The sequence below is a fragment of the Engystomops pustulosus genome, chromosome 11 (genome assembly GCF_040894005.1).
Source record: "Engystomops pustulosus chromosome 11, aEngPut4.maternal, whole genome shotgun sequence".
In the NCBI taxonomy this organism is placed as follows: Eukaryota; Metazoa; Chordata; class Amphibia; order Anura; family Leptodactylidae; genus Engystomops; species Engystomops pustulosus.
In genome coordinates this window covers 1,147,358-1,219,446 of record NC_092421.1, presented here as the reverse complement: position 1 = coordinate 1,219,446, position 72,089 = coordinate 1,147,358, and the positions used below count along the sequence as shown (strand labels likewise).

Below are 72,089 nucleotides of genomic sequence, written 5' to 3'. Positions count from 1 at the left end.
CTCAGTCACTGCAGGTGTAACACGTGCCGCACATTCACACAGGTGACCGGTGCCTCAATCACAGCAGGTGTAACACGTGCCGCACATTCACACAGGTGACCGGTGCCTCAATCACAGCAGGTGTAACACGTGCCGCACATTCACACAGGTGACCGGTGCCTCAATCACTGCAGGTGTAACACGTGCAGCACATCCGCACAGGTGACCGGTGCCTCAATCACAGCAGGTGTAACACGTGCCGCACATTCACACAGGTGACCGGTGCCTCAATCACAGCAGGTGTAACACGTGCCGCACATTCACACAGGTGACCGGTGCCTCAATCACAGCAGGTGTAACACGTGCCGCACATTCACACAGGTGACCGGTGCCTCAATCACAGCAGGTGTAACACGTGCAGCACATCCGCACAGGTGACCGGTGCCTCAATCACAGCAGGTGTAACACGTGCCGCACATTCACACAGGTGACCGGTGCCTCAATCACAGCAGGTGTAACACGTGCCGCACATTCACACAGGTGACCGGTGCCTCAATCACAGCAGGTGTAACACGTGCCGCACATTCACACAGGTGACCGGTGCCTCAATCACAGCAGGTGTAACACGTGCCGCACATTCACACAGGTGACCGGTGCCTCAATCACTGCAGGTGTAACACGTGCCGCACATTCACACAGGTGACCAGGTGCCTCAATCACAGCAGGTGTAACACGTGCCGCACATTCACACAGGTGACCGGTGCCTCAATCACTGCAGGTGTAACACGTGCAGCACATCCGCACAGGTGACCAGGTGCCTCAATCACAGCAGGTGTAACACGTGCAGCACATCCGCACAGGTGACCAGGTGCCTCAATCACAGCAGGTGTAACACGTGCCGCACATCCGCACAGGTGACCGGTGCCTCAATCACAGCAGGTGTAACACGTGCCGCACATTCACACAGGTGACCGGTGCCTCAATCACAGCAGGTGTAACACGTGCCGCACATCCGCACAGGTGACCAGGTGCCTCAGTCACTGCAGGTGTAACACGTGCCGCACATTCACACAGGTGACCGGTGCCTCAATCACAGCAGGTGTAACACGTGCCGCACATTCACACAGGTGACCGGTGCCTCAATCACAGCAGGTGTAACACGTGCCGCACATTCACACAGGTGACCGGTGCCTCAATCACTGCAGGTGTAACACGTGCAGCACATCCGCACAGGTGACCGGTGCCTCAATCACAGCAGGTGTAACACGTGCCGCACATTCACACAGGTGACCGGTGCCTCAATCACAGCAGGTGTAACACGTGCCGCACATTCACACAGGTGACCGGTGCCTCAATCACAGCAGGTGTAACACGTGCCGCACATTCACACAGGTGACCGGTGCCTCAATCACAGCAGGTGTAACACGTGCAGCACATCCGCACAGGTGACCGGTGCCTCAATCACAGCAGGTGTAACACGTGCCGCACATTCACACAGGTGACCGGTGCCTCAATCACAGCAGGTGTAACACGTGCCGCACATTCACACAGGTGACCGGTGCCTCAATCACAGCAGGTGTAACACGTGCCGCACATTCACACAGGTGACCGGTGCCTCAATCACAGCAGGTGTAACACGTGCCGCACATTCACACAGGTGACCGGTGCCTCAATCACTGCAGGTGTAACACGTGCCGCACATTCACACAGGTGACCAGGTGCCTCAATCACAGCAGGTGTAACACGTGCCGCACATTCACACAGGTGACCGGTGCCTCAATCACTGCAGGTGTAACACGTGCAGCACATCCGCACAGGTGACCAGGTGCCTCAATCACAGCAGGTGTAACACGTGCAGCACATCCGCACAGGTGACCAGGTGCCTCAATCACAGCAGGTGTAACACGTGCCGCACATCCGCACAGGTGACCGGTGCCTCAATCACAGCAGGTGTAACACGTGCCGCACATTCACACAGGTGACCGGTGCCTCAATCACAGCAGGTGTAACACGTGCCGCACATCCGCACAGGTGACCAGGTGCCTCAGTCACTGCAGGTGTAACACGTGCCGCACATTCACACAGGTGACCGGTGCCTCAATCACAGCAGGTGTAACACGTGCCGCACATTCACACAGGTGACCGGTGCCTCAATCACAGCAGGTGTAACACGTGCCGCACATTCACACAGGTGACCGGTGCCTCAATCACTGCAGGTGTAACACGTGCAGCACATCCGCACAGGTGACCGGTGCCTCAATCACAGCAGGTGTAACACGTGCCGCACATTCACACAGGTGACCGGTGCCTCAATCACAGCAGGTGTAACACGTGCCGCACATTCACACAGGTGACCGGTGCCTCAATCACAGCAGGTGTAACACGTGCCGCACATTCACACAGGTGACCGGTGCCTCAATCACAGCAGGTGTAACACGTGCAGCACATCCGCACAGGTGACCGGTGCCTCAATCACAGCAGGTGTAACACGTGCCGCACATTCACACAGGTGACCGGTGCCTCAATCACAGCAGGTGTAACACGTGCCGCACATTCACACAGGTGACCGGTGCCTCAATCACAGCAGGTGTAACACGTGCCGCACATTCACACAGGTGACCGGTGCCTCAATCACAGCAGGTGTAACACGTGCCGCACATTCACACAGGTGACCGGTGCCTCAATCACTGCAGGTGTAACACGTGCCGCACATTCACACAGGTGACCAGGTGCCTCAATCACAGCAGGTGTAACACGTGCCGCACATTCACACAGGTGACCGGTGCCTCAATCACTGCAGGTGTAACACGTGCCGCACATTCACACAGGTGACCGGTGCCTCAATCACTGCAGGTGTAACACGTGCCGCACATTCACACAGGTGACCGGTGCCTCAATCACAGCAGGTGTAACACGTGCCGCACATTCACACAGGTGACCGGTGCCTCAATCACTGCAGGTGTAACACGTGCCGCACATTCACACAGGTGACCAGGTGCCTCAATCACAGCAGGTGTAACACGTGCCGCACATTCACACAGGTGACCGGTGCCTCAATCACTGCAGGTGTAACACGTGCAGCACATCCGCACAGGTGACCAGGTGCCTCAATCACAGCAGGTGTAACACGTGCAGCACATCCGCACAGGTGACCAGGTGCCTCAATCACAGCAGGTGTAACACGTGCCGCACATCCGCACAGGTGACCGGTGCCTCAATCACAGCAGGTGTAACACGTGCCGCACATTCACACAGGTGACCGGTGCCTCAATCACAGCAGGTGTAACACGTGCCGCACATCCGCACAGGTGACCAGGTGCCTCAGTCACTGCAGGTGTAACACGTGCCGCACATTCACACAGGTGACCGGTGCCTCAATCACAGCAGGTGTAACACGTGCCGCACATTCACACAGGTGACCGGTGCCTCAATCACAGCAGGTGTAACACGTGCCGCACATTCACACAGGTGACCGGTGCCTCAATCACTGCAGGTGTAACACGTGCAGCACATCCGCACAGGTGACCGGTGCCTCAATCACAGCAGGTGTAACACGTGCCGCACATTCACACAGGTGACCGGTGCCTCAATCACAGCAGGTGTAACACGTGCCGCACATTCACACAGGTGACCGGTGCCTCAATCACAGCAGGTGTAACACGTGCCGCACATTCACACAGGTGACCGGTGCCTCAATCACAGCAGGTGTAACACGTGCAGCACATCCGCACAGGTGACCGGTGCCTCAATCACAGCAGGTGTAACACGTGCCGCACATTCACACAGGTGACCGGTGCCTCAATCACAGCAGGTGTAACACGTGCCGCACATCCGCACAGGTGACCAGGTGCCTCAATCACAGCAGGTGTAACACGTGCTGCACATCCGCACAGGTGACCGGTGCCTCAATCACAGTAGGTCCATCAGATCCAGGAGACCTTCTCCTGCAGGTCCTCTAATGTGGTGCCTTATTATGTGTGACCAGTGTCCAACCACAGGGGAAACATCCAGAGACTCCATCAGCGCATGAACTCGCACCGATCTGATGTTACAATGAAAGGAAAGATCTCCCAGTGGCTGCACATTTCTCCAGAGAGGACCTCACTATGGGAGATCTGCAGATCACTATTATAATGGGACATTACAAGACACAGAGGGAAAGGAAAGAATCCGAGGACAAATTACTGCAGAGATTCAGCACCTTACAAAAGGTCTTACACATTCCTGCAGCTTCATGACCCCCGACCTCTGACCTGGAGGCCACATGCAGATAATGGCCAGGGTTCTCTGGTCTCCCTCACAGGTTTTTAGTCTGTTTATTGCCGTCCTGTTGTAAATAAGATGTCCCTGTGTTATCCTTTCTTTAATATTTGCTGATCGCTGCTGGTGTATAAAATGCTGTGAATTTTCTGTTTCCTATCCATGCTTGATTTTTATGGTAGATTTCCTTCAAATCTCCAGGACAGCGGCAGGACAGCGGCAGGACAGGAGCAGGACAGCGGCAGGACAGCGGCAGGACAGGAGCAGGACAGCGGCAGGACAGGAGCAGGACAGCGGCAGGACAGCGGCAGGACAGGAGCAGGACAGGAGCAGGACAGCGGCAGGACAGGAGCAGGACAGGAGCAGGACAGCGGCAGGACAGCGGCAGGACAGCGGCAGGACAGCATTCCCCCGGCATCACATCTACCTACATCAAACTTTATTGGCCTAGAAAAATTCCCTGATGTTTTCATTGTTCACATGTGATCAGAATTAGTTTTCCACCCACTTAGGAGTTGTGCTCATTTTAGGTAAGTATTTCTTCACCTGTGTATGTGGCACCAGGCGACATCTCTGAGGCCGCACCAGTAAGCGTCTGAATATATATAGAATTATAGGTAATAAAGCAGGTTACACTTTTACAAAGAGAGGACTGAAGTTTAGGATCTATGACCTTTACACCACAACCAGAGGGTTAGAAAGCAAATAAAATGTTACTGAAGTCATATAACTGCACAGAGTATTGTCTGCTACGTATACCCCAGAAACCCTGGCACCAGCTGTGAAACGTGGATTCCATTCTGCACTGGTGCCGGTGGACCACACAAGCCCATTGTGCCTCCAGGGTGTGCCTCCAGGTGTGCCTCCAGGTGTGCCTCCAGGGTGTGCCTCCAGGTGTGCCTCCAGGGTGTGCCTCCAGGTGTGCCTCCAGGGTGTGCCTCCAGGTGTGCCTCCAGGGTGTGCCTCCAGGTGTGCCTCCAGGTGTGCCGCCAGGGTGCCTCCAGGTGTGCCTCCAGGTGTGCCTCCAGGGTGCCTCCAGGTGGGCCTCCAGGGTGTGCCTCCAGGTGTGTGCCTCCAGATGTGTCTCCAGGTGTGCCTCCAGTGTGTGCCTCCAGGGTGTGCCTCCAGGTGTGTGCCTCCAGGTGTGCCTCCAGTGTGTGCCTCCAGGTGTGCCTCCAAGTGTGGCTCCAGGGTGCCTCCAGTTGTGGCTCCAGGGTGCCTCCAGGTGTGCCTCCAGGTGTGCCTCTATGGTGCCTCTAGGGTGCCTCCAGGTGTGTGCCTCCAGGGTGCCTCTAGGGTGCCTCTAGGATGCCTCCCCGCACAGCACATTATACACGGACAATGCACATGAACCAGAAAGAAGAAGGTGAACTCCGGGGACCTGAGCGGGGAAGCGACAAATGCAGGATATCAGGAGCATGATCTTAGTGACTCCCCGCACAGCGCATTATACACGGACAATGCACATGAACCAGGAAGAAGAAGGTGAACTCCAGGGACCTGAGCGGGGAAGCGACACATGCAGGATATCGGGCGCAGGATCTTTGTGACTCCCTGCACAGCGCATTATACACGGACAATGCACTTACATGCACCAGGAAGAAGAAGGTGAACTCCGGGGACCTGAGTGGGGAAGTGACACATGCAGGATATTGGGCGCAGGATCTTTGTGACTCCCTGCACAGCGCATTATACACAGACAATGCACTTACATGCACCAGGAAGAAGAAGGTGAACTCCGGGGACCTGAGCGGGGAAGCGACACATGCAGGATATCGGGGGCAGGATCTTAGTGACTCCCGGCACGGCACATTATACACAGACAATGCACTTACATGCACCAGGAAGAAGAAGGTGAACTCCGGGGACCTGAGTGGGGAAGTGACACATGCAGGATATCGGGCGCAGGATCTTACTGACTCCCCGCACAGAGCATTATACACGGACAATGCACTTACATGCACCAGGAAGAAGAAGGTGAACTCCAGGGACTTGAGCGGGGAAGTGACACATGCAGGATATCGGGCGCAGGATCTTAGTGACTCCCCGTACAGCGCATTATACACGGACAATGCACTTACATGCACCAGGAAGAAGAAGGTGAACTCCGGGGACCTGAGCGGGGAAGCGACACATGCAGGATATCAGGCGCATGATCTTAGTGACTCCCCGTACAGCGCATTATACACGGACAATGCACTTACATGCACCAGGAAGAAGGTGAACTCCAGGGACCTGAGTGGGGAAGCGACACATGCAGGATATCGGGTGCACGATCTTAGTGACTCCCCGCACAGCACATTATACACGGACAATGCACTTACATGCACCAGGAAGAAGAAGGTGAACTCCAGGGACCTGAGCGGGGAAGCGACACATGCAGGATATCAGGCGCAGGATCTTAGTGACTCCACGCACAGCGCATTATACACGGACAATGCACTTACATGACCAGGAAGAAGAAGGTGAACTCCGGGGACCTGAGCGGGGAAGTGACACATGCAGGATATCGGGTGCAGGATCTTAGTGACTCCCCGCACAGCGCACTATACATGGACAATGCACTTACATGCACCAGGAAGAAGAAGGTGAACTCCGGGGACCTGAGCGGGGAAGCGACACATGCAGGATATCGGGCGCAGGATCTTAGTGACTCCCCGCACAGCGCATTATACACGGACAATGCACTTACATGCACCAGGAAGAAGAAGGTGAACTCCAGGGACCTGAGCGGGGAAGCGACACATGCAGGATATCAGGCGCACGATCTTAGTGACTCCCCGCACAGCGCATTATACACGGACAATGCACTTACATGCACCAGGAAGAAGAAGGTGAACTCCGGGGACCTGAGCGGGGAAGCAACACATGCAGGATATCGGGCGCAGGATCTTAGTGAATCGCGGCAGAGTTCATCATCGTCGGACAGTCCGGATCGGGGATCGCACAGGGACCAGGTAAGTAAATGTGCCCCATTGTATATATATATATATGTGCAGGATCCATAGACGTTCTATGCAGTGCAAAGTCAGATAGAAAACTGATGCAGCCAGAATAATGGATCTGGGCCAATGAAGATAAAAATAAATCCGGAGTGGCACATAAAAGTGAATGGTTGATAACATAAACTGAGATCAGAATAAGCCAGGAATAAGGATAGAATTCTCACTCACAAAGTTGAAGAAATTTGCACATACAAAACACAATCTCCATAGATAAAGACGTCCTGATATACTCACACGTCTCCGGAGTGTATCGCTGCAGTAAGTGCCCGGCAGGACGGAGTTACAATATCTCTAGTGAATATTTACCTCGGCTCCGGCGCTATAACAATGTCATTATGCAGTCACTCCTCATCCCATATCCCTCCCCCTTTCTCCGGGCAATCTCTATGAAGAGAGGAATGGGGAGCAATGGCTGATGAGGTTTAATGTAGATAAATGTAAACTTATGCACTTGGGCCATGGAAACAAAAAGTATAATTATGTTCTAAACAGTCAATTACTTGGTAAAACTGGAGCTGGAAAGGACTTGGGGTATTGGTGGATGGTAAACTTAGTTTTAGTGACCAGAGCCAGGCGGCTGCTGCTAAAGCAAATACAATCACTGGATGTATCAAGAGAGGAATAGATTCTCATGACAAGGACATAGTTAGATACATCACTGGTCAGACCACACATGGAATATTGGGGACATTGATCAGAATTTTTTAGGTTGTTTTTACAGGTTTTTTTTTTTTTGCACATCTTAAATTATTAAATTTGTCTCTAATTTGCACATTTTTGGGGTAAAAGTCCGGCCCTTAGTGGATTTGAGCGTCTGCGCCTTATCTGACATAGTAAATGGCTGTTTTGCGGATGTTTACGCTGCATCTATCCTTATTTTGAGCCTAAAAAGTCGCAAAAAAGTCACCAAACTACACCTGCTCCGAGCTATAAACCTTCCTTTTCATTACTGTCTCTGCTCCCCAACTAAGAAACTAAGTAAATGCAGCATGAAAAATACTTCAGCGCAGTTTTCAGATGTAAATTTCCATAATTTTTCCATTAAAATGGCCTCAAGTAACAACTTGGTGAAACATGACCGCGGCGTGTAAAGGGCTTCTCATGTGGATCAGACCCCCCTCCCTGCGACACTTACCAGGGGGGGGGGCGATCATCCGCTGGCTGCCCTGGGGTCTGTCAGTGCCCCGGACCTGTGCAATCTGGCAGGACCCGGCTGTATTGCACTTTGTTAGTTGTATTTGAGCTTGAACAAGTGATTAGACAATGGGGCAGATTTATTTGACCGGTCCATTTGCGATCTAGCGGCGCGTTCTCTGCGGTGGATTCGGGTCCGGCCGGGATTCACTAAGGCAGTTCCTCCGACGTCCACCAGGTCCACTTTTTTTTTAAAAAATGCGGCGGTTTCTCCGAATCAGTCGGGTTTCCGTTCGGCCGCGCCCCCCAGTTTCCGTTGCGTGCATGCCAGCGCCGATGCGCCACAATCCGATCGTGTGCGACAAAAACCCGGGGCAATTCAGGGAAAATCGCCGCAAATCTGAAATATTCGGGTTAACCCACTGTAAAAATGCAATTTGGGCCCTTAGTAAATGACCCCCAATGACTTCTTCAAGTCAGTGAAAATAAAAAAAATGTTAAAACAATAAAGTTTTTTTAAAAAATAAAATTAAATAAGAAAAGAAAGTGAAAGTCCCGCAAACACCAACAATTACAACTCCCCCCCCCCCACTTATTTAGTATCGCCGCATCTGTAACAATCTGAGCGCTGAAAAAAAAAGGGTTAAGAAGAAGGAGAAGATCGGAGGCGGCCTGCATCTCTGCATCTCTGCATCTTTGCATCTTTTGTCGGCCTGGGTCTTGGTTCGAGTAGAAACCTGTAGCAAGGAGAGTCGCGTCTGCTCCTGGAGAGACTTTAGACAGGAACGACCGAAGGCACAGGAAGAGGAGGACGTGGGTGCTGTCCATAGACAATAAAGAAAGGAGCAGAGTCAGCAGATTCAGAGTCCAAGGAATTCTAGGGAAATTCTGCCCACGGACCAGTCGTCCTGTCAGGCGGAGACAGAATGGTGGAGATAGCGGCTCAGGTTGTGATTAACTCTCCCCCTGTCCATTAGACTGCAAAAGATGTGGAGGAAAAACAGGCTGGCAAGGTGTGGAGCTGACGGCAGAGCGGGAGACATCTCGGAGAACCGGTCAGTTACCACATGTATGACAGTATTACCAAACAAATGTGGAAGATTTGTGATAAAGTCCATAGCCATGTGAGTCCACGGGCAGCTGGGTATCGGTAACGGCAGAAGAAGGCAGTGCAGGAGCCCACAAAATCCTGTACATCCTTGACTAGATGTGGCCACCAGTAGAAACAGGAAATGAGGGTGACAGAGCATTGCACCCCAGGATGCCCAGCCACACGAGAGCGATGCCCCCAAGTTCATATCCTCTTCTGAAGAGCTGGTCGGCCTTAAAATTCTTCTCTGCGGGACGAAAATGTGTCAGGAAATTGAAGGGGGAGAAGAAGAGGGACCAACAAGCCTGTCGTGGATTGAGACGCTGAGCAGTCTGGAGGTGCAGGAGGTTCTTGTGGTCCGTGTAGACAATGACTGGATGATGAGCTCCCTCCAGGAGATAACGCCATTCCTCCAAGGCAAGTTTTATGGCCAGAAGCTTCCGATCACCAATAGAGTAGTTCCTCTCCGCAGCTGAAAATGTCTTGGAGAAGAAGCCGCACACAAGGGTTGACCTTTGGGCACTTTCTGGGTGAGAACGGCTCCAGTAGCAACCGAGGAGGCGTCAACCTGAAGCAATGGAACGGTTTCTCAGTATCGGGCCGGGTGAGAACAGGAGCAGAGGCAAAGGCAGACTTCAGCTTGGACCAGCTTCTTCAGCCGCCGGAGGCCACAGCTTAGGATTGGCATTTTTCTTTGTTAGTGTCACATTGGGAAACACGTGGAGAAGGGAGGAGAAATGTGGAATGAACTGCCGGTAGTAATTAGCAAAGCCCAGGAATCTCTGGATAGCACAAAGTCCTACTGGGCGAGGCCACGGAAGTACCACAGATAACTTGGCAGGATCCATCTGTAGTCCCTTGTCAGAGATGATGTAACCGAGGCATGGAAGACTCTTCTGATGAAATTGGCACTTCTCGAGTTTGGCATCTAGGTGATTGGCCCTTAGCTGCCTGTGAACTTGCCGTACGTGGGACTCAAGGTCCATGGAGAACACCAGGATATCAATATAGACCATGACACACGTATACAGTAAGTCTCTGAAAAAATTGTTGACAAATTCCTGAAACACTGCTGGAGCATTATAGAGTCCAAAGGGCAAAACAAGGTACTTGAAGTGTCCATCTCGAGTACTGAAGGCTGTATTCCATTCATCCCCTTCACGGATTCGGATGAGGTTATATGCCCCCCGCAGATCCAGCTTACTAGAAACCTTGGCACCACATATACAATCAAAAAGGTCCGTGATCAGAGGTAGTGGGTAGCGGGTTTTCACCATAACTTTATTGATACAGATAGGGGATACACTCAACCCCATGGGAGAGACGTGCCAGGCATCAAGTCTCCGCAGAGTCTCCTCTTATTTCTGCTAAAAGACATCAGAAAAGTCTGTGTACAAAGCTGGGAGACGCGCCAGAGGCTTGGCGGACACCGGAAAGACCATGGTGGATAGGAGATGGAGAGCCATGAGACAGCAAAATTGGCACTCCGGACCCAACGCAGAATCTCCCCAGTCTGCCAGTCAAGGACAGTATTGTGTTGCTGCAACCACGGGAGGCCCAAAAGCACGGAAGACGTGGACCGGGGAAGCACATAAAACAATAGTCTCGCCTTGTGCAATGCCAACTTGAAGAGATGCAGTGCGGTAATCCACTTGATCACAGAGGATCTGCTCACTGACAAGATGACCAGCGGCTTTTCAAGGACGACCACAGGAAGACGATACTGAGAGACCAGGGCAGCATCCACAAAGTTTCCTGCAGAGTCGGAATCAGTTGAAACTGGCTTCCTGTCCCAGAGCTAAGCAGAACAGGTATAATAGGCTTGGAGAAGCTTTACTCTCACCTAGGGACACTTCTCCCAAGAACCCTAGGTGCGTGCATTTCCCGGAGGCTGAGGATGGACTGGAAGTCTGAAGGAAGTGTTCCGGGCTTGGACAATGGTGGGAGAGGTTCTCCTGTCATCGCCTGGATCGCTCTTAGGGGGTCAGCCGAGCTCTATCCACCTGCATAGATTCCTCGGCAGCACACACAGGGGATGACTGAGGCGGTCTTTGAAAAACTGGAGCCAAGCAGGGTAGAGGTCGGATCCTAGTTTGTGCTTGTTCAGCTCGCTGCTCCTCTGAGCGCTCAGAGAAGTGGATGTCAATCCAAGAGGCCAGGGGGATCAGGCCACTCAGAGAAGATGGCAGGTCACGTGAAGGGCGTCTTTGATGGTGGTGAGTTGTCCAAGTTGCTGGTCTTGCGCGGCAATGATGGTAGTGAGATCAGCCAACTCAGATAGCGGAACCTTGCCGTGATCCATGGCTCGACGTTACTGTGGACAGGGGTAGTGGACCCGGTTTTCACCATAGCCCGCTTCAAAGCGCGTTGGACTTACTGTGGCAAGGTACCTCCAGGTGCAACTTTGCCCACAGTGGTGGTCAAGGTGAGGTACAAGGCTGGCAGCACAGGTTCAACGTCAGAGGCTGAACAGAAGATCAGGGCACAACGGGAAATCAGTCTAAACACAAGGAACAAGCTTTCTCAATGGCATGGAGGCACAAAGATACGGCTGGCTATTTATTAGATTGCGGCACACTGGCCCTTTAAACCTCAAGAAGCCGTTCCCACCTCCTAGGGCGCGTACACGTGTACCGGATCACAGGAGACAGATGAGTGAGCCTGCCGCACCCCTGAGGGTGCACAGGGAGGCACAAGGGTGCACCTGCGACCCGATGGATGTACTTTCCAAAATGGTGTCTCTTGTTGGGGTTCTCCTCTGTTTTGGTACCACTAGGGCTCCCCCAATGCCTCCTGAAACATGAACATTTTTTCTCTAAAAACAAAACAACTCTCTTTCCCTTCCAAGTGCCCCCCCCCCCCCCCCCCCCCCGTGCTCGTTCAACGGGGTACAGTGACAAATAGATACTGGCACTCAGGAGGAATTGCCCTAAACATTGTGAAATGCATTTTCCGTTTTAGCCCCTTGTGAAGGTGCAAATGTTAGCGTTAAATGAAAATATTGTTAGAAAAAATGACATTTCTGTAATTTCACTTTCATTCATTTTTCACCCTCATGAAACGCTCGAGGGGTTAACAAACTTCCCAAAGGTTGTCTGAATATTTTGAGGGGTGCAGTTTCTAAAATGGTGTCATTTGGGGGGGGAGGGGTTCTGTCATATAGGACTTGTAAAGTCTCTTCTAACTAAATTGGTCCCTCCAAAAGTAGGTTTTGATGATTTTCGTGAAAACCTCCTGACATCCTAAAAAATGGAAAGGCCCTCATTTTCCTGATCTGTGGGGGTCTTTTCACTGAGACCCCCATTGTTCAGCAAGTTAAGGGGTTAAGGTTTTTTATGTATGTCACATGTACTATAGATTGATATCACATTTTATTGTTTTCCTTCTTCTTGACATAAGAACAATATAAAACAAAAGATCCCAAGATCCGTGACGGCACCAATCACAGTAATAATCTCGCTAGTGTGTGATATTACCAGGTCCCTGACAGCGGAGGCTTCACACACAGGAACGGAATCTTCACATCACGGATCATTTATTATAGAATTGTTACCATTTATGGAAAAGACGTTTACAAATCATCAATTGGAGATAAGAATGTGACAAACACTTATTACAATGTATCAGACACATAGATGGAGGATAGAGAGAAGTGTCTATCAGACCGGCGGAGCCTTCACTCCTTGGGTCACATATGGTGGTGGTGGTGCAGCTGCTGGTGCATATGGCGGAGTAAATCCTGAAGATGTGACTGTAGACGGATTCATGGGGAGCACATGACCATTTTGGATCAAAAACACCTATTGGAGAAAACAGCAAAGTGTGAGCATAGAAAACATACTGACTGATTAAACAATTAGTTCATTTACTAAGGGTCCAGCGGCAACATTTTTGTTGGGTTTTCCACCATTTTCAGGGATTGCGCTGCTGGGACAGGGGTTTAGAAGGAGATTGTGTCGCAGCGTGACTCCCCGCACAGCGCATTATACACAGACAATGCACTTACATGCACCAGGAAGAAGAAGGTGAACTCCTGGGACCTGAGCAGGGAAGTGACACATGCAGGATATCGGGCGCAGGATCTTAGTGACTCCCCGCACAGCGCATTATACACGGACAATGCACTTACATGCACCAGGAAGAAGAAGGTGAACTCCAGGGACCTGAGCGGGGAAGCGAAACATGCAGGATATCGGGTGCAGGATCTTAGTGACTCCCCGCACAGCGCATTATACACGGACAATGCACTTACATGCAACAGGAAGGAGAAGGTGAACTCCGGGGACCTGAGCGGGGAAGCGACACATGCAGGATATCGGGTGCAGGATCTTAGTGACTCCCCGCACAGCGCATTACACACGGACAATGCACTTACATGCACCAGGAAGAAGAAGGAGAACTCTGGGGACCTGAGCGGGGAAGCGACACATGCAGGATATCGGGTGCAGGATCTTAGTGACTCCCCGCACAGCGCATTATACACGGACAATGCACTTACATGCACCAGGAAGAAGAAGGTGAACTCCGGGGACCTGAGCGGGGAAGCGACACATGCAGGATATGAGGCGCATGATCTTAGTGACTCCCCGCACAGCGCATTATACACGGACAATGCACTTACATGCACCAGGAAGAAGAAGGTGAACTCCTGGGACCTGAGCGGGGAAGTGACACATGCAGGATATCGGGGGCGGGATCTTAGTGACTCCCTGCACAGCGCATTATACATGGACAATGCACTTACATGCACCAGGAAGAAGAAGGTGAACTCCGGGGACCTGAGCGGGGAAGCGACACATGCAGGATATCGGGCACAGGATCTTAGTGACTCCCCGCACAGCGCATTATACACGGACAATGCACTTACATGCACCAGGAAGAAGAAGGTGAACTCCGGGGACCTGAGTGGGGAAGCGACACATGCAGGATATCGGGCGCAGGATCTTAGTGACTCCCCGCACAGAGCATTATACACGGACAATGCACTTACATGCACCAGGAAGAAGAAGGTGAACTCCGGGGACCTGAGCGGGGAAGCGACACATGCAGGATATCGGGTGCAGGATCTTAGTGACTCCCCGCACAGCGCATTATACACGGACAATGCACTTACATGCACCAGGAAGAAGAAGGTGAACTCCGGGGACCTGAGCGGGGAAGCGACACATGCAGGATATGAGGCGCATGATCTTAGTGACTCCCCGCACAGCGCATTATACACGGACAATGCACTTACATGCACCAGGAAGAAGAAGGTGAACTCCTGGGACCTGAGCGGGGAAGTGACACATGCAGGATATCGGGGGCGGGATCTTAGTGACTCCCCGCACAGCGCATTATACACGGACAATGCACTTACATGCACCAGGAAGAAGAAGGTGAACTCCAGGGACCTGAGCGGGGAAGCGACACATGCAGGATATCGGGCGCACGATCTTAGTGACTCCCTGCACAGCGCATTATACATGGACAATGCACTTACATGCACCAGGAAGAAGAAGGTGAACTCCGGGGACCTGAGCGGGGAAGCGACACATGCAGGATATCGGGCACAGGATCTTAGTGACTCCCCGCACAGCGCATTATACACGGACAATGCACTTACATGCACCAGGAAGAAGAAGGTGAACTCCGGGGACCTGAGTGGGGAAGCGACACATGCAGGATATCGGGCGCAGGATCTTAGTGACTCCCCGCACAGAGCATTATACACGGACAATGCACTTACATGCACCAGGAAGAAGAAGGTGAACTCCGGGGACCTGAGCGGGGAAGCGACACATGCAGGATATCGGGTGCAGGATCTTAGTGACTCCCCGCACAGCGCATTATACACGGACAAGAAGAAACTAAACTGCCATTGGCAGAAAATAATACCTATATCCGGACAGAACTGTAAATGGTGTTCTTGTGAATAAAACTTAACATTTATTGATCACAGAATTAAGAGGGTTGGGTAGTAGCAATGCTACAAAAAATGCTCAAGGGAAAGAAGTGTATTAAAAACACAGTAAGGTCGGCTCAAGGAGTCAGGAGTGTATTGCCCCTGTAAGGTGGGCTAAATAATCATGTACAGTGTTCATGCACTAAATGACCTCAGGGACATAGATATTATATTGCTATGAAGCACGTGTTGCCACTTTGGTAAGAGGAAAATCAGTCGTTCTCGAGGGGCTCAGTAGGAAATGCTGTGGTAGCAAACATATATCTGTTGATAACCACCATATAGAGTAATTGTGGGGACCTTTAAACAATCAGGTATTGTACTGGCCCTATGGCGATATGGGCCAGTTAGTTATGTAAGGTAGTGATCCGATCCCCACTATCTGTGGTGTATCAAATGCCAGGTTGTAAGCTGTCCTCTCTGAGCTGTCCTCTCTGAGCTGTCCTCTCTGAGCTGTCCCTAAGAGATCAATGTGCTCTGTCCATAAATGTGACACTGATTCCGAGCCTAACCTAACTGCTGGTTAAAATAGAGATCGCACTTTTAGCCCCCCGACATGTTTCACCAGCTACGCTGGCTTCATCAGGGGTAGGGCTATTAGTGTGTACGGTGCGGTAACGCCGAACATATACAGGGGTAACCCCTCCCACTTACCATTCTTGAAACCAATGAGGGCGGCACTACGGGTGAGCCTCCCATTGGTAAGTGCTGATTGGCTCTGGTGACAAAAGGGGAAGCCCAGTGTAGGGTGGTATTATAGGGCTCGACATCTACGTCACGGGCGGCCCGTACGGTCATGTGACCATGCGCATCAGCTGACCATGTCAGCTGATTGTGCAAAGCGGCCGGCTGTCGGTAGCGCTCCACGCATGCGCCTGGACTTGTTGCGGTGGCAGCATATTGCAATCGCTGTGCGCACGCTCCTGGACTTAGTGCGCACAGTCGCGCTTTGAGACCATGGGGTTGCACTGAGGTAAGTATATTGATATTTTGGTCATAAGGGGACAAAATAGAAAGGCATCACTCTTATGGGTAAGTATTTTATAGGTGACCATAGGTTGTATATCGGTTTTACCTGAAAATAGAGTAGAGTAGATGTAAGTTATAATGAACCTCAAATATCAATATATACGGGCGAGATGTCGGATGAAAGATAGTGAGCAATCAAAATCACGTATGGCGTAAATGTTATCACAGAATGGTGTGGAGGAATGGAAGTGGAAAGGGGGAGCAGTGTTTCCCTTAGAATGAGCATTACGTTAGGGCTTACATAAACCTAATTAATTGGTAATAGGTAAAGTAAGATGAAGAGTGAAATAATAATATATACTCGACAACATTCATTAAAGGTATGCTGCAAAAGTAAATCCTTCGTTAAGGCCCATAGGGCTCAGGGATTTCAGTCTATGAATCCATCTGGCTTCTAACTGTAGGAGTCTACGATCGATGTTACCTTGTCGGGGCCCCATTTCGGCCTGATCGCTAGCCCAAAATTTGAGGGTACTGGCCTTGCCATCATGGTGTAGTCGTACGTGTCTAGAGATAGGAGTATCCTTGTTTGTGGTGATAGAACTTATATGGCTAGAGATTCTCCTCCGTAGTTGTTGTACGGTCTTGCCCACATAGATGCGCGGGCATGTACACTGTGCCACATAGACTACTGCTGTACTTTTGCAGTTCATAAAGCGTCTGATAGTAATAGTTTCACCGTTGGCCGGGTTGGTAAAGGTTTTGGTTTTAGGCATAAGTGGGCAAAATGCACAGGTCCCGCAGGGGTAGGACCCCACTATTTTGTTAGTGGGTCTTGAGGTAGGTGTGGGGGTGTTGTTGAAGTGACTATGGACAAGAAAATTTCGAAGGTTGGGACCACGACGGTAAGTTATTGTTGGTCTGTCATTGAGTATCATTTTCAGATCTGGGTCAGCTATAAGTATAGGCCAGTATCTACGCATGATCTGTTTGATTGTATCAGTGTAGGCATCATAGGTGCCAATGCATCTGATAATTTGTTGTTCAGAGTGTTGTTTCTGATCGTGAATTAAAGTATTCCTTTCTGTGCGTTTGGCTCTGGCATAAGCCTTGAAGAGGCATTTTTTGGGGTATCCCCGGCTTCGAAATCTTTGGTATAAGTTGTCACACTCCTGTTTGAAAGTCTTCTCATCAGAGCAGTTTCTACGTGCTCTGAGGTATTGGCCAATGGGTATGCCTGATTTAAGAGGTTGGGGGTGCCAACTATGCCATTGGAGCAGATTATCTGTGGAGGTAGGTTTTCGATAGATATCCGTACTGAGATGTCCCTGTGGGTCTATATAGATAGTCAAGTCGAGAAAATGAATCTGTGTGTCGCTGATCTCAGATGTGAACTTCATACCGATCTTGTTGTTATTAAGTACTGTGACGAATTCTTCAAAGAGGTTCTTGTCTCCCTCCCAGAGGATCAGTACGTCGTCAATGCACCTACCCCAGTACATGACGTGTTGGGTATATTTGGCACATGTTTCGGAGAAGACTATGGTATCCTCCCACCATCCAAGAAAGAGGTTGGCATATGAGGGCGCACAAGTCGCCCCCATTGCCGTTCCTCTAACTTGGTGGTAGAAGGAACCAAGACACTATCCTCCAAGACACTATCCTCCAAGACACTATCTCCACAAATGCTGTCACTGTTGCAAAGAGGTCTCACCTTTACCCCTACACCCTTGAGTGATAAATTTATGTGGATCAAGGACATAAACCTATTTGCCCGCAAATTAGCCTTACACAAAATGCACGTAGAGGAACAAACAGACAAAAAAATATTACAACAAAGAGAGACACAGGCACTTGAGGCACTCCTTACACTGGAGGAAGAGAACATCTCAGGCCCCTCCAGAATACAGCCTCCACTCACTGACATGAGACCCAGATCCAAACACACCCCTCCATTCTCCAAGTACCGTAATATAGAGACCTTCGTACAACTGGTCACCAACGATATAGAGAAATTGAAAATGAACAGTAAGCAACAATTTAAGAACCTAAATACCGAGGAAATCCGAGCACTGGAAACTCTACGGGCTGATCCCGACATAATAGTGAAACCCTCCGACAAGGGGGGTAACACAGTCGTCATGGACACTAAAGATTATATCGACATGGTCCAGAGACTCCTATCAGACAGACACACTTATGAGATCCTGCGCTCGGACCCCACACCGTCCTATGTCAGTGAACTAGAGCAACTCCTTTTGCAAGCTAAGAATGACAATCTTATTAGTGACAACGAACACAAGGTACTGCTTAATAAACAACCTACGCTAGCAACATTCTATGCACTGCCCAAAGTGCATAAGGGACGCATACCCATCCCAGGAAGACCTATAGTCTCCGGTTGTGACTGTTTGACCCAACCATGCAGCACTTATATAGATAAGCTATTACAACCTTTCGTATGTTCTCTTCCTTCGTATCTACAGGATACAAAAGACATCATAAAAAAAATACAGGATTTAACTTTTGCGCCTGGGATTCTTATTGCCAGTTTGGACGTAGAATCGCTTTACAGTAACATTGAGCACCAGCTAGGTCTTAAGGCGGTTGAATATTTTCTTAACACCAAGGGAATACAGTTTAGAGAGCACAATTCTTTTCTTTTGAAGCTTTTAAACTTTGTACTTACACGAAATTACTTTCTTTTTAACGGTTCCTTCTACCACCAAGTTAGAGGAACGGCAATGGGGGCGACTTGTGCGCCCTCATATGCCAACCTCTTTCTTGGATGGTGGGAGGATACCATAGTCTTCTCCGAAACATGTGCCAAATATACCCAACACGTCATGTTCTGGGGTAGGTACATTGACGACGTACTGATCCTCTGGGAGGGAGACAAGAACCTCTTTGAAGAATTCGTCACAGTACTTAATAACAACAAGATCGGTATGAAGTTCACATCTGAGATCATCGACACACAGATTCATTTTCTCGACTTGACTATCTATATAGACCCACAGGGACATCTCAGTACGGATATCTATCGAAAACCTACCTCCACAAATAATCTGCTCCAATGGCATAGTTGGCACCCCCAACCTCTTAAATCAGGCATACCCATTGGCCAATACCTCAGAGCACGTAGAAACTGCTCTGATGAGAAGACTTTCAAACAGGAGTGTGACAACTTATACCAAAGATTTCGAAGCCGGGGATACCCCAAAAAATGCCTCTTCAAGGCTTATGCCAGAGCCAAACGCACAGAAAGGAATACTTTAATTCACGATCAGAAACAACACTCTGAACAACAAATTATCAGATGCATTGGCACCTATGATGCCTACACTGATACAATCAAACAGATCATGCGTAGATACTGGCCTATACTTATAGCTGACCCAGATCTGAAAATGATACTCAATGACAGACCAACAATAACTTACCGTCGTGGTCCCAACCTTCGAAATTTTCTTGTCCATAGTCACTTCAACAACACCCCCACACCTACCTCAAGACCCACTAACAAAATAGTGGGGTCCTACCCCTGCGGGACCTGTGCATTTTGCCCACTTATGCCTAAAACCAAAACCTTTACCAACCCAGCCAACGGTGAAACTATTACTATCAGACGCTTTATGAACTGCAAAAGTACAGCAGTAGTCTATGTGGCACAGTGTACATGCCCGCGCATCTATGTGGGCAAGACCGTACAACAACTACGGAGGAGAATCTCTAGCCATATAAGTTCTATCACCACAAACAAGGATACTCCTATCTCTAGACACGTACGACTACACCATGATGGCAAGGCCAGTACCCTCAAATTTTGGGCTAGCGATCAGGCCGAAATGGGGCCCCGACAAGGTAACATCGATCGTAGACTCCTACAGTTAGAAGCCAGATGGATTCATAGACTGAAATCCCTGAGCCCTATGGGCCTTAACGAAGGATTTACTTTTGCAGCATACCTTTAATGAATGTTGTCGAGTATATATTATTATTTCACTCTTCATCTTACTTTACCTATTACCAATTAATTAGGTTTATGTAAGCCCTAACGTAATGCTCATTCTAAGGGAAACACTGCTCCCCCTTTCCACTTCCATTCCTCCACACCATTCTGTGATAACATTTACGCCATACGTGATTTTGATTGCTCACTATCTTTCATCCGACATCTCGCCCGTATATATTGATATTTGAGGTTCATTATAACTTACATCTACTCTACTCTATTTTCAGGTAAAACCGATATACAACCTATGGTCACCTATAAAATACTTACCCATAAGAGTGATGCCTTTCTATTTTGTCCCCTTATGACCAAAATATCAATATACTTACCTCAGTGCAACCCCATGGTCTCAAAGCGCGACTGTGCGCACTAAGTCCAGGAGCGTGCGCACAGCGATCACAATATGTGCGCACTAAGTCCAGGAGCGTGCGCACAGCGATCACAATATGTGCGCACTAAGTCCAGGAGCGTGCGCACAGCGATTGCAATATGCTGCCACCGCAACAAGTCCAGGCGCATGCGTGGAGCGCTACCGACAGCCGGCCGCTTTGCACAATCAGCTGACATGGTCAGCTGATGCGCATGGTCACATGACCGTACGGGCCGCCCGTGACGTAGATGTCGAGCCCTATAATACCACCCTACACTGGGCTTCCCCTTTTGTCACCAGAGCCAATCAGCACTTACCAATGGGAGGCTCACCCGTAGTGCCGCCCTCATTGGTTTCAAGAATGGTAAGTGGGAGGGGTTACCCCTGTATATGTTCGGCGTTACCGCACCGCACACACTAATAGCCCTACCCCTGATGAAGCCAGCGTAGCTGGTGAAACATGTCGGGGGGCTAAAAGTGCGATCTCTATTTTAACCAGCAGTTAGGTTAGGCTCGGAATCAGTGTCACATTTATGGACAGAGCACATTGATCTCTTAGGGACAGCTCAGAGAGGACAGCTCAGAGAGGACAGCTCAGAGAGGACAGCTTACAACCTGGCATTTGATACACCACAGATAGTGGGGATCGGATCACTACCTTACATAACTAACTGGCCCATATCGCCATAGGGCCAGTACAATACCTGATTGTTTAAAGGTCCCCACAATTACTCTATATGGTGGTTATCAACAGATATATGTTTGCTACCACAGCATTTCCTACTGAGCCCCTCGAGAACGACTGATTTTCCTCTTACCAAAGTGGCAACACGTGCTTCATAGCAATATAATATCTATGTCCCTGAGGTCATTTAGTGCATGAACACTGTACATGATTATTTAGCCCACCTTACAGGGGCAATACACTCCTGACTCCTTGAGCCGACCTTACTGTGTTTTTAATACACTTCTTTCCCTTGAGCATTTTTTGTAGCATTGCTACTACCCAACCCTCTTAATTCTGTGATCAATAAATGTTAAGTTTTATTCACAAGAACACCATTTACAGTTCTGTCCGGATATAGGTATTATTTTCTGCCAATGGCAGTTTAGTTTCTTCTGAGTTAAACTCCCTGCCGCGACATTTGGTCCACCTTTTATAAAAAAATTATACACGGACAATGCACTTACATGCACCAGGAAGAAGAAGGTGAACTCCAGGGACCTGAGCGGGGAAGTGACACATGCAGGATATCAGGTGCAGGATCTTAGTGACTCCCCGCACAGCGCATTATACACGGACAATGCACTTACATGCACCAGGAAGAAGAAGGTGAACTCCAGGGACCTGAGCGGGGAAGAGACACATGCAGGATATCGGGAGCAGGATCTTAGTGACTCCCCGCACAGCGCATTATACACGGACAATGCACTTACATGCACCAGGAAGAAGTAGGTGAACTCCAGGGACCTGAGCGGGGAAGAGACACATGCAGGATATCCGGCGCAGGATCTTAGTGATTCCCTGCACAGCGCATTATACACGGACAATGCACTTACATACACCAGGAAGAAGAAGGTGAACTCCAGGGACCTGAGCGGGGAAGCGGCACATGCAGGATATTGGGTGCAGGATCTTAGTGACTCCCCGCACAGCGCATTATACACGGACAATGCACTTACATGCACCAGGAAGAAGGTGAACTCCAGGGACCTGAGCGGGGAAGCGACACATGCAGGATATCAGGCGCAGGATCTTAGCGACTCCACGCACAGCGCATTATACACGGACAATGCAATTACATGCACCAGGAAGAAGAAGGTGAACCCCAGGGACCTGAGCGGGGAAGTGACACATGCAGGATATCGGGTGCAGGATCTTAGTGACTCTCCGCACAGCACATTATACACGGACAATGCACTTACATGCACCGGAAAGAAGAAGGTGAACTCCAGGGACCTGAGCGGGGAAGCGACACATGCAGGATATCGGGAGCAGGATCTTCGTGACTCCCCGCACAGCGTATTAAACACAGACAACTTTCGGGATCTCCTCTGGACTGGGTAAGTGAATGTGCCCCAATGTGTTTATTTACATTCGCATTATTTTAATGGATTAGCAATCCAAGGAATAATATGGATACAATACTGACACAAGACTAATCAAAAAAGGTCTGTGGAAAAGAACAGCTGATCTGTGGGGGTTCTGGGTGTTGTACTTCCACCTATGAATATGAATATTTTTAGTCTGGATGGTTTTGAAGGTCTTAGTAATTGTAAAAGAACGTCTGTTCTGAAATAAAATGAGTGGAATGAAGGTTTGGGGAACATATATTGGGTGTCCACACATTTATCCGGTGCACAATCTGTGCTCTTACCTGAGGAGCGTATGAATATACATAGGATAGAGAGCGACATCCAAATATAGAGAGGGACAAGGACACACAGAATAGGAGTAAGTTGATGATCAGAAGAAATGATTCCACTCCATATGCAGCGTCCTGCAAACATAAAGCCAAAGAGTCAGAGGCAGAACCAAGTGACTTCATCCTCCACTGGAGCTCAATGCTTCTCTCTGGTGGTAAGTACCTGAGTCACTCATCACTGGAAGTCTTTGGAGAGAGCAACGCCATTTATTATGTGCATAGATACAGTGAGGGAACTACGTGCCGGATATGTCATCAAATGTAAAAGCAAATATATTTTAAAAGGAGCTTTTTCTGTCAGAACCAAGAAATGAAACCATAGAAGCATCAAATAAGTTATTTGTAATATTGAGAAATGAAACAAGGTAAAAATATGAAAGAGACCTGGGAAGTCCTGGCACCATCTGAAATCTGTAATTACAAGGCAATCCTGACATCATCTGGTCTATAAAAGGAGTCCCATTACCAAGGAGCCACACAACAACCTTCTCAGGATGTGTCCCACATGGATTGTCTCCAGACCTTCACAGCCTTAGGGTCATTTCACATTGGCGTTTCTTCCACATCCGTGATTTCTCACTGAACCCATTTTGGCTTTTGGACTCGTACAGACTGGTTCTCTCTCTGGCTGCAGTGATTTGTCATCAGTGATCGGTGCAGAACCTGTAGATCAGTGGGAAAAAAAGTCCCTTGAAAAGAATGTGTCAGTAATGTATCCGTGACAAATCACTGCAGCCAGAGAGAGAACCAGTCTGTACGAGTCCAAAAGCCAAAATGGGTTCAGTGAGAAATCACGGATGTGGAAGAAACGCCAATGTGAGAGCGTCCTTATACTGTTGGCATTGGATACAGCAGAATTTTTCAACTACTAAAGGTTCCTGTGGGTCAATAAATCAGAAGCTGAAAGAACATAAATTATTCATAAAGCGGCCACAACCAGGTTCTCCCTGGAAGATTTCTGACGCAGGAGTGGAACGAATGATCAGAACCGCTGTCCATGAGGCAAGTGCCGCCTGTGGGGACCTAAAGAGAGACCTGGAAACAGCAGGAAGAATTGTATTTTTTCTTCCACTCCAATTTTATTTGACTTTTAAAAAATGACAACAGGGGATCGGTCTTCCCATAAAACCAGAACATTCCCATACCGGGAATAACAATAAAAGAGCCAGAAACAATTAGGTGGTACAATCCCAGCCCCTCTAAAATATAGACAGAAGACAAGTGGGGGACACATAGGGGGGACACATAGTGGGGACACATAGTGGGGGACACATAGTGGGGACACATAGTGGGGACCCTTGACTTCTGTGATGAGTGAGGGGTGCAGCCGCGCCTCCCCTAGTGTTAGGATGGACCAGTAAGAGTCGCAGGGACCATAGTGTTCCATAGTGCGGACCCCTTAGCCCCGGTGCAGAGTGCGGTACGAGAAGGAGGAGCTCCATGCTTTCACCGGGCAGACATCCGACATGTCGCCACGGTAAAAAGATGCAGCAAGAGTTTCAAGCCGGCTGGGAAAACATTTAGTGGGTCTGCACTGGGCTCCATGGGTGTCAAGGGGTCCGACATGTCAGCAAAGACCCTGCTTTCCACCATTCACCAATTAGGGGCAAAATATTCCCCCAAACAGAATCTCCAATAGCTGATGATTTGGGATGGATGGAGTAAGCCGGGGGATGATAACTGGGTAGCAGGAGTTTAGATTGATTTTCCATATTTTGGATACATAGATTTGGCCTCCCTCTCCCATATTATCCGCCCCCTTGGGCTTCCTGTTCTCACTAGAAAAGGATCCCTGTAGTAAAGATCTGCTAATATCTTATAAATGGCTGAGAGAAGTCTAACAGTAGAAAGAAGTGGAAGAATAAAAGGGGGAGAAGAGGTATAAAGGCAAAGTGGCCAAAAGCGCATCCTCTAGTCACAGGCAAGCGACAAGAGATGGAAGATCATATTTACTTTTTCAAACAAATCCTGAAGGCTCTGGGATTCCAGGAAAATCACCCAAGGCGCCCGGAATGTGATGTTCCCTCCCGGGATGTGATGTTCCTGCCCGGGATGTGATGTTCCTGCCCGGGATGTGATGTTCCGGGATGTGATGTTCCCTCCCGGGATGTGACGTTCCGGGATGTGATGTTCCCTCCCGGGATGTGATGTTCCCTCCCGGGATGTGATGTTCCGGGATGTGATGTTCCCTCCCGGGATGTGATGTTCCGGGATGTGATGTTCCCTCCCGGGATGTGATGTTCCCTCCCGGGATGTGATGTTCCCTCCCGGGATGTGATGTTCCCTCCCGGGATGTGATGTTCCCTCCAGGGATGTGATGTTCCCGCCCGGGATGTGATGTTCCCTCCCGGGATGTGATGTTACTGCCCGGGATGTGATGTTACTGCCCGGGATGTGATGTTCCCTCCCGGGATGTGATGTTACTGCCCGGGATGTGATGCTACTGCCCGGGATGTGATGTTCCTGCCCGGGATGTGATGTTCCTGCCCGGGATGTGATGTTCCCGCCCGGGATGTGATGTTCCCTCCAGGGATGTGATGTTCCCGCCCGGGATGTGATGTTCCGGGATGTGATGTTCCCTCCCGGGATGTGATGTTCCTGCCCGGGATGTGATGTTCCCTCCCGGGATGTGATGTTCCGGGATGTGATGTTCCGGGATGTGATGTTCCTGCCCGGGATGTGATGTTCCCTCCCGGGATGTGATGTTCCCGCCCGGGATGTGATGTTCCCTCCCGGGATGTGATGTTCCCTCCCGGGATGTGATGTTCCTGCCCGGGATGTGATGTTCCTGCCCGGGATGTGATGTTCCGGGATGTGATGTTCCGGGATGTGATGTTCCCTCCCGGGATGTGATGTTCCCTCCCGGGATGTGATGTTCCCGCCCGGGATGTGATGTTCCGGGATGTGATGTTCCCGCCCGGGATGTGATGTTCCTGCCCGGGATGTGATGTTCCTGCCCGGGATGTGATGTTCCCTCCCGGGATGTGATGTTCCCGCCCGGGATGTGATGTTCCGGGATGTGATGTTCCGGGATGTGATGTTCCGGGATGTGATGTTCCCTCCCGGGATGTGATGTTACTGCCCGGGATGTGATGTTCCGGGATGTGATGTTCCTGGATGTGATGTTCCTGCCCGGGATGTGATGTTCCGGGATGTGATGTTCCTGCCCGGGATGTGATGTTCCCGCCCGGGATGTGATGTTCCGGGATGTGATGTTCCCGCCCGGGATGTGATGTTCCGGGATGTGATGTTCCTGCCCGGGATGTGATGTTCCTGCCCGGGATGTGATGTTCCGGGATGTGATGTTCCCTCCCGGGATGTGATGTTCCTGCCCGGGATGTGATGTTCCTGCCCGGGATGTGATGTTCCGGGATGTGATGTTCCCTCCCGGGATGTGATGTTCCGGGATGTGATGTTCCCTCCCGGGATGTGATGTTCCCGCCCGGGATGTGATGTTCCGGGATGTGATGTTCCCGCCCGGGATGTGATGTTCCTGCCCGGGATGTGATGTTCCTGCCCGGGATGTGATGTTCCCGCCCGGGATGTGATGTTCCTGCCCGGGATGTGATGTTCCTGCCCGGGATGTGATGTTCCCTCCCGGGATGTGATGTTCCCGCCCGGGATGTGATGTTCCGGGATGTGATGTTCCGGGATGTGATGTTCCGGGATGTGATGTTCCCTCCCGGGATGTGATGTTACTGCCCGGGATGTGATGTTCCGGGATGTGATGTTCCTGGATGTGATGTTCCTGCCCGGGATGTGATGTTCCGGGATGTGATGTTCCTGCCCGGGATGTGATGTTCCCGCCCGGGATGTGATGTTCCGGGATGTGATGTTCCCGCCCGGGATGTGATGTTCCGGGATGTGATGTTCCTGCCCGGGATGTGATGTTCCTGCCCGGGATGTGATGTTCCGGGATGTGATGTTCCCTCCCGGGATGTGATGTTCCTGCCCGGGATGTGATGTTCCTGCCCGGGATGTGATGTTCCGGGATGTGATGTTCCCTCCTGGGATGTGATGTTCCGGGATGTGATGTTCCCTCCCGGGATGTGATGTTCCCGCCCGGGATGTGATGTTCCGGGATGTGATGTTCCTGCCCGGGATGTGATGTTCCTGCCCGGGATGTGATGTTCCTGCCCGGGATGTGATGTTCCCTCCCGGGATGTGATGTTCCCGCCCGGGATGTGATGTTCCGGGATGTGATGTTCCGGGATGTGATGTTCCGGGATGTGATGTTCCCTCCCGGGATGTGATGTTACTGCCCGGGATGTGATGTTCCGGGATGTGATGTTCCTGGATGTGATGTTCCTGCCCGGGATGTGATGTTCCGGGATGTGATGTTCCTGCCCGGGATGTGATGTTCCCGCCCGGGATGTGATGTTCCGGGATGTGATGTTCCCGCCCGGGATGTGATGTTCCGGGATGTGATGTTCCTGCCCGGGATGTGATGTTCCTGCCCGGGATGTGATGTTCCGGGATGTGATGTTCCCTCCCGGGATGTGATGTTACTGCCCGGGATGTGATGTTCCTGCCCGGGATGTGATGTTACTGCCCAGGATGTGATGTTCCTGCCCGGGATGTGATGTTCCTGCCCGGGATGTGATGTTCCGGGATGTGATGTTCCCTCCCGGGATGTGATGTTCCGGGATGTGATGTTCCGGGATGTGATGTTCCTGCCCGGGATGTGATGTTCCTGCCCGGGATGTGATGTTCCTGCCCGGGATGTGATGTTACTGCCCGGGATGTGATGTTCCTGCCCGGGATGTGATGTTACTGCCCGGGATGTGATGTTCCGGGATGTGATGTTACTGCCCGGGATGTGATGTTCCGGGATGTGATGTTACTGCCCGGGATGTGATGTTCCGGGATGTGATGTTCCTGCCCGGGATGTGATGTTCCGGGATGTGATGTTACTGCCCGGGATGTGATGTTCCGGGATGTGATGTTCCGGGATGTGGTGTTACTGCCCGGGATGTGATGTTCCGGGATGTGATGTTACTGCCCGGGATGTGATGTTCCGGGATGTGATGTTCCTGCCCGGGATGTGATGTTCCGGGATGTGATGTTACTGCCCGGGATGTGATGTTCCGGGATGTGATGTTCCTGGATGTGATGTTCCTGCCCGGGATGTGATGTTCCTGCCCGGGATGTGATGTTACTGCCCGGGATGTGATGTTCCTGCCCGGGATGTGATGTTCCGGGATGTGATGTTCCGGGATGTGATGTTCCGGGATGTGATGTTCCTGCCCGGGATGTGATGTTACTGCCCGGGATGTGATGTTCCTGCCCGGGATGTGATGTTCCGGGATGTGATGTTCCGGGATGTGATGTTCCGGGATGTGATGTTCCTGCCCGGGATGTGATGTTCCGGGATGTGATGTTACTGCCCGGGATGTGATGTTCCGGGATGTGATGTTCCTGCCCGGGATGTGATGTTACTGCCCGGGATGTGATGTTCCTGCCCGGGATGTGATGTTACTGCCCGGGATGTGATGTTACTGCCCGGGATGTGATGTTACTGGCCGGGATGTGATGTTACTGCCCGGGATGTGATGTTCCGGGATGTGATGTTCCTGCCCGGGATGTGATGTTACTGCCCGGGACGTGATGTTCCCGCCCGGGATGTGATGTTCCGGGATGTGATGTTACTGCCCGGGATGTGATGTTCCGGGATGTGATGTTCCTGCCCAGGATGTGATGTTACCGCCCGGGATGTGATGTTCCTGCCCGGGATGTGATGTTCCTGCCCGGGATGTGATGTTCCTGCCCGGGATGTGATGTTCCTGCCCGGGATGTGATGTTCCGGGATGTGATGTTCCTGCCCGGGATAGCAGGCTATATAATACAAGGTGCTGTCTGGCTATATACTACAGGGGGCTGGCTGTATACTACAGGGGGCTGGCTGGCTATATACTTCAGGGGGCTGGCTATATACTACAGGGGGCTGGCAGGCTATAAACTACTGGGGGCTGGCTGGCTGTATACTACAGGGGGCTGGCTGGCTATATACTTCAGGGGGTTGGCTATATACTACAGGGGGCTGGCAGGCTATAAACTACGGGGGCTGGCTGGCTGTATACTACATGGCGCTGGCTGGCTATATACTACATGGGGTGGGCTGGCTATATACTGGGGGCTGGCTGTATACTACTGGGGGCTGGCTGTATACTACAGGGGGCTGGCTGTATACTACATGGGGATGGCAGGCTATATAATACAAGGTGCTGTCTGGCTATATACTACAGGGGGCTGGCTGTATACTACAGGGGGCTGGCAGGCTATAAACTACTGGGGGCTGGCTGGCTGTATACTACAGGGGGCTGGCTGGCTATATACTTCAGGGGGCTGGCTGTATACTACAGGGGGCTGGCAGGCTATAAACTACTGGGGGCTGGCTGGCTATATACTACAGGGGACTGGCTGGCTGTATACTAAATGGGGGCTGGCTGTATACTACAGAGGGCTGGCTGTATACTACATGGGCTGGCTGGCTGTATACTACTGGGGCTGGCTAGCTGTTTACTACAGTGGGTGGGCTGGCTATATACTGGGGGGCTGTGACCAATGCATTTCCCACCCTTGGCTTGTAGTCGGGTCAATAGGTTCCCAGTTTTTGGTGGTAAAATTAGGGGTCTTGGCTTATACTCGGGTCGGCTTGTACTCGAGTATATAAATTTGGTATTCCCGTAATCATACTGACCCAAAGAATTAAATATACAAATTCGGAGAGGAGATGGATGGCCCTCACCACTTCCAGGTCAGACCTGTTGGAGATTTGTGCTCTAGTCTGCGCTAGTATCACACCACTGCCCAGCTCCCTGCTCCATCACTCCCAAAATACTGCGCAGAGCATAAAACCTAAAAAACAGGCAAAGTTGGGAACAGAAGACTGGGGGCAAGTCATTACAGCCAGCCCCCATAGAATACATCCAGCCCCCATAATATACCGACAGCCCCCATAGTATACATCCAGCCCCCATAGTATACAGCCAGCCCCCATAGTTTACATCCAGTCCACATAGTATACAGCCAGCCCCCATAGTATACAGCCAGCCCCCAGTAGTATACAGCCAGCCCCCATATTATACAGCCAGTGCCCATAGTATACAGCCAGCCCCCATAGTATACATCCAACCCCCATAGTAAACATCCAGCCCCCATAGTATACAGCCACTCCCATAGTATACAGCCAGCCCCCATAGTAAACAGCCAGCCCCCATAGTATAAAGTCTGCCCCCATAGTAAACAGCCACCCCCATAGTATAAAGCCACCCCCATAGTAAACATCCAGCCCCCATAGTATACAGCCACTCCCATAGTATACAGCCAGCCCCCATAGTAAACAGCCAGCCCCCATAGTATAAAGTCTGCCCCCATAGTAAACAGCCACCCCCATAGTATAAAGCCACCCCCATAGTATACAGCCAGCCCCCATAGTATACAGACAGCCGCCATAGTATACAGACAGCCGCCATAGTATACAGCCACTCCCATAGTATACAGCCAGCCCCCATAGTATACAGCCACCCCCATAGTATACAGCCACCCCCATAGTATACAGCCAGCCCCCATAGTATACAGACAGCCCCCATAGTATACAGCCACCCCCATAGTATAAAGCCACCCCCATAGTATACAGCCAGCCCCCATAGTATACAGCCACTCCCATAGTATACAGCCAGCCCCCATAGTATACAGCCACCCCCATAGTATACAGCCACCCCCGTAGTATACAGCCAGCCCCCATAGTATACAGCCACCCCCATAGTATACAGCCAGCCCCCATAGTATACAGCCACCCCCATAGTATACAGCCACCCCCGTAGTATACAGCCAGCCCCCATAGTATACACCCAGCCCCCATAGTATAAAGTCAGCCCCCAGTAGTATACAGCCACTCCCATAGTATACAGCTACCCCCCATAGTATACAGCCACCCCCATAGTATACAGCCACCCCCATAGTATACAGCCACTCCTATAGTATACAGCCAGCCCCCATAGTATACAGCCACTCCCATAGTATACAGCCAGCCCCCAAAGTATACAGCCACCCCCATAGTATACAGCCACCCCCGTAGTATACAGCCAGCCCCCATAGTATAAAGCCACCCCCATAGTATACAGCCACCCCCATAGTATACAGCCAGCCCCCATAGTATAAAGCCACCCCCATAGTATACAGCCACCCCCATAGTATACAGCCAGCCCCCATAGTATACAGCCACCCCCATAGTATACAGCCACCCCCATAGTATACAGCCAGCCCCCATAGTATACAGCCAGCCCCCATAGTATAAAGCCACCCCCATAGTATACAGCCACCCCCATAGTATACAGCCAGCCCCCATAGTATACAGCCACCCCCATAGTATACAGCCACCCCCATAGTATACAGCCAGCCCCCATAGTATACAGCCAGCCCCCATAGTATACAGCCAGCCCCCATAGTATACAGCCACCCCCATAGTATACAGCCACCCCCATAGTATACAGCCAGCCCCCATAGTATACAGCCACCCCCATAGTATACAGCCAGCCCCCATAGTATACAGCCAGCCCCCATAGTATACAGCCACCCCCATAGTATACAGCCACCCCCATAGTATACAGCCAGCCCCCATAGTATACAGCCACCCCCATAGTATACAGCCACCCCCGTAGTATACAGCCAGCCCCCATAGTATACAGCCAGATTACCCTCATTGGTTTTATTAAATGGTTTATAGAGTTACCTGTAGGTTCCTACATCTTCTGTCTCCAGGATAATGATTAGAGCCGTGATAATCGTCACAGTCTTTAATAGAAGGAATTAAGACAAAATCAAGACCGTTTAGAGATATAGCAATTCCAGTGACCGCGCAGCTGATGATGTTCAAGGCCAAGGATCCTCTCACCTGCAGAAACAAAGTACAATGTCATTTACAATAATGGGGCTTATTTACTAAGGGCCGCAGACCGCACTTCATTCGCATAGTCCGAATTTTTCCGGGTTTCTCACGGCCGAGACAGGGATTTAGAAGGGAATTGTGTAGCGCGCTATCCGATTTTGCCGCACTGGTGCCGGCTTTCATTCGACAGAAATTGGGGGACGGCTATCGGACGATCCGTCTGATTTGGACTGAGCGACAAAACACTTACATGCACCAGGAAGAAGGTGTACTCCAGGGACCTGAACGGGGAAGTGACACATGCAGGATATCGGGGGCACGATCTTAGAGAATCCCCGCACAGCGCATTATACACGGACAATGCACTTACATGCACCAGGAAGAAGAAGATGAACTCCAGGGACCTGAGCGGGGAAGCGACACATGCAGGATATCGGGCGCACGATCTTAGTGACTCCCTGCACAGCGCATTATACACGGACAATGCACTTACATGCACCAGGAAGAAGAAGGTGAACTCCGGGGACCTGAGCGGGGAATCGACACATGCAGGATATCGGGCGCAGGATCTTAGTGACTCCCCGCACAGCGCATTATACACGGACAATGCACTTACATGCACCAGGAAGAAGAAGGTGAACTCCAGGGACCTGAGCGGGGAAGCGACACATGCAGGATATCGGGCGCAGGATCTTAGTGACTCCCTGCACAGCGCATTATACACGGACAATGCACTTACATGCACCAGGAAGAAGAAGGTGAACTCCGGGGACCTGAGCGGGGAAGTGACACATGCAGGATATCGGGCGCAGGATCTTAGTGACTCCCTGCACAGCGCATTATACACGGACAATGCACTTACATGCACCAGGAAGAAGAAGGTGAACTCCGGGGACCTGAGTGGGGAAGAGACACATGCAGGATATCGGGTGCAGGATCTTAGTGACTCCCTGCACAGCGCATTATACACGGACAATGCACTTACATGCACCAGGAAGAAGAAGGTGAACTCCAGGGACCTGAGCGGGGAAGCGACACATGCAGGATATCGGGCGCAGGATCTTAGTGACTCCCCGCACAGCGCATTATACACGGACAATGCACTTACATGCACCAGGAAGAAGAAGGTGAACTCCGGGGACCTGAGTGGGGAAGCGACACATGCAGGACATCGGGGGAAGGATCTTAGTGACTCCCTGCACAGCACATTATACACGGGCAATGCAATTACATGCACCAAGAAGAAGAAGGTGAACTCCGGGGACCTGAGCGGGGAAGCGACACATGCAGGATATCGTGCGCAGGATCTTAGTGACTCCCCGCACAGCGCATTATACACGGACAATGCACTTACATGCACCAGGAAGAAGAAGGTGAACTCCTGGGACCTGAGCGGGGAAGCGACACATGCAGGATATCGGGTGCAGGATCTTAGTGACTCCCCGCACAGCGCATTATACACAGACAATGCACTTACATACACCAGGAAGAAGAAGGTGAACTCTGGGGACCTGAGCGGGGAAGCGACACATGCAGGATATCGGGTGCAGGATCTTAGTGACTCCCCGCACAGCGCATTATACACGGACAATGCACTTACATGCACCAGGAAGAAGAAGGTGAACTCCGGGGACCTGAGCGGGGAAGCGACACATGCAGGATATCGTGCGCAGGATCTTAGTGACTCCCCGCACAGCGCATTATACACGGACAATGCACTTACATGCACCAGGAAGAAGAAGGTGAACTCCTGGGACCTGAGCGGGGAAGCGACACATGCAGGATATCGGGTGCAGGATCTTAGTGACTCCCCGCACAGCGCATTATACACGGACAATGCACTTACATGCACCAGGAAGAAGAAGGTGAACTCCTGGGACCTGAGCGGGGAAGCGACACATGCAGGATATCGGGTGCAGGATCTTAGTGACTCCCCGCACAGCGCATTATACACAGACAATGCACTTACATGCACCAGGAAGAAGAAGGTGAACTCCAGGGACCTGAGCGGGGAAGCGACACATGCAGGATATCGGGCGCAAAAGTACCCCCCTTTGCTCAGTATTCAGAAGAAGCATCTTTTGAACAACAAGTTTCTCCCCCTGGATTTGGGGATCCTCTGCCTCTTCCTTGCAGATCCTCTCCAGGTCCCTCAGGTTGGATGGAGACATTTTCCAGTCTCTCCAGAGGTGCTCCATTGGGTTTAGGTCCGGGCTCTGGGTCAGGAATGGTCAGAGAGATGTTCTGAAGCCTCTGCTGTGGTCTTATCTTGTGCTTAGGGTCATTGTCTTGTTCGGCCCAGTCTGAGGTCCAGAGCATCAGGAAGAGGTTCTCATCCAGGATACCCCTGTACTTGGCCGCATTCAGCTTTCCTTCCATTACACCCAGTGGTCCTGCCCCGCCCCCATAGCCTGAGATCCTGCCCCCGATATCCTGCATGTGTCACTTCCCCGCTCAGGTCCCCAGAGTTCACCTTCTTCTTCCTGGTGCATGTAAGTGCATTGTCCGTGTATAATGCGCTGTGCGGGGAGTCCTAAGATCCTGCCCCCGATATCCTGCATGTGTCACTTCCCCGCTCAGGTCCCCAGAGTTCACCTTCTTCTTCCTGGTGCATGTAAGTGCATTGTCCGTGTATAATGCGCTGTGCGGGGAGTCCTAAGATCCTGCCCCCGATATCCTGCATGTGTCACTTCCCCGCTCAGGTCCCCAGAGTTCACCTTCTTCTTCCTGGTGCATGTAAGTGCATTGTCCGTGTATAATGCGCTGTGCGGGGAGTCCTAAGATCCTGCACCCGATATCCTGCATGTGTCGCTTCCCCGCTCAGGTCCCTGGAGTTCACCTTCTTGTTCCTGGTGCATGTAAGTGCATTGTCCGTGTATAATGCACTGTGCGGGGAGCCACTAAGATCCTGCGCCCGATATCCTGCATGTGTCACTTCCCCGCTCAGGTCCCCGGAGTTTACCTTCTTCTTCCTGGTGCATGTAAGTGCATTGTCTGTGTATAATGCGCTGTGCGGGGAGTCACTAAGATCGTGCCCCCGATATCCTGCATGTGTCACTTCCCCGCTCAGGTCCCTGGAGTTCACCTTCTTCTTCCTGGTGCATGTAAGTGCATTGTCCGTGTATAATGTGCTGTGCGGGGAGTCACTAAGATCCTGCGCCCGATATCCTGCATGTGTCGCTTCCCCGCTCAGGTCCCTGGAGTTCACCTTTTTCTTCCTGGTGCATGTAAGTGCATTGTCCGTGTATAATGCGCTGTGCGGGGAGTCACTAAGATCCTGCGCCCGATATCCTGCATGTGTCACTTCCCCGCTCAGGTCCCCGGAGTTCTCCTTCTTCTTCCTGGTGCATGTAAGTGCATTGTCCGTGTATAATGTGCTGTGCGGGGAGTCACTAAGATCCTGCACCCGATATCCTGCATGTGTCGCTTCCCCGCTCAGGTCCCCGGAGTTCACCTTCTTCTTCCTCTTGGTGTATGTGAGTGCATGTCTTGCGACACAATTTGACATGTTAAATCCCGTGCGTTGTCCGAATCCGTCGGATCGTCCGCTGATTTGTGTTGCATGAAAGCCGGCGCCGATGCACCAGAATCCGATCGCGTGTGACAAAAAGCCCTATAACCTTATCTGGAGTGTATACACCCTGAGAGGCTACAGGGGTGTAGAGTAGCCTTTCCATGGAGTGGTAGCCTCTGCTGTCTGCGGTGCTCAGCAATTTCCATGGAGCAGAAGCGTCATGCGCGGCCGTCTACTCCATTACTCTCCCGGAGTGACGAGGGGTCCGACTATTCCGACCCCTCGTTCTCGTGATCTGTGGGGGTCTGATCGCTGACTTGCTGCATGGGAAATCCCCATTAACAGGTAGATTCCTAATGGTAGGTTTCCTTAAGTATGCAAGTATAAGATGAGAAACTAATGGCATTAGGGGAGGGGAGGGCTGCACCTTAGGGTGGCCACACGGGCACAACATTGCTAGGCCACAGGTACAGGCACGTACATGCGCTGCGCCCGCACACTTACTATCACCTTGCAGTGTAGAGGCTGCATTCTTCACCCTAGGCTTATACTTGAGTCACTAAGCTTTCCCAGTTTTTTGTGGTGAAAGTAGGGGAATCGGCTTATACTCGAGTATACGCGGTACTTTATTTTTATTTCACTACCTAGAGATGACTGGAGCCCTGACTACTATACAGGTAATACTTAGGGGGGGGGGGCATCTCTAGGGGCAGTATAGAGGGTATATATATATATATACTATTATTTAGGTAATACTATACAGGTAATACTTAGGGGGGGCAGCATCTCTAGGGGCAGTATAGAGGGTATATATATATACTATTATTTATCACTACCTGCCGGTGCCTGGAGATGACTGGAGCCCTGACTACTATACAGGTAATACTTAGGGGGGGGGGGGCATCTCTAGGGGCAGTATAGAGGGTATATATATATATATATATACTATTATTTAGGTAATACTATACAGGTAATACTTAGGGGGGGCAGCATCTCTAGGGGCAGTATAGAGGGTATATATATATACTATTATTTATCACTACCTGCCGGTGCCTGGAGATGACTGGAGCCCTGACTACTATACAGGTAATACTTAGGGGGGGGGGCATCTCTAGGGGCAGTATAGAGGGTATATATATATATACTATTATTTATCACTACCTGCCGGTGCCTGGAGATGACTGGAGCCCTGACTACTATACAGGTAATACTTAGGGGGGGGGGCATCTCTAGGGGCAGTATAGAGGGTATATATATATATACTATTATTTATCACTACCTGCCGGTGCCTGGAGATGACTGGAGCCCTGACTACTATACAGGTAATACTTAGGGGGGGGGGCATCTCTAGGGGCAGTATAGAGGGTATCAGGGGCGGACTGGCCATTAACTCGACCGGGAGAAATCCCGGTGGGCCGACCTGTCTGACTGATCTGGGGCCGGTCCGTGCAGAAGCATGTGACACAGTGCAGGCTGACATTCCATCAGCACAGAGAGCAGCCTCCCCTACACTACAGGCCGCCCGTGCACTGTCCTAGGGTCAGCAGCAGAGAGTCCGTTGGAAGCTGCTGCCCCTGTGTGACAGCTGATTAGCAGCTACACGGAGCTCTAGGCAGCATTGAGGTCAGGCACAGGGCACTGCTCCGGCCCCTCCTCCCACAACCAGGAAGCAGGAGGCTGCTAGACGGGACGGAGAGGGCTGGGGAGGAACACAAATGCCATGTGTATGGAGATCTCAGCCCTGCCAGGCAGCTGCTTCCCTGCACATTGATTCTCCCCACAAAGAACTTTGTTACTCTCATAAATAGTAAGTGCAATGTGTAAAGTATTTTCTTACATTTTATTGACATATTTATGTGAGTATATATATATATGTGTGTAATGTCTGGGGATGTACTAGTAATTCTGCTGGCATTGTATGGAGAAAGCTTGTAGGCTGAGCTCTCAATACAGAGCAGGTGTCAGCCCTTGTGGTATACAGCCCGCCAGCCCCTGTGGTATACAGCCCGCCAGCCCCTGTGGTATACAGCCCGCCAGCCCCTGTGGTATACAGCCCGCCAGCCCCTGTGGTATACAGCCCGCCAGCCCCTGTGGTATACAGCCCGCCAGCCCCTGTGGTATACAGCCCGCCAGCCCCTGTGGTATACAGCCCGCCAGCCCCTGTGGTATACAGCCCGCCAATCCCTGTGGTATACAGCCCGCCAGCCCCTAGGGTATACAGCCCGCCAGCCCCTGTGGTATACAGCCCGCCAGTCCTTGTGGTATACAGCCTGCCAGCCCCTGTGGTATACAGCCCGCCAGCCCCTGTGGTATACAGCCCGCCAGCCCCTGTGGTATACAGCCCGCCAGCCCCTGTGGTATACAGCCCGCCAGCCCCTGTGGTATACAGCCCGCCAGCCCCTGTGGTATACAGCCCGCCAGCCCCTGTGGTATACAGCCCGCCAGCCCCTGTGGTATACAGCCCGCCAGCCCCTGTGGTATACAGCCCGCCAGCCCCTGTGGTATACAGCCCGCCAATCCCTGTGGTATACAGCCCGCCAGCCCCTAGGGTATACAGCCCGCCAGCCCCTGTGGTATACAGCCCGCCAGTCCTTGTGGTATACAGCCTGCCAGCCCTTGTGGTATACAGCCCGCCAGTCCTTGTGGTATACAGCCTGCCAGCCCCTGTGGTATACAGCCCGCCAGTCCTTGTGGTATACAGCCCGCCAATCCCTGTGGTATACAGCCCGCCAGCCCCTAGGGTATACAGCCCGCCAGCCCCTGTGGTATACAGCCTGCCAGCCCTTGTGGTATACAGCCCGCCAGTCCTTGTGGTATACAGCCTGCCAGCCCTTGTGGTATACAGCCCGCCAGTCCTTGTGGTATACAGCCTGCCAGCCCCTGTGGTATACAGCCCGCCAGTCCTTGTGGTATACAGCCCGCCAGCCCCTGTGGTATACAGCCCGCCAGCCCTTGTGGTATACAGCCCGCCAATCCCTGTGATATACAGCCTGCCAGCCCCTGTGGTATACAGCCCGCCAGCCCCTGTGATATACAGCCTGCCAGCCCCTGTGGTATACAGCCTGCCAGCCCTTGTGGTATACAGCCCGCCAGCCCCTGTGGTATACAGCCCGCCAGCCCCTGTGGTATACAGCCCGCCAGCCCCTGTGGTATACAGCCCGCCAGCCCCTGTGGTATACAGCCCGCCAGCCCCTGTGGTATACAGCCCGCCAGCCCCTGTGGTATACAGCCCGCCAGCCCCTGTGGTATACAGCCCGCCAGCCCCTGTGGTATACAGCCCGCCAGCCCCTGTGGTATACAGCCCGCCAATCCCTGTGGTATACAGCCCGCCAGCCCCTAGGGTATACAGCCCGCCAGCCCCTGTGGTATACAGCCCGCCAGTCCTTGTGGTATACAGCCTGCCAGCCCTTGTGGTATACAGCCCGCCAGTCCTTGTGGTATACAGCCTGCCAGCCCCTGTGGTATACAGCCCGCCAGTCCTTGTGGTATACAGCCCGCCAATCCCTGTGGTATACAGCCCGCCAGCCCCTAGGGTATACAGCCCGCCAGCCCCTGTGGTATACAGCCCGCCAGTCCTTGTGGTATACAGCCTGCCAGCCCTTGTGGTATACAGCCCGCCAGTCCTTGTGGTATACAGCCTGCCAGCCCCTGTGGTATACAGCCCGCCAGTCCTTGTGGTATACAGCCCGCCAGCCCCTGTGGTATACAGCCCGCCAGCCCTTGTGGTATACAGCCCGCCAATCCCTGTGATATACAGCCTGCCAGCCCCTGTGGTATACAGCCCGCCAGCCCCTGTGGTATACAGCCCGCCAGCCCCTGTGGTATACAGCCCGCCAGTCCCTGTGGTATACAGCCCGCCAGCCCCTGTGGTATACAGCCCGCCAGCCCCTGTGGTATACAGCCCGCCAGCCCCTGTTGTATACAGCCCGCCAGCCCCTGTAGTATACAGCCAGCCAGCCCCTGTAGTATATAGCCTGCCACCCCCTGCTCCCCCCAGTATATAGCCTGCAGCCCCTGCTTCCCCCAGTATATAGCCTGCAGCCCCTGCTCCCCCATTATATAGCCTGCAGCCCCTGCTCCCCAAGTATATAGCCTGCAGCCCCTGCTCCCCCCAGTATATAGCCTGCAGCCCCTGCTCCCCCCAGTTTATAGCATGCAGCCCTGCCCACCCAGTATATAGCCTACAGCCCCTGCTCCACCCAGTATATAGCCTGCAGCCCCTGCTCCCCCAGTATATAGCCTACAGCCCCTGCTCCCCCCAGTATATAGCCTGCAGCCCCTGCTCCCCCCAGTTTATAACATGCAGCCCTGCCCACCCAGTATATAGCCTACAGCCCTTCTCCCCCCAGTATATAGCCTACAGCCCCTGCTCCCCCCAGTATATAGCCTGCAGCCCCTGCTCCCCCCAGTATATAGCCTGCAGCCCCTGCTCCCCCCAGTTTATAGCATGCAGCCCTGTCCACCCAGTATATAGCCTACAGCCACTGTCCCCAAAATAATGCCTGTAGGAAAAAAACAAAGTTTTTACGATGCCAAAGGCAGGTTACCTTCTATGCATCAATGCTCCGGTAGGTCCTTTTCTATCCATTGATGGTCCAGCATCGGCTCCGTGTCCTCGGCAGTCCGTCGCAGGCACTATGATGTCAGCCGCTCGCTGCTGACTGCGCAGGGTCATGGAGCTGATTCCGGAGCATCGATGGATAGAAGAGGAACTGCCTGCGGGTATTGGAAAGTGAGTACACTTTCTGTTTTTTTTTTCTATACTTTAGTATAAGCCGAGTTAGGGTTTTTCAGCAAATTTTTTGTAGTGAAAAACTTGGCTTATACTCAAATATATATGGTATATTCATGGAAAAATTTTAAAGTTATAGGTTTGAGTGTTGTGTATCTAAACGGGTTTGTGTACTGCTCCTCTGCACACCACTGTAGATTAATACTTTCCATGGAAATATCTTGTATAGGGGCAATATTATAGTAATTATATTCTTGTACATAGGGGGCAGTATTATAGTAGTTATATTCCTGTACATAGGGGGCAGTATTATAGTAGTTATATTCTTGTACATAGGGGGCAGTATTATAGTAGTTATATTCTTGTACATAGGGGGCAGTATTATAGTAGTTATATTCTTGTACATAGGGGGCAGTATTATAGTAGTTATATTCTTGTACATAGGAGGCAGTATTATAGTAGTTATATTCCTGTACATAGGGGGCAGTATTATAGTAGTTATATTCCTGTACATAGGGGGCAGTATTATAGTAGTTATATTCCTGTACATAGGGGACAGTATTATAGTAGTTATATTCCTGTACATAGGGGGCAGTATTATAGTAGTTATATTCTTGTACATAGGGGGCAGTATTATAGTAGTTATATTCTTGTACATAGGGGGCAGTATTATAGTAGTTATATTCCTGTACATAGGGGGCAGTATTATAGTAGTTATATTCCTGTACATAGGGGGCAGTATTATAGTAGTTATATTCCTGTACATAGGGGGCAGTATTATAGTAGTTATACTCCTGTACATAGGGGGCAGTATTATAGTAGTTATATTCTTGTACATAGGGGGCAGTATTATAGTAGTTATATTCCTGTACATAGGGGGTAGTATTATAGTAGTTATATTCCTGTACATAGGGGGCAGTATTATAGTATTTATATTCTTGTACATAGGGAGCAGTATTATAGTAGTTATATTCTTGTACATAGGGGCAGTGTTATAGTAGTTATATTCTTGTACATAGGGGGCAGTATTATAGTAGTTATATTCTTGTACATAGGGGGCAGTATTATAGTAGTTATATTCTTGTACATAGGGGGCAGTATTATAGTAGTTATATTCTTGTACATAGGGGGCAGTATTATAGTAGTTATATTCTTGAATATAGGGGCAGTATTATAGTATTTATATTATTGTACATAGGGAGCAGTATTATAGTAGTTATATTCTTGTACATAGGGGGCAGTATTATAGTAGTTATATTCCTGTACATAGGGGGCAGTATTATAGTAGTTATATTCCTGTGCATAGGGGGCAGTATTATAGTAGTTATATTCCTGTACATAGGGGGCAGTATTATAGTAGTTATATTCCTGTACATAAGGGGCAGTATTATAGTAGTTATATTCTTGTACATAGGGGGCAGTATTATAGTAGTTATATTCTTGTACATAGGGGGCAGTATTACAGTAGTTATATTCTTGTACATAGGGGGCAGTATTATAGTAGTTATATTCCTGTACATAGGGGCCGTATTATAGTAGTTATATTCCTGTACATAGGGGGCAGTATTATAGTATTTATATTCTTGTACATAGGGAGCAGTATTATAGTAGTTATATTCTTGTACATAGGGGGCAGTATTATAGTAGTTATATTCTTGTACATAGGGGGCAGTATTATAGTAGTTATATTCTTGTACATAGGGGGCAGTATTATAGTAGTTATATTCTTGTACATAGGGGGCAGTATTATAGTAGTTATATTCTTGTACATAGGGGGTAGTATTATAGTAGTTATATTCTTGTACATAGGGGGCAGTATTATAGTAGTTATATTCCTGTACATAGGGGGCAGTATTATAGTAGTTATATTCTTGTACATAGGGGCAGTATTATAGTAGTTATATTCTTGTACATAGGGGGCAGTATTATAGTAGTTATATTCTTGAATATAGGGGCAGTATTATAGTATTTATATTCTTGTACATAGGGAGCAGTATTATAGTAGTTATATTCTTGTACATAGGGGGCAGTATTATAGTAGTTATATTCCTGTACATAGGGGGCAGTATTATAGTAGTTATATTCCTGTGCATAGGGGGCAGTATTATAGTAGTTATATTCCTGTACATAGGGGGCAGTATTATAGTAGTTATATTCCTGTGCATAGGGAGCAGTATTATAGTAGTTATATTCTTGTACATAGGGGGCAGTATTATAGTAGTTATATTCTTGTACATAGGGGGCAGTATTATAGTAGTTATACTCCTGTACATAGGGGGCAGTATTATAGTAGTTATATTCTTGTACATAGGGGGCAGTATTATAGTAGTTATATTCTTGAATATAGGGGCAGTATTATAGTATTTATATTCTTGTACATAGGGAGCAGTATTATAGTAGTTATATTCCTGTGCATAGGGGGCAGTATTATAGTAGTTATATTCCTGTACATAGGGGGCAGTATTATAGTAGTTATATTCCTGTGCATAGGGAGCAGTATTATAGTAGTTATATTCTTGTACATAGGGGGCAGTATTATAGTAGTTATATTCTTGTACATAGGGGGCAGTATTATAGTAGTTATACTCCTGTACATAGGGGGCAGTATTATAGTAGTTATATTCTTGTACATAGGGGGCAGTATTATAGTAGTTATATTCTTGAATATAGGGGCAGTATTATAGTAGTTATATTCTTGTACATAGGGAGCAGTATTATAGTAGTTATATTCTTGTACATAGGGGGCAGTATTATAGTAGTTATATCCCTGTACATAGGGGGCAGTATTATAGTAGTTATATTCCTGTACATAGGGGGCAGTATTATAGTAGTTATATTCCTGTACATAAGGGGCAGTATTATAGTAGTTATATTCTTGTACATAGGGGGCAGTATTATAGTAGTTATATTCTTGTACATAGGGGGCAGGATTATAGTAGTTATATTCTTGTACATAAGGACATACGACAGCACAGGTAACCAAGGATGCTTACCCACAAGCTCTATAGCATTTCTCTCTTGTAGCGCAGGCAGTGGTTTCATCACTGCACCCGCCAGCAAGCCGATGTCATGTGCAATCGTGGGTATCCCAGGGCGCATGCATGATCTTAAAAGCAAAGCATCCTTGGAAACCCACGATTGATTGTAGGAGGATATAGCGCTGAAGCTGCTGCCCGCGCTACAATAAAGAAAAGCTATAAAGATTTACCCGGCTTATTAGCAAAACATTGTTTGAATTAAGTCAATCCACTAACAATGTGACTTGTAACATTTTGCAAATTCCACCCACATCACATGACCCCGCCTACTTAATTTGACTCCACCCACAAATAGGGGCCACTCTTAGAATTTTTCCAGGGCCTCTTTAATTTCCCAGTCCGCCCCTGGAGGGTATATATATATACTATTATTATCACTACCTGGAGATGACTGGAGCCCTGACTACTATACAGGTAATACTTAGGGGGGGGGGGGGCATCTCTAGGGGCAGTATAGAGGGTATATATATATACTATTATTTATCACTACCTGCCGGTGCCTGGAGGTGACTGGAGCCCTGACTACTATACAGGTAATACTTAGGGGGGGCAGCATCTCTAGGGGCAGTATAGAGGGTATATATATATACTATTATTTATCACTACCTGCCGGTGCCTGGAGATGACTGGAGCCCTGACTACTATACAGGTAATACTTAGGGGGGGCAGCATCTCTAGGGGCAGTATAGAGGGTATATATATATATACTATTATTTAGGTAATACTATACAGGTAATACTTAGGGGGGGGGGGCATCTCTAGGGGCAGTATAGAGGGTATATATATATACTATTATTATCACTACCTGGAGATGACTGGAGCCCTGACTACTATACAGGTAATACTTAGGGGGGGGGGGCATCTCTAGGGGCAGTATAGAGGGTATATATATATACTATTATTATCACTACCTGGAGATGACTGGAGCCCTGACTACTATACAGGTAATACTTAGGGGGGGCAGCATCTCTAGGGGCAGTATAGAGGGTATATATATATATATACTATTATTTAGGTAATACTATACAGGTAATACTTAGGGGGGGGACATCTCTAGGGGCAGTATAGAGGGTATATATATATATACTATTATTTATCACTACCTGCCGGTGCTTGGAGATGACTGGAGCCCTGACTACTATACAGGTAATACTTAGGGGGGGGGGGGGCATCTCTAGGGGAAGTATAGAGGGTATATATATATATACTATTATTTAGGTAATACTATACAGGTAATACTTAGGGGGGCAGCATCTCTAGGGGCAGTATAGAGGGTATATATATATACTATTATTTATCACTACCTGGAGATGACTGGAGCCCTGACTACTATACAGGTAATACTTAGGGGGGGGCATCTCTAGGGGCAGTATAGAGGGTATATATATATACTATTATTTATCACTACCTGGAGGTGACTGGAGATGACTGGAGCCCTGACTACTATACAGGTAATACTTAGGGGGGCAGCATCTCTAGGGGCAGTATAGAGGGTATATATATATATACTATTATTTATCACTACCTGGAGATGACTGGAGCCCTGACTACTATACAGGTAATACTTAGGGGGGGCAGCATCTCTAGGGGCAGTATAGAGGGTATATATATATACTATTATTTATCACTACCTGCCGGTGCCTGGAGATGACTGGAGCCCTGACTACTATACAGGTAATACTTAGGGGGGTGCAGCATCTCTAGGGGCAGTATAGAGGGTATATATATATATATACTATTATTTATCACTACCTGCCGGTGCCTGGAGATGACTGGAGCCCTGACTACTATACAGGTAATACTTAGGGGGGGGGGCATCTCTAGGGGCAGTATAGAGGGTATATATATATATACTATTATTTATCACTACCTGCCGGTGCCTGGAGATGACTGGAGCCCTGACTACTATACAGGTAATACTTAGGGGGGGCAGCATCTCTAGGGGCAGTATAGAGGGTATATATATATATACTATTATTTATCACTACCTGGAGATGACTGGAGCCCTGACTACTATACAGGTAATACTTAGGGGGGGGCATCTCTAGGGGCAGTATAGAGGGTATATATATATACTATTATTTAGGTAATACTATACAGGTAATACTTAGGGGGGGCAGCATCTCTAGGGGCAGTATAGAGGGTATATATATATACTATTATTTATCACTACCTGCCGGTGCCTGGAGATGACTGGAGCCCTGACTACTATACAGGTAATACTTAGGGGGGGGGGGGGGGCATCTCTAGGGGCAGTATAGAGGGTATATATATATACTATTATTATCACTACCTGCCGGTGCCTGGAGATGACTGGAGCCCTGACTACTATACAGGTAATACTTAGGGGGGGCAGCATCTCTAGGGGCAGTATAGAGGGTATATATATATATACTATTATTTATCACTACCTGCCGGTGCCTGGAGATGACTGGAGCCCTGACTACTATACAGGTAATACTTAGGGGGGGGGGCATCTCTAGGGGCAGTATAGAGGGTATATATATATATACTATTATTTAGGTAATACTATACAGGTAATACTTAGGGGGGGCAGCATCTCTAGGGGCAGTATAGAGGGTATATATATATACTATTATTATCACTACCTGGAGATGACTGGAGCCCTGACTACTATACAGGTAATACTTAGGGGTTGCAGCATCTCTAGGGGCAGTATAGAGGGTATATATATATATACTATTATTTAGGTAATACTATACAGGTAATACTTAGGGGGGCCCCTAGATTACATTCCAGTACTGGGCCCGATCCCCTGAGTGTGACCCTGGTACCAGCAATGAGATGCGGTCACTCACCAGGCAGGAGTTGGGTTTGGCCTGAGCAGTGATGGAGAGAATTCCTGCAATGATATACTGTAGAGAGAATATACAATCATGTTATATTATACAGGGGTGACATCACAGCAGGACAGTGAAAAGAATGATGAAACGAGAACATTATATTCCTCAGAAAACCAATACTTTCAGATAAAGAGAAGCCATGGGGTCATGCTGATGCCTAGAGAGGTCGTCCTGCACCCGGCACAAGAAATAGGGAATCTGATGCCTCCTGCCCCTGGTGGTGACACTGAGGACTCTGGACCATGGATTCGGGGGCATTTGGGCGCAGGAAATACATTATTTTTCAGCGTGCTATAAGTTTGTGACGCACAGGATTTGATGATGATTTGGGGCACAAACCATTAAATTAAAAAGGTCTCCACATTCATGAAATCCATAAACCTCCTTCAGCTGCTCCAATCAGGTGCCAAAAACAGTCAGGTCACAAAACCAGTTGGAAAAATGGAAGCACTGGAAAAGTTTTGGACCTCACTGCCCGCTGACTGCACCTCACTGCCCACTGGCTGGACCTCACTGCCCACTGACTGGACCTCACAGCTCGCTGACTGCACCTCACTGCCTGCTGCCTGGACCTCACTGCCCGCTGACTGCACCTCACTGCCCGCTGACTGGACCTCACTGCCCGCTGACTGCACCTCACTGCCCGCTGACTGGACCTCACTGCCCGCTGACTGCACCTCACTGCCCGCTGACTGCACCTCACTGCCCGCTGACTGGACCTCACTGCCCGCTGACTGGACCTCACTGCCCGCAGACTGGACCTCACTGCTCGCTGACTGGACCTCACTGCCTGCTGACTGGACCTCACTGCCCGCTGACTGGACCTCACTGCCCGCTGACTGGACCTCACTGCCCGCTGACTGGACCTCACTGCCCGCTGGATGGACCTCACTGCCCGCTGACTGGACCTCACTGCCCACTGACTGGACCTCACTGCCCGCTGGATGGACCCCACTGCCTGCTGACTGGACCTCACTGCCCGCTGACTGGACCTCACTGCCCGCTGACTGGACCTCTATGCTGACTGGACCTCACTGCCCGCTGACTGGACCTCTATGCTGACTGGACCTCACTGCCCGCTGACTGGACCTCACTGCCCGCTGGATGGACCCCACTGCCCGCTGACTGGACCTCACTGCCCCCTGACTGGACGTCACTGCTCGCTGACTGGACCTCACTGCCCGCTGGATGGACCTCACTGCCCGCTGACTGGACCTCACTGCCCGCTGGATGGACCTCACTGCCCGCTGACTGGACCTCACTGCCCGCAGACTGGACCTCACTGCTCACTGACTGGACCTCACTGCCTGCTGATTGGACCTCACTGCCCGCTGACTGGACCTCAATGCTCACTGACTGGACCTCACTGCTCACTGACTGGACCTCACTGCCTGCTGATTGGACCTCACTGCCCGCAGACTGGACCTCACTGCCCGCTGACTGGACCTCACTGCCCGCTGGATGGACCTCACTGCCCGCAGACTGGACCTCACTGCCTGCTGGATTGACCTCACTGCCCGCAGACTGGACCTCACTGCCTGCTGATTGGACCTCACTGCCCGCAGACTGGACCTCACTGCCCGCTGGATGGACCTCACTGCCCCCTGACTGGACCTCACTGCCCGCTGACTGGACCTCACTGCCCGCAGACTGGACCTCACTGCCCGCTGACTGGACCTCACTGCCCCCTGACTGGACCTCACTGCCCGCTGGCTGGACCTCACTGCCCGCTGGATGGACCCCACTGCCTGCTGGATGGACCTCACTGCCCGCAGACTGGACCTCACTGCTCGCTGACTGGACCTCACTGCCTGCTGACTGGACCTCACTGCCCGCAGACTGGACCTCACTGCCCGCTGGATGGACCTCACTGCCCACTGGATGGACCTCACTGCCCACAGACTGGACCTCACTGCCCGCTGGATGGACCCCACTGCCCGCTGACTGGACCACACTGCCCCCTGACTGGACCTCACTGCTCGCTGACTGGACCTCACTGCCCGCTGGATGGACCTCACTGCCCGCAGACTGGACCTCACTGCCCGCTGACTGGACTTCACTGCCCCCTGACTGGACCTCACTGCCTGCTGCCTGGACCTCACTGCCCGCTGGCTGGACCTCACTGCCTGCTGACTGGACCTCACTGCCCGCTGACTGGACCTCACTGCCCCCTGACTGGACCTGACTGCCCGCTGACTGGACCTCACTGCCCGCTGACTGGACCTCACTGCCCGCTGGATGGACCCCACTGCCTGCTGGATGGACCTCACTGCTCGCTGACTGGACCTCACTGCCTGCTGACTGGACCTCACTGCGCGCTGACTGGACCTCACTGCCTGCTGACTGGACCTCACTGCCCGCTGACTGGACCTCACTGCCTGCTGACTGGACCTCACTGCCCGCTGACTGGGACTCACTGCTCGCTGACTGGACCTCACTGCTCGCTGACTGGACCTCACTGCCCACTGACTGGACCTCACTGCCCGCTGACTGGACCTCACTGCCCGCTGACTGGACCTCACTGCCCGCTGACTGGACCTCACTGCCCGCTGACTGGACCTCACTGCCCGCTGACTGGACCTCACTGCCCCCTGACTGGACCTCACTGCCTGCTGCCTGGACCTCACTGCCCGCTGGCTGGACCTCACTGCCTGCTGACTGGACCTCACTGCCTGCTGACTGGACCTCACTGCCCGCTGACTGGACCTCACTGCCCCCTGACTGGACCTCACTACCTGCTGCCTGGACCTCACTGCCCGCTGGTTGGACCTCACTGCCTGCTGACTGGAGCTCACTGCCTGCTGACTGGACCTCACTGGGCCTCTATGCTGAATGGGGGGAATGTCGAGCGCTGGTACATGTCACATACATATCATATCAGATGTTACACATTACAGGTCAGACATAGTAATGATACCTACAAAAACTGAGCCCCAAAAAGGAATTCCACTTATTCGTGTGATGGTGAGTGTGGTGTAAATCAGGCCGATTCCCAACGCAATCTCCAAGATGGCGGCCACAATCATCACAATCTGGAAAGGAAAGAAGACAAAACACTTTTCAGGTCATTATCACATATTTTTCCTTTGAATCTGATGTCAAAACCAGAAACAAATGTAACAAATCGTCTTGTTTTCTACGTCAGACACTTTTTCTGTTTTTGGTTATTGTGATGCATTTGGTTTTTCTTTATTCCATTTATTTTTGAGTCATTCATAGATTTAGCTTTAGCAGCAGCTGCCTGGCGCTAGCAGCGAGCGGCCATTCACTACAATCCTTCTTTCCTGTACAATGTCGTCTTTATGATATGTAACGATTACATTGGATCACTTGTCCCAACACTCAATGCCCCATTTACAGCCCAACTTTACACTTTGGCAGATCAGATCCCCATCATCTGCGAAGACAATTACAGCACAACCTTAGCCTTGTAATAGAAATGTGTGACGTACAGGGTTAATTCATCATTATTTGTATCTGATCGGAAATATTGGCAAATCTAGTGATGTCCACTGGTAGTATGGACACGAATGTGCTGGGCGGGGCTGGATTAAGGTTGGTGGGGGCCCCAGAGCGTATCATTTGATGGAGGCCCCCACTTAATGTGGCATACATGCATAAATATATCTACATACAGCTTCTGCCCCCCCCCCAATAATATCTATATACAGCCGGATAAGAGGATTGTCTGCGATTTTGGTGGCCATGCGACTTGGTGGGGGCCCCGTTAAAGGAAAAGTGGTCAATTAAAGAAATCATAAGAATGAAATCCAAATGGGCTGCTGCCAGCGTCGGCTCCAGGTATCACTGGGCCCCCGGGTGACAGAGCCTCAGTGGCCTCTTTGCAGTGAAGTGACATGGCGGCATTAAAAATTCTGAAATTAAATAGTCTCCTGTTCCCTAAAATATTTCCTAGTTCATCATAACAAACAGTCCCCTCAGTGTAATTTTATATGAAGCCCCCCTTATTCCCTATGGATTCCTTATGTGGGTCCCCCAGAAGCCCAGGGCCCTGGCTACTATTAGGGCTTATTGTAGATGATCCAATCATCAGTAAAACTACTGTACATAATCTATGCACCACAAATATTAATACAAATATATTCCAGCAATGAGGTAGGTCAGGACAGGCAGCACGGGATCAGAGTCGGAGACGTAGAGGTAGGTCAGGACAGGCAGCACGGGATCAGAGTCGAAGACGTAGAGGTAGGTAGGACAGGCAGCACGGGATCAGAGTCGGAGACGTAGCGGTAGGTCAGGACAGGCAGCATGGGATCAGAGTCGGAGACGTAGCGGTAGGTCAGGACAGGCAGCACGGGATGGGAGTTGGAGACGTAGCAGTAGGTCAGGACGGGCAGCACGGGATCAGAGTCGGAGATGTAGAGGTAGGTCAGGACAGGCAGCACGGGATCAGAGTCGGAGACGTAGAGGTAGGTCAGGACAGGCAGCACGGGATCAGAGTCGGAGACGTAGAGGTAGGTCAGGACAGGCAGCACGGGATCAGAGTCGGAGACGTAGAGGTAGGTCAGGACAGGCAGCACGGGATCAGAGTCGGAGACGTAGCGGTAGGTCAGGACAGGCAGCACGGGATCAGAGTTGGAGACGTAGAGGTAGGTCAGGACAGGCAGCACGGGATCAGAGTCAGAGACGTAGAGGTAGGTCAGGACAGGCAGCACGGGATCAGAGTCGGAGACGTAGCGGTAGGTCAGGACAGGCAGCACGGGATGGGAGTCGGAGACGTAGAGGTAGGTCAGGATGGGCAGCACGGGATCAGAGTCGGAGACGTAGAGGTAGGTCAGGACAGGCAGCGCGGGATCAGAGTCGGAGACGTAGAGGTAGGTCAGGACAGGCAGCATGGGATCAGAGTCGGAGACGTAGCAGTAGGTCAGGACAGGCAGCACGGGATCAGAATCGAAGACGTAGCAGTAGGTCAGGACGGGCAGCACGGGATCAGAGTCGGAGACGTAGCAGGAGGTCAGGACAGGCAGCACGGGATCAGAGTCGGAGACGTAGCAGTAGGTCAGGACGGGCAGCACGGGATCGGAGTCGGAGACGTAGCAGTAGGTCAGGACGGGCAGCACGGGATCGGAGTCAGGAACAGAATTGAGGTCACAACAGGAAATCAGGATAATCGCAGAGGGCTTGGAATACAGCTTTCTATCCGGCATGGAAGCACAAAGATCCGGCAGGGGACACAGGAAGAGGCTGGAATTCATAATGACAAGCAGCTGCCCAGCGCCAATTACCGGTGCACTGGCCCTTTAAAATTTTACAGAGCCGGCACATGCGCGCCCTAGGACACAGCAACACGTGCGCCGGAGCCCAGACATCGCGGGAATGGCCGCTGGAGCCGGGACAGGTAAGTTACAGGCTGGGGCACATGGAGGCACGGGATACGGGTCGCTGCGGCAGCCATGACAGTCACTAATTAATTCACTTGTTCCCAATAAACCTATTAGAAGCTTCTGAAGATATGACATCATCATACGGCCCGTCCCAAAGTGTTTAATGGTGTAGTAAGTGCATGTAAACCTGGGTAATAAAGTTATAAAAATGCCTTACACACAGGGGAGGCAGGGCCCATAGCTGACCTCTGAATGGGGCCCCTCCTCAGCATAAACATACACGCAGTACACACACACCACAAATACAGACATACAACATATACATACAGTCAATATAGACCGTTGCAGCATGTACACATCCCATATACACACATACAGCAAATACCACATACATACAATACCATACACCACACACTATACACAACCAATACTCCAGATCCTGGGGCCTCCTGACACTTTGGGCCCCATAGCGGCTGCTGTGGCTGCTACCCCTGTAGTTACGCCCCTGTTCTCTCATTATTCTGGCATTTGGTAAATATTAATCCCAATCGACCTAAAACAGGAAAGGCTTATTCAGATTTCATGTCAGTGAGAAAAAAAATCCCAACGGTTTCTCCTGCATTTAGTGTAACACGAGTCCGGAGCATTACAGTTAGTGGCCGCATTTCTCAGTGTTTCTGTCTGACAATAATATAATAAGAACCTGCAAACCGCTTGTACGTGTATCTAGAACGTGTCTGCGCCGGTTCTGTGTGGCGGCTGCTCTGTGTCCGACAAGACAGAAAAATGTGCAAACAAGGGGCTGCTACTGTTTGGGGGACGGCGCGCACAATTCTGTCCAACGTGCCCCAAAATCGAGTCTGCGCCACAATTCTGCAGCATGAACAAAGTGCACCAAGAAAAAGCTGGCGCCCCCTTCCTGAGCCGCGCAGGGGGGCACCACATTCACGAAGACCGTGCACCCTCTGCTCATAGTGCAGCTTCCTCTATCGGCCAATGTCTGTGAGAGGAAGGAAAATCTGATGGAATTGAAGAGCCGGAGAGAAAACCCAAGGAGCATAGAAACATCTGCCGCACAAAGTAACTAGCGGAGCTTCTAATGAGCCACAAGACACAAGTAGGAAATGTTCTGCATCTATAGACAAATCATAGACTTACCCTACATTCCTATTGGTGCCTATCCTATGTCTACTTACCCCCAAGGCCTTTGGTTTGCCCCTCAGGAATGTTGTGAAGAAAGGAGATGAAGGGTCTGTATTTGGGGCCACTATTCCAGCCACATTCCATTGTGGTGGCCCCGTGGCTACATTCCACGCCTGTGCTGGAGAAGAACCATTGTATCCGGGATATGGAGAAGGGACATTCTGTATGTAGGTTGGAACTTGTGTATTCCAGTTAGGGACAGATGTCGGAGCCGGGCTCTGTGGGGTGTAGCCAGGAGGGGAATTCTCATTATTTGTTGTGGACATTGTGGACACCGACACTGAAAGAAACAATGTAACATTAGTTTGTAATTTACAGCAAGTGGAAGTCAGGGGGGAACGTGTGTCATAGATTTTCGGCTGCCACTCTTTGAAGGTTCCTACTGAATCATTTCAATGTATCTTAAGGAGGACCTTTCACCCCCTCACACATGTGGAGATTACACACCATCCTGTAGGGGCTGTTACACAGATCCAGGGGCACTTTTTCTTTCTAGCCCCACTGTTGTAGAGATATCAGTCCCAGTTTCTGACCATTATAATCTGTGTTTGGTCAGAGAGGAGGGGCTGGGGCTGGAGGCGTGTGTAATGCTAATCTTCTCTCATCCTGTCCAATCAGTGGAAGGCAATGTCAGAGAAGCTATTATGAATATTGAGCTGTGATTTTTTTCTATGTTCATCTAATGGCTGTGTTCACACACATTTCTGCTCATATTCTGTTGACATTGTGTTTACATTATCACAATGTATCGTCAGTTTAGATTGTGGTTGTGTTTACGCTGCATTTGTTCCACGGTTACTCTTATGTGGCGTTTGCGGCCCATCTAGGCTTATTCCGCGTTTGCAACACGTTTACACTTACTCGGCGTTTGTGTCACTTTTACGCTAACGTGGCGTTTGAATTAAATTTACTTTTACAAAACGTTTCTGTCACAGTTACGCTTATGTGGCATTTGCGTCATGTTTACTCTGAGGAGGCGTGTGCGTAACGTTTACCCTTACGTGGTGCAGCTTCAGGTGCATTTTTGCTTCTTTTTTGTGCCTTTTTAGGAGAAAAATAGTGATAGATGCTGCAAACATCTGTATAGCAGCCGCTCACTATGTCAGATAAGCACAGGGACTCAGAACCACTAAGTGCCGGACTGTTGCTTGCACCCAAAAAAGTAGAGTGACAAATTTAATAACTGCGCCAAAAACCCCCAGCAAAAACTGTCCAAAAAACTATGATCAATATCGGACATGGTCTTTATGAATGTGGCGCCCCCCTCCGCTGCTCCGTGGGCAGCAATTTTTATTTTGGTGCAGTGGCAGCCAAGGTCAAGGTACAGGAACGGCAGCAATCTCGTAGTCAGGGACAGGCAGGAGGTCAGGACGGGCGGCACAGGAACGGAGTCAGAGACGTAGCAACCGGTCAGAGCAGGCGGCACAGGAGCGAAGTCAGAAACGGAACCGTGGTCACAACGGAAATTCTCAGAAACAGCACAAGGCATAGACACAGCTTTCTCTAGGGCTCTAGGCACAAAGGAAGAGGTAGGGCTAAATAGACACCTGAAAATGGCTAGTTTAGTGGCGCGCTGGCCCTTTAAATCTCCTGAAGGTGGCGCGCGCGCCCTAGGAGTCGGGAATGAGCACGCACGGCCGAAGAGGACGGAGCAGGAGCCGGGATCTTTGCGGGGAGAACGGGGCACGGGTGAGCCCACAACCTGCAATATGGGTCACGGGACCACCCGTGACACATAGGAAGTAGTCAGAGTGCCCACAGTAGTAGCCAGCTGGAATGCCCCAAAAGTAGCCAGCCAGAGTGCCCCCAGAGCAACCATATAGAGTTCCCTTTACCCATAGCAGTCAGCCATGGTGCCCCCATAGTAGCCAGCAGCTCCTGCCCCTCCCCGGATGTGGAAAAAAGAACAAAAACATTTACTCACCTTTCCCCACTCCCTGAAGCAGTCTTCTTCTCTTCTCAGGTGTGCAGCGACTGTGGGTGGGAACATGTGATGTGATGATATCATCGTGTCTGCCGGCTTCAGAGCAGATGAGCATAACTGTTGTAGAGGGGAAGACTGCTGCTGCTTGGTGGGAGCAGGGAAAGGTGAGTATCTGCGTATCCTGCCCTTATGCTGCTCTCCTGACAGCACAGCATAGGGGCAATGTTATGGGCCAGATAACACAAGGCCGGAGGCTGGATTTGGCCTGGGAGCCTTGTGTTTGACACCCATTTCCCAGGTGATAGAGGACCATGAAAATAGTGAAGACATGAAACAAGACAAACAAACAGGAAGGCACAATGAGAGGCGGGAAACAATTCAGGTCACAACTGAGATAGAAAATGAGGTACAAAATGAGTCCAAGATACAAAGTAATGGTCTAGATCAGTGGTGGCGAACCTATGGCACGGGTGACACAGGTGACACTCGCAGCACTCTCTGTGGGCACCCAGGCCTCATCCCAGCACAGAGTTTCCGGACAGGACTCTGAAAACCTCCTCCTGCAGTCTCTGCCACCCATGATGTGCTGTATTCAGGGCTACTCTAAAGCTGCACATCCTCAGCTGCCCAGGACTACAGGGGGAAGGAGACAAGATTGTGTTATTATTGGAGCTCCTGCTCTGGGCCCCACAATTCTTCCTGTTCAGGGGCCCCTGGGAGGAAGCTACAATGATAATCTGAATGTCTTCTCTTTAACCTGTATTGGTGTCCTCAGGACACAGATGCAATTAAAAGCCGTGACAAAACAGGTAGCAACAGTTAAAGTTTAAATTGCCATGTCAGCACTTTGTATTTACAGTGGCTTTGGTCGGACTTTGGGCACTCGGTCTCTAAAGGTTCGCCATCACTGGTCTAGATCTGTCAGAAGCCGAGATCAGAAGAAACCTACAATGCAGATAGAATTCGCACTCACAGGGGATAAAGCCAGACGAGATAAACTTTGCCCGGCGGGGAGATGATTGGATCAGAGTTCTGCTTTTATTAACCATTGCCGATCCAGAGCAGGGCTGCATAGAGGCGCATGTGGTAAACCATTGTTCACACTGCCAGAGAGTCTCCCAGCAATATCGCTGTTTTTCTAAGTCTTCACCATCCCTGACCATAGCCACCGTCCATCACTGGGGCAGGAGAAAATAGAACTAATATACAATATTTTTCAAAAACCTTAAAATCAGAAAATTTGTCATATACGGATATCCCACACCTCACACAGACACGAGAGAAGCTGAAGAAATGACACAATCTCCACAGATAAAGACGTCGTGATATACTCACACGTCTCCAGAGGGTATCGCTGCAGTAAGTGTCCGGCAGGGCTGAGTTACAATATCTCTAATCAACACTTACCTCTGCCCCGAGGCAGTAAAGACGTCAGCAGCTTAGTCAGACCTTCCACTGATGGAAAACCTCGGCTGTTATGTTGTCCTGAACCAAAGAATGTCACCTGACGGAAACTGATGAGTTATTTACTCAGAGAATTGCTCATTTATCACCACTTACTTCCTTGTGAAAGCAGAAGGGGGACACCGGCCTGGAGGAGATACACCGGCCTGGAGGGGATACACCGGCCTGGAGGGATACACACCGGCCTGGAGGGGATACACCGGCCTGGAGGGATACACCGGCCTGGAGGGATACACCAGCCTGGAGGGATACACCGGCCTGGAGGGGATACACCGGCCTGGAGGGATACACCGGCCTTAAGGGCTACACCGGCCTGGATGGCTACACCGGCCTGGAGGAATACACCGGCCTGAAGGGGATACACCATCCTGGGGGGATACACCAGCCTGGAGGGATACACCGGCCTGGAGGAATACACCGGCCTGGAGGGGATACACCATCCTGGGGGGATACACCAGCTTGGAGGGATACACCGGCCTGGAGGGGATACACCGGCCTGGAGGGGATACACCAGCCTGGAGGGATACACCGGCCTGGAGGAATACACCGGCCTGGAGGAATACACCGGCCTGGAGAGATACACCGGACTGGAGGGGATACACCGGCCTAGAGGAATACACCATCCTGGAGGGGATACACTGGCCTGGAGGGATACACCAGCCTGGAGGAATACACCGGCCTGGAGGGGATACACCGGCCTGGAGGAATACACCGGCCTGGAGAGATACACCGGACTGGAGGGGATACACCAGCCTAGAGAAATACACCGGCCTGGAGGTATAAACTGGCCTGGAGGGGATACACCAGCCTGGAGGGATACACCGGCCTGGAGGGATACACCGGCCTGGAGGAGATACAACGGCCTGGAGGGATACACCGGCCTGGAGGGATACACCGGCCTGGAGAGATACACTGGCCTAAAGGAATACACCGGCCTAGAGGAATACACCGGCCTGGAGGTATAAACTGGCCTGGAGGGGATACACCAGCCTGGAGGGATACACCGGCCTGGAGGGATACACCGGCCTGGAGGAGATACAACGGCCTGGAGGGATACACCGGACTGGAGGGATACACCGGCCTGGAGAGATACACCGGCCTGGAGTAATACACCAGCCTGGACGGGTACACCGGCCTGGAGGTGTACACCAGCCTGGAGGGATACACCGGCCTGGAGGTGTACACCAGCCTAGAGGGATACACCGGCCTAAAGGAATACACCGGCCTAGAGGAATACACCGGCCTGGAGGAATACACCTGCCTGGACGCGTACACCGGCCTGGAGGTATTCACCGGCCTGGAGGGATACACGCGGCCTGGAGGTATACACCGGCCTAGAGGGACTACACCGGCCTTGAGGGGATACACCGGCCTGGAGGGATACACCGGCCTGGAGGGGTACACCGGCCTGGAGAGATACACCGCCCTGGAGTAATACACCAGCCTGGACGGGTACACCGGCCTGGAGGTGTACACCAGCCTGGAGGGATACACCGGCCTGGAGGTGTACACCAGCCTGGAGGGATACACCGGCCTGGAGGGATACACCGGCCTGGAGGAATACACCGGCCTGGAGGTATAAACTGGCCTGGAGGGGATACACCAGCCTGGAGGGATACACCGGCCTGGAGGGATACACCGGCCTGGAGGGGATACAACGGCCTCGAGGGATACACCGGCCTGGAGAGATACACCGGCCTAAAAGAATACACCGGCCTAGAGGAATACACCGGCCTGGAGGGGATACACCGGCCTGGAGGGGTACACCGGCCTGGAGGGGATAAACCGGTCTGGAGGGGATACACCGGCCTGGAGGGATACACCGGCCTGGAGGGATACACCGGCCTGGAGGGATACACCGGCCTGGAGGAATACAAAGGCCTGGAGGTATAAACTGGCCTGGAGGGGATACACCAGCCTGGAGGGATACACCGGCCTGGAGGGATACACCGGCCTGGAGGGATACACCGGCCTGGAGGGGATACAACGGCCTGGAGGGATACACCGGCCTGGAGAGATACACCGGTCTAAAGGAATACACCGGCCTGGCGGGGATACACCGGCCTGGAGGGGATACACCGGCCTGGAGGGGTACACCGGCCTGGAGGGGATACACCGGTCTGCAGGGGATACACCAGCCTGGAGGGATACACCGGCCTGGAGGGGATACACCAGCCTGGAGGGGTACACCGGCCTGGAGGGTATACCCCGGCCTGGAGGGATACACTGGCCTGGAGGGGATACGCTGGCCTGGAGGGATACACTGGCCTGGAGAAATAAACCAGTCTGGAGGGGATACACCGGCCTGGAGGGATACACCGGCCTGGAAGAATACACCGGCCTGGAGGGATACACCGACCTTGAGGGGATACACCGGCCTGGAGGGATACACCGGCCTGGAGGGGTACACCGGCCTGGAGAGATACACCGGCCTGGAGTAATACACCAGCCTGGACGGGTACACCGGCCTGGAGGTGTACACCAGCCTGGAGGGATACACCGGCCTGGAGGTGTACACCAGCCTAGAGGGATACACCGGCCTGGAGAGATACACCGGCCTAAAAGAATACACCGGCCTAGAGGAATACACTGGCCTGGAGGGGATACACCGGCCTGGAGGGGTACACCGGCCTGGAGGGGATAAACCGGTCTGGAGGGGATACACCAGCCTGGAGGGATGCACCGGCCTGGAGGGATACACCGGCCTGGAGGGATACAACGGCCTGGCGGAATACACCGGTCTGGAGGTATAAACTGGCCTGGAGGGGATACACCAGCCAGGAGGGATACACCGGCCTGGAGGGATACACCGGCCTGGAGGGGATACAATGGCCTGGAGGGATACACCGGCCTGGAGAGATACACTGGCCTAAAGGAATACACCGGCCTGGAGGGGATACACCGGCCTGGAGGGGTACACCGGCCTGAAGGGGATACACCGGTCTGGAGGGGATACACCAGCCTGGAGGGTACACCGGCCTGGAGGGGATACACCGGCCTGGAGGGGTACACCGGCCTGGAGGGAATACCCCGGCCTGGAGGGATACACTGGCCTGGAGGGGATACGCCGGCCTGGAGGGATACACCGGCCTGGAGGAATAAACCGGTCTGGAGGGGATACACCGGCCTGGAGGGATACACCGGCCTGGAAGAATACACCGGCCTGGAGGGATACACCGGCCTGGAGGAATACACCGGCCTGGACGCGTACACCGGCCTTGAGGTATTCACCGGCCTGGAGGGATACACACGGCCTGGAGGTATACACCAGCCTGGAGGGGCTACACCGGCCTGGAGGGGCTACACCGGCCTGGATGCATACACTGGCCTGGAGAGATACACCAGCCTGGAGGAATACACCGCCTGGACGGGTACACCAGCCTGGAGGTGTACACCAGGGATACACCGGCCTGGAGGGATACACCGGTCTGGAGGGGATACACCGGCCTGGAGGGATACACCGGCCTGGAGGAAATACACTGGCCTGGAGGGGATACACCGGCCTGGAGGGATACACCGGCCTTGAGGGATACACCGGCCTGGAGGGGATACACCGGCCTGGAGGAATACACTGGCCTGGAGGAATACACCGGCCTGGAGGGATACACTGGCCTGGAGGGATACACCGGTCTGGAGGGGTACACTGGCCTGGAGAAATACACCGGCCTGGAGGGATACACTGGCCTGGAGGGATACACCGGCCTGGAGGGGATACACCGGCCTGGAGGGGATACACCAGCCTAGAGGGATACACCGGCCTGGAGGAATACACCGGCCTGGAGGGATACACCGGCCTGGAGGGATACACCGCCCTGGAGGGATACACCGGCCTGGAGGAATACACCGGCCTGGAGGTATAAACTGGCCAGGATGGGATACACCGGCCTGGAGGGATACACCGGTCTGGAGGGATACACCGGTCTGGAGGGGATACAACGGCCTGGAGGGATACACCGGCCTGGAGGGATACACACGGCCTGGAGGTATACACCGGCCTGGAGGGGCTACACCGGCCTGGAGGGGCTACACCAGCCTGGACGCATACACTGGCCTGGAGGGATACACTGGCCTGGAGAGATACACCGGCCTGGACAGGTACACCAGCCTGGAGGTGTACACCAGGGATACACCGGCCTGGAGGGATACACCGGCCTGGAGGAATACACCGGCCTGGAGGAATACACCGGCCTGGAGGAAATACACTGGCCTGGAGGGGATACACCGGCCTGGAGGGATACACCGGCCTGGAGGGATACACCGGCCTGGAGGAATACACCGGCCTGGAGGGATACACCGGTCTGGAGGGGTTCACTGGCCTGGAGGAATAGACCGGCCTGGAGGGATACACTGGCCTGGAGGGATACACCGGTCTGGAGGGGTTCACTGGCCTGGAGGAATAGACCGGCCTGGAGGGATACACTGGCCTGGAGGGATACACCAGCCTGGAGGAATACACCGGCCTGGAGGGGATACACCAGCCTGGAGGAATACACCGGCCTAGAGGGATACAACGGCCTGGAAGAATACACCGGCCTGGAGGGATACACCAGCCTGGAGGGATACACCGGCCTGGAGGGGATACACCGGCCTGGAGGAATACACCAGCCTGGAGGAGATACACCGGCCTGGAGGGATACAACGGCCTGGAGGAATACACCGCCGTGGAGGAATACACCGCCCTGGAGGGGATACACTGGCCTGGAGGAATACACCGGCCTGGAGGGATACACTGGCCTGGAGGGATACACCGGTCTGGAGGGGTACACTGGCCTGGAGGAATAGACCGGCCTGGAGGGATTCACTGGCCTGGAGGGATACACCGGCCTGGAGGAATACACCGGCCTGGAGGGGATACACCAGCCTGGAGGAATACACCGGCCTAGAGGGATACAACGGCCTGGAAGAATACACCGGCCTGGAGGGGATACACCGGCCTGGAGGAATACACCAGCCTGGAGGAGATACACCGGCCTGGAGGGATACAACGGCCTGGAGGAATATACCGCCCTGGAGGAATACACTGCCCTGGAGGGGATACACCAGCCTGGATGGGATACACCGGCCTGGAGGGATACACCGGCCTGGAAGAGTACACCGGCCTGGAGGTGTACACCAGCCTGGAGGCATACACCGGCCTGGAGGGGTACACCGGCCTGGAGGGATACACCGGCCTGGAGGAATACACCGGCCTGGAGGGATACACCGGCCTGGAGGGGATACACCGGCCTGGAGGGGATACACCATCCTGGAGGGGTACACCGGCCTGGAGGGATACACCGGCCTGGAGGAATACACCGGCCTGGAGGGATACACCGGCCTGGAGGAATACACCGGCCTGGAGGGGATACACCATCCTGGAGGGGATACACCAGCCTGGAGGGATACACCAGCCTGGAGGGATACACCGGCCTGGAGGGGATACACCGGCCTGGAGGGGAAACACCGGCCTGGAGGGATACACCGGCCTGGAAGAATACACCGGCCTGGAGGGATACACCGGCCTGGAGGAATACACCAGCCTGGATGCGTACACCGGCCTGGAGGTATTCACCGGCCTGGAGGGATACACCGGCCTGGAGGGATACACACGGCCTGGAGGTATACACCGGCCTGGAGGGGCTTCACCGGCCTGGACGCATACACCGGCCTGGAGAGATACACCGGCCTGGAGAGATACACCGGCCTGTGTATCCCTTGCAGCTGTAGATCCTTCCTGAAAAGGCAAGGGTTAAGTGGATGTAAGTTTACGACCAATTGTATTGCACCATGTACACTGGAGTGTGATTGGAGAGTTAGCCACCACCTGACCAGGATAACAAAACCTCTGGACAGGGAGGGGCTAGAGGTCTTAGGTCTTTATAACCAGGTCTGTTCTCAGTATAGAGCACAGGAGCTTGTAACTTGCCTGCAGTTTGGGGTGCTGTGGTGGTGGTCTGGGGCTTATTCACTTGAGGCACAGGTATTTTTTCCTTGACATTTGTGGTATTACCTGGATGGACTCTATAATTGTGTGCTCAGCACAGCCCCTAACTATATATATTGATTCATTTGGTATGTTTACATGACTTGATATTTTGTACTACGGATAATGGATTGACCACCACCATGTTGTTTGCTTGTGTGGATTTTAACGTGTGTGTTTTTAATGTCCAATTTTTGATTTTCTATACTTATTAATAAAGATTTACATTTTGAATTACTTTATGGTACTTGGAGTATGAACTTTGGTCTTGTATGCTTTTTGTTGGTATTTATTGTTGCCTGCAGTTGTTCTAATAAAGAACTGTAAGTTGATTTGCACAACGTTGCCTCCATCTGTTCCTTGGATACGGCTGTTACCACCACGAGCTCCCCATCCATCACCCAGGGACATACACTACAGACACTCAGGGGTTGCCCCAGGGAGAACCAGTATACCAGCCTCTCCCTCTACATTTTCTTGCACATACCACCTGCTGCAGGCCTGCCAGGCTGTAGGACAGCCCTCCGGTCCCCATACCAAGCACCGGGACACTAGCGTGCCTAGGCCGCAACCGCCAGCCACTCCGGTATTCTGGGCCCCGGCTGCCTCCGGGCCCCAAGAAAACTTGGGATATCAGATATTTTTGGAACTGCTTTACATATCTGTTAACAATATTACTTTGTTATTCTAGTAGCATGTGAGCATTAAATTCTGATAGGAAACGTTAGTAAACATATTTGTATAAACTAGGCAGACAAATGGCAAACGTGACAAAACATATGCTTGTCATTTTTCCAAATAAAATTATTTAATGTTGGCTGTATTAATAAGGGGAGGGGATGCTTGGATGTATTAATAAGGGGAAGGGGGTGCTAGGCTGTATTAATAAGGGGAGGGGATGCCTGGCTGTATTAATAAGGGGAGGGGGTGCTTGGCTGTATTAATAAGGAAAGGGGATGCTTGGATGTATTAATAAGGGGGGGGATTCCTGGCTGTATTAATAAGGAGGGGATGCTTGTCTGTATTAATAAGGGGAGAGGGGATGCTTGGATGTATTAATAAGGGGAGGGGATGCCTGGCTGTATTAATAAGGGGAGGGGATGCTTGTCTGTATTAACAAGGGGAGAGGGGATGCTTGGATGCATTAATAAGGGGAAGGGGAAGCTTGGATGTATTAATAAGGGGAAGGGGATGCTTGGCTGCATTAATAAGGAGAAAAGGGATACTTGGCTGTATTATTAAGGGGAGGGGATGCTTGGCTATATTAATAAGGGGAAGGGGATGCTTGGCTGTATTAATAAGGGGAAGGGGATGCTTAGCTGTATTAATAAGGGGAGTTGATGCTTGGCTGTATTAATAAGTTGAGGGGGATGCTTGGCTGTATTAATAAGGGGAGGGGATGTTTGGCTGTATTAATAAGGGGAGGGGATGCTTGGCTGTATTTATAAGGGGAGGGGATGCTTGGGAGGCTTGGATGTATTAATAAGGGGAAAGGATACTTGGCTGTATTAATAAGGGGAGAGGAAGCTTGGCTGTATTAATAAGGGGAAAGGATACTTGGCTGTATTAATAAGGGGAGAGGAAGCTTGGCTGTATTATTAAGGAGAAGGGGATGCTTGGCTGTATTAATAAGGGGAGAGGATGCTTGGCTATATTAATAAGGGGAGGGGAAGCTTGGCTGTATTATTAAGGAGAAGGGGATGCTTGGCTGTATTAATAAGGGAAGAGGATACTTGGCTGTATTAATAAGGGGAGAAGATTCTTGGCTGTATTAATAAGGGGAGGGGATACTTGGCTATATTAATAAGGGGAGGGGATGCTTGGCTGTATTACTAAGGGAAGGGGATGCTTGGCTGTATTAATAAGGGGAGGGGATGCTTGGCTGTATTAATAAGGGGAGAGGATGCTTGGCTATATTAATAAGGGGAGGGGAAGCTTGGCTGTATTATTAAGGAGAAGGGGATGCTTGGCTGTATTAATAAGGGAAGAGGATACTTGGCTGTATTAATAAGGGGAGAAGATTCTTGGCTGTATTAATAAGGGGAGGGGATACTTGGCTATATTAATAAGGGGAGGGGATGCTTGGCTGTATTACTAAGGGAAGGGGATGCTTGGCTGTATTAATAAGGGGAGGGGATGCTTGGCTGTATTAATAAGGGGAGGGATTGCTTGGCTTTATTAATAAGGAAAGGGGATGCTTGGCTGTATTAATAAGGGAAGGGGATACTTGGGTGTATTAATAAGGGAAGGGGATGCTACGCTGTTTTAATAAGAGAAGGGAATGCTTGGCTGTATAAATAAGAGAAGAAGATGCTTGGCTGTATTAAAGGGGAGGGGATGCTTGGCTGTATTAATAAGGTAAGGGGATACTTGGCTATATTAATAAGGGGAGGGAATGCTTGTGCAATGCCCTCGCCGATGCAAGGCAGAGGAGTGGTTGTGAATATGTCCCACCATGTAGCTTGCAGCCTGTGTAGGGTCTGATTAGCCTCACAGCATGTCACTAAATAACACTAGATAACACAGATGAACTCTGCAGTGGTAGATCCTGCCTGGTAAGGCAGGAGTTAATTGCTTTATGTGATGTAAAATGTGTCATCCAATCACATGTATTATCCTAATGTATTGTAAGCTGGGATGTAATTGGAGGACTAACCACCACATGACCAAGAGCCAGGGGCGTTGCTAGGGTGGTAAAAGATCCGGGGCACGGGCCCCAATGCATGTGTGTTGCACTTTGAGTAATGCCCCTCCTGTACATAACCCCCTCACATGTGGTTGTGCCAATAACAAGGTTATTTCTGGTATATACAGCTACAGAGAACACAGGAGAAATCCCCATCACCACATCTTATGTTCCTCATTGTCCCTACATCTTGGTTCCCGGGCAGTGTTATCCTGCTGCTGCCCCTAACAATCTCCCCAAATACTGAAAGGCGGAGCTCACACGTTTGTCTTGCATTTAAACAAAACCAGGAGCGTGTTACCCATCACATGTGTATTACTGGAAAATATATGTGATCAAACCGAGGCCTGTCCTAGTGCCATGTGTGAGCACGCTCCAAGAAATGTGCCACACACCGCCCCCCCATAAGTAATGTCCTCACACAGCCCCCCAGTAAGTAATGTCCTCACACAGTCCCCCAGTAAGTAATGTGCCTCACACAGCCCCCCAGTAAGTAATGTGCCTCACACAGTCCCCCAGTAAGTAATGTGTCTCACACAGCCCCCCAGTAAGTAATGTGCCTCACACAGCCCCCCAGTAAGTAATGTGCCTCACACAGTCCCCCAGTAAGTAATGTGCCTCACACAGTCCCCCAGTAAGTAATGTGTCTCACACAGCCCCCCAGTAAGTAATGTGCCTCACACAGCCCCCCAGTAAGTAATGTGCCTCACACAGCCCCCCAGTAAGTAATGTGTCTCACACAGCCCCCCAGTAAGTAATGTGTCTCACACAGCCCCCCAGTAATGTCCTCACACAGCCCCCCAGTAAGTAATGCCTCACACACAGCCCCCCAGTAATGTCCCCACACAGCCCCCCATAAGTAATGTGCCTCACACAGTCCCCCAGTAAGTAATGTGTCTCACACAGCCCCCCCAGTAATGTCCCCACACAGCCCCCCATAAGTAATGTGCCTCACACAGTCCCCCAGTAAATAATGTGTCTCACACAGCCCCCCAGTAAGTAATGTGCCTCACACAGCCCCCCAGTAAGTAATGTGCCTCACACAGTCCCCCAGTAAGTACTGTGCCCACACACACAGCCCCCCCAGTAAGTAATGTGCCTCACACAGCCCCCCCAGTAAGTAATGTGCCTCACACAGTCCCCCAGTAAGTAATGTGTCTCACACAGCCCCCCAGTAAGTAATGTGCCTCACACACAGCCCCCCAGTAAGTAATGTGCCTCACACAGCCCCCCCAGTAAGTAATGTGCCTCACACAGCCCCCCCAGTAAGTAATGTGCCTCACACAGCCCCCCCAGTAAGTAATGTGCCTCACACAGTCCCCCAGTAAGTAATGTGTCTCACACAGCCCCCCAGTAAGTAATGTGTCTCACACAGCCCCCCAGTAAGTAATGTGTCTCACACAGCCCCCCCAGTAAGTAATGTGCCTCACACACAGCCCCCCAGTAAGTAATGTGCCCACACAGCCCCCCAGTAAGTAATGTGTCCTACACAGCCCCCCAGTAAGTAATGTGCCTCACACAGTCCCCCAGTAAGTAATGTGTCTCACACAGCCCCCCAGTAAGTAATGTGCCTCACACAGCCCCCCAGTAAGTAATGTGTCTCACACAGCCCCCCAGTAAGTAATGTGTCTCACACAGCCCCCCAGTAAGTAATGTGTCTCACACAGCCCCCCAGTAAGTAATGTGTCTCACACACAGCCCCCCAGTAAGTAATGTGCCTCACACACAGCCCCCCACTAAGTAATGTCCTCACACAGCCCCCCCAGTAAGTACTGTGTCTCACACAGCCCCCCAGTAAGTAATGTGTCTCACACAGCCCCCCAGTAAGTAATGTGTCTCACACAGCCCCCCAGTAAGTAATGTGCCTCACACAGCCCCCCCAGTAAGTAATGTGTCTCACACAGTCCCCCAGTAATGTCCTCACACAGCCCCCCAGTAAGTAATGCCTCACACACAGCCTCCCGCCCCCAGTAAGTAATGTCCTCACACAGTCCCCCAGTAAATAATGTGCCTCACACAGTCCCCCGTAAATAATGTGCCTCACACAGCCCCCCACTAAGTAATGTGCCTCATACACAGCCCCCCACTAAGTAATGTGCCTCACACACAGCCCCCCAGTAAGTAATGTGCCTCACACACAGACCCCCACTAAGTAATGTGCCTCACACACAGCCCCCCACTAAGTAATGTGCCTCACACAGCCCCCCAGTAAGTAATGTCCTCACACACAGCCCCCCAGTAAGTAATGTGCCTCACACAGCCCCCCAGTAAGTAGTGTGCCCCACACAGTCCCCCCAGTAAGTAATGTGCCTCACACAGCCCCCCAGTAAGTAGTGTGCCTCACACAGTCCCCCCAGGAAATAATGTCCTCACACAGCCCCCCAGGAAATAATGTGCCTCACACAGCCCCCCCAGTAAATAATGTGCCTCACACAGTCCCCCAGTAAATAATGTGCCTCACACAGTCCCCCAGTAAGTAATGTGCCTCACACACAGCCCCCCAGGAAATAATGTGCCTCACACACAGCCCCCCAGGAAATAATGTGCCCCACACAGTCCCCCAGTAAATAATGTGCCTCACACAGTCCCCCCAGGAAATAATGTGCCTCACACAGTCCCCCAGTAAATAATGTCCCCACACAGCCCCCCAGTAAGTAATGTGCCTCACACAGCTCCCCAGTAAATAATGTGCCTCACACAGTCCCCCCCAGTAAATAATGTGCCTCACACAGTCCCCCCAGTAAATAATGTGCCTCACACAGCCCCCCCATAAGTAATGTGCCTCACACAGCCCCCCAATAAATAATGTGCCTCACACAGTTCCCCCAGTAAATAATGTGCCTCACACAGCCCCCCCAGTAAATAATGTGCCTCACACAGCCCCCCCATAAGTAATGTGCCTCACACAGCCCCCCAGTAAATAATGTGCCTCACACAGCCCCCCAGTAAGTAATGTGCCTCACACAGCCCCCCAGTAAGTAATGTGCCTCACACAGTCCCCCAGTAAGTAATGTGCCTCACACACAGCCCCCCAGTAAATAATGTGCCTCACACAGCCCCCCAGTAAGTAATGTGCCTCACACAGTCCTCCAGTAAGTAATGTGCCTCACACAGCCCCCCAGTAAGTAATGTGCCTCACACAGCCCCCCCAGTAAATAATGTGCCTCACACAGCCCCCCAGTAAGTAATGTGCCTCACACAAAGGCCCCCCAGGAAATAATGTGCCTCACACAGCCCCCCAGTAAGTAATGTGCCTCACACACAGCCCCCCAGTAAGTAATGTGCCTCACACAGTCCCCCCAGTAAGTAATGTGCCTCACACAGCCCCCCAGTAAGTAATGTGCCTCACACAGCCCTCCACTAAGTAATGTGCCCACACACAGTCCCCCCAGTAAGTAATGCGCCCCACACAGCCCCCCAGTAAGTAATGTGCCTCACACAGCCCCCCCAGGAAATAATGTGCCTCACACAGTCCTCCAGTAAGTAATGTGCCTCACACAGCCCCCCAGTAAGTAATGTGCCTCACACAGCCCCCCCAGTAAATAATGTGCCTCACACACAGTCCCCCCAGTAAGTAATGTGCCTCACACAGCCCCCCCAGTAATGTGCTCACACAGCCCCCCCCCCAGTAATGTGTCTCACACAGCCCCCCAGTAAGTAATGTGCCTCACACAGCCCCCCAGTAAGTAATGTGCCTCACACAGTCCCCCCAGTAAGTAATGTGTCTCACACAGCCCCCCAGTAAGTAATGTGCCTCACACAGCCCCCCCAGTAAATAATGTGCCTCACACAGCCCCCCAGTAAGTAATGTGCCTCACACAGCCCCCCAGTAAGTAATGTGCCTCACACAGCCCCCCCAGTAAGTAATGTGCCTCACACAGCCCCCCAGTAAGTAATGTGCCTCACACAGCCCCCCAGTAAGTAATGTGCCTCACACAAAGGCCCCCCAGGAAATAATGTGCCTCACACAGCCCCCCAGTAAGTAATGTGCCTCACACACAGCCCCCCAGTAAGTAATGTGCCTCACACAGTCCCCCCAGTAAGTAATGTGCCTCACACAGCCCCCCAGTAAGTAATGTGCCTCACACAGCCCTCCACTAAGTAATGTGCCCACACACAGTCCCCCCAGTAAGTAATGCGCCCCACACAGCCCCCCAGTAAGTAATGTGCCTCACACAGCCCCCCCAGGAAATAATGTGCCTCACACAGCCCCCCAGTAAGTAATGTGCCTCACACAGCCCCCCCCCCAGTAAATAATGTGCCTCACACAGTCCCCCCAGTAAATAATGTGCCTCACACAGTCCCCCCAGTAAGTAATGTGCCTCACACAGTCCCCCCAGTAAGTAATGTGCCTCACACAGTCCCCCCAGTAAGTAATGTGCCTCACACAGCCCCCCAGTAAATAATGTGCCTCACACAGTCCCCCCAGTAAGTAATGTGTCTCACACAGTCCCCCCAGTAAGTAATGTGCCTCACACAGTCCCCCCAGTAAGTAATGTGCCTCACACAGTCCCCCCAGTAAGTAATGTGTCTCACACAGTCCCCCAGTAAGTACTGTGCCCACACACACAGCCCCCCCAGTAAGTAATGTGTCTCACACAGTCCCCCAGTAAGTACTGTGCCCACACACACAGCCCCCCCAGTAAGTAATGTGCCTCACACAGTCCCCCCAGTAAGTAATGTGTCTCACACAGTCCCCCCAGTAAGTAATGTGCCCCACACACAGCCCCCCAGTAAGTAATGTGTCTCACACAGTCCCCCAGTAAGTAATGTGCCTCACACAGTCCCCCCAGTAAGTAATGTGTCTCACACAGTCCCCCAGTAAGTACTGTGCCCACACACACAGCCCCCCCAGTAAGTAATGTGTCCTACACAGCCCCCCAGTAAGTAATGTGTCTCACACAGTCCCCCAGTAAGTAATGTGTCTCACACAGTCCCCCAGTAAGTAATGTGTCTCACACAGTCCCCCAGTAAGTAATGTGTCTCACACAGTCCCCCAGTAAGTACTGTGCCCACACACACAGCCCCCCCAGTAAGTAATGTGCCTCACACAGCCCCCCCAGTAAGTAATGTGCCTCACACAGTCCCCCCAGTAAATAATGTGCCTCACACAGTCCCCCCAGTAAGTACTGTGCCCACACACACAGCCCCCCCAGTAAGTAATGTGTCTCACACAGTCCCCCAGTAAGTACTGTGCCCACACACACAGCCCCCCCAGTAAGTAATGTGCCTCACACAGTCCCCCCAGTAAGTAATGTGTCTCACACAGTCCCCCCAGTAAGTAATGTGCCTCACACACAGCCCCCCAGTAAGTAATGTGTCTCACACAGTCCCCCAGTAAGTAATGTGCCTCACACAGTCCCCCCAGTAAATAATGTGCCTCACACAGCCCCCCCAGTAAGTAATGTGCCCACACGGACCCCCAGTAAGTAATGTGCCTCACACAGTCCCCCCAGTAAATAATGTGCCTCACACAGCCCCCCCAGTAAGTAATGTGTCTCACACACAGCCCCCCCAGTAAGTAATGTGCCTCACACAGCCCCCCCAGTAATGTGCCCACACAGCCCCCCCAGTAAGTAATGTGCCTCACACAGTCCCCCAGTAAGTAATGTGTCTCACACAGTCCCCCAGTAAGTAATGTGCCTCACACAGCCCCCCAGTAAGTAATGTGCCCACACACACAGCCCCCCCAGTAAGTAATGTGCCTCACACAGTCCCCCCAGTAAATAATGTGCCTCACACAGTCCCCCCAGTAAGTAATGTGCCTCACACAGTCCCCCCAGTAAGTAATGTGCCTCACACAGTCCCCCCAGTAAATAATGTGCCTCACACAGTCCCCCCAGTAAGTAATGTGCCTCACACAGTCCCCCCAGTAAATAATGTGCCTCACACAGTCCCCCCAGTAAGTAATGTGCCTCACACAGTCCCCCCAGTAAGTAATGTGCCTCACACAGTCCCCCCAGTAAATAATGTGCCTCACACAGTCCCCCCAGTAAATAATGTGCCTCACACAGTCCCCCCAGTAAGTAATGTGCCTCACAATGTTCTCCCCCTTCCCTAGTCCCTATCATGTTTCTCACCTCACAGATGCAGCTCTCTCTCTCTCTCTCTCTTTCTGTGCGCTGCTTTCCCCTGCAGGTCATGTGATCATGACATCATCACAGGTCCTTGAGCCTCTAGAACTCCCGGAGGCTAGGTCCTTGCAGGGGAAAGCAGCGCCTGCACTCATTCTCATCACGATCTGAGGACACAGATCGTGATGAGAACGAGAGGGAAGGAATCTCCCGGGCAGCGGGGCAGATGATCTGCTGACCCGAGGAGATTCGGGGCACTGGCCAAAAGATCCGGGGCACGAGCCCCGGATCTTTTGACCTAGCGACGCCCCTGCCAAGAGCTGAGAAAAAGTGACGTTTGGAGATTTCCAACAGTCAGTTCAGTCAGAGAAGTGAGTCTGACAGGATTCAGTCAGAAAGACTAGCCAGTCAGACCAAGCAGTGAGACAGTAGAGTGTAGTGAGTTAGACAGAGAGAGGAAAGGGGTATCATCCTACCTTCCAGGGTTATACCTGAAGCAACCCAGGACAAGCTGAAGCAGCCTTTTAGGACACAGCTATCTCCCAGCCTGCCACTGCATCCAGGCTGATGATCCCTCCTGTGGCTCCCTCCAACTACATCTCCAGCATTCCACCATTTTGTTAAGGCATGTTGCTGCGGTTCCTGTCGGTTCCAATAAAGAACTGTAAGTTGTTTTTGTTCAACCTCTGCCTCTGTCTGGTCCCTGCTACTACGGCTGCCATCATCACAGGCACCCTGTCCACTACACAGAGACTTATACTCTAGACACCAAAGGGTTGCCCCATGGAGAACCGCTATAGCAGCCTCTCCCTCATCATTTCTTGCCAACACCACCCTGCTGGAGACCTGCCAGGCTGTAGGACAGCCCTCCGGTTCCCCATACCAAGCACCGTGACACTAGCGTGCCTAGGCCACAACCGCCAGCCACTCAGGTACTGCGGGCCCCGGCTGACTCCAGGCCCCGAGAAAAGGCTAGGCCCCGGTGGGGGATGTTGCAAGTGGCGTCACGAACAGGATCATTACTTCCGTGCCTTATTCTGGCACTAGAGACTATCCTTTATTGAAAAACTACTGTGCTGTCTAACCCTGCTACCATTCGGGTATAGGCCCAAGTGATTTTGTGCTATATTTCACATTGACTTTATTACTGCTGCCAAGCGCTGTCAATCATCGCTCCAGCAATCAGGGGGTTAATCCCTGC

The 72,089-nt window shown here is 51.4% G+C and overlaps 1 protein-coding gene across 6 annotated transcripts; it reads right to left on the bottom strand.

Annotated features, from left to right (window-relative positions):
- Nucleotides 1-12,826: 12,826 nt before the first annotated feature.
- LOC140106316 (membrane-spanning 4-domains subfamily A member 3-like) lies at nucleotides 12,827-70,913 on the bottom strand. 6 transcript variants are annotated; one of them, XM_072130704.1, is made up of 8 exons: nucleotides 56,110-57,667; nucleotides 55,676-55,880; nucleotides 52,772-53,058; nucleotides 49,152-49,262; nucleotides 46,186-46,242; nucleotides 31,927-32,088; nucleotides 23,145-23,267; nucleotides 12,827-13,268 (listed from the first exon to the last, which is right to left on the bottom strand). In XM_072130704.1, the coding sequence occupies exons 2-8, from the start codon at nucleotides 55,863-55,865 to the stop codon at nucleotides 13,128-13,130; spliced, it is 1,071 nt and encodes a 356-aa protein (XP_071986805.1). In that variant the 5' UTR covers nucleotides 55,866-55,880; nucleotides 56,110-57,667; the 3' UTR covers nucleotides 12,827-13,127. The 6 variants fall into 6 exon arrangements, with proteins under 6 accessions (XP_071986805.1, XP_071986806.1, XP_071986810.1 ...); XM_072130705.1 differs by having other exon boundaries at nucleotides 57,440-57,667; XM_072130709.1 differs by lacking the exons at nucleotides 55,676-55,880; nucleotides 56,110-57,667 and adding an exon at nucleotides 70,895-70,913.
- Nucleotides 70,914-72,089: the final 1,176 nt, after the last annotated feature.

Excerpts from the sequence above, each read along its gene's own strand:
- LOC140106316 (XM_072130704.1), bottom strand. The coding sequence starts at position 55,865 with ATGGTCAGGGATGGTGAAGACTTAGAAAAACAGCGATATTGCTGGGAG. Across the intron at positions 53,059-55,675 it reads CTCGTCTGGCTTTATCCCCT|TGTCGGTGTCCACAATGTCC; the intron begins GTGAGTGCGAAT and ends TGTTTCTTTCAG. Across the intron at positions 46,243-49,151 it reads CTTTTTGGGGCTCAGTTTTT|TATATCATTGCAGGAATTCT; the intron begins GTAGGTATCATT and ends TTCTCTCTACAG.